We start from the raw sequence: 72,089 nt of genomic DNA, 5'->3' as shown, positions 1-72,089 counted from the left end.
CTCATCCCTTCATTATTCTCAACAGGGGAGTTTTTCTTAGTGTGTCTGAACTCCGAAGACCAAGCAAGAAGTCTCTGTACAAACCCAACCAAGACACCAGAACAGTGCCTGCTGTGCCACCCATGGACAGCTGCTCAGACTCCTGTGTGGCTGTGCCTCCAGCCCAAGGGACAGGACAGGCTGGAGGGAGGCAAGTGCAAGGAGGACAGCTAGCAGAGCTGAGAGTGGCCAGTCTGAGCATGACCCCCACACATGGCACATGTCGTGCTGACTGAGCAATCCCATCTGAGCAGCAACACCTGAAGGCAAAGAGCAGCACAGCATTGTCATCAAGCTGGTGTTATGGTGCCAGTCCTGTAGTTATCCACAGAGGAGGTAGAGTCATCTTACAAACACAGCTTGCCTACCCCCAGCCCTATACTCTGATCTGTTTGCCACCACTCCCCTGACCCCCAAACAGCAGACGAAAGAATTAATGTTGGCAAAGCTCAGGATTCAGGAGGTGGAGCTAGAGCAGGACTGAAGCTGTGTTGCTATGTCCTTCCTTCTCAGAAGTGGCCATAGAGACAGAAGCCTGGGGAGAGGGAAGGGACACTGTGGCAAAGAAACAGCCAGAAGGCAAAGAAGAAGGCATATTAAGAGGCCACATTCCTCCTGCCCCTCCACTCCTCCTGAGCAGTAGCTACACAAATAACTAGCCAGTTACTTCCCCAAAACAATTCCATTCCCCAAGTACTGCTCAGGGCCAGGTATTAGGACACTGAGGGGACAGCTATTTCTGAGCAAAGGGGGAGAATGTTCAAAGCGGGTTTCAGAAAAGAAGCAAAATTCAAGCTGGCCAGTGATGATGATGATGAGGGTAACAGCTGAGTACAGAGTGTCTACACAGTATAATTAACTGTGTTAAGTGCTTATGTGGATTATATAGCTTAATATAATGAAGATGACTCAACAGGCAGGAAGATATGTAGAGAAAGCATTGCAGAAGGAACAGCATGAGTGAAGGTAGGGAAGAGAAAGGTTGTCGTGTTCAGGAAACAGTGGCATGGAAGAAATAATGAGGAATTCAGAGAAGAGTCAGGCTAGGGTAGCATCTTCTTCCAGGAAGACTTACTCATGACAATTACTCATTCTGATGACCACCCTACATACTGACCCCTCCACATTTAAAATGCATACTTTGTAGGATGTGCCAGTCAGGGTAATATTTGGCTAGAAGTATCAAATACACAAAATAACAGATAAATGTCTGTTTATTGCTCTTTCACATGGAAGCCTAAGGGTAAGTTTCTCACGGCAATATGGCTGTTCCTCAAATGCAAAGACCCAGGCTTCTTCCAAACTCTACTCCTCCATTCCTAGATGAGGCCCTCATCTGGATGGTCCTACATGGTCACAGTTACATCCACATCTTGTGATCAAGGAGAGGACAGGATAAAGAAGGGCCAAAGGGAGTCTAGCTGGTATATAAGGGAGGTTCTCAGAAGAACAGTCCCTCTTACACAGTCTTGGCACTGGCCACACCTAGCTGCAAGGGAGGCTGAGAGATGCATCTTTACTCTGAGCAGCCATGTGCCTCACTAAAACGTAAAAGTTATGTTACTGAAAGGAGAAAATATATGTTGGTAGACAACTACCAGCCTCTGGCCATAACAATTTAATTGATCCCTTGTTTTCAGAACATTTTCTTTAACTCAACTAGATCACAATGTCCTTAACAATAAGACCTGTCTTCTATTCTTTACTGCGCTTCATGACCAAGTGTTCAATAAATGCTGTAGAAAAAGAATTGATGCATAATAAACAAGGAAATTCTTAAAACCTTGGTAACATATATGTAATTTTTTTCATGGCTGTGCTACATACAAATAGTGTGACCATAAGGTAATTTCTCTTTCCAGTGTATATTATAAGAAAATAACGATTTTTTAAAAACCATGATTATAACAACATTAGAAACAGGTTGTTTTTTAGCAAACAAAACAGACCCTATGTACCCAAAGGAGAATCTTCACCTTCAACACAATCCTCACAGCCCACTGCACATACCTTACAGTAGCCAATGGTATTGAATCATTCTTCTTTTGAGGGCATGTTTGGAATTTGGAAGCAGGGAAAAGTGGTCCAGGATCAAATCTAATGAATAACACACTAGATGATCCAGCTATATTATGCCATTTCAGGTTCTTTTAACTGTAATGATATAGTAACTGGCCTAGATTTCTCATATGCTTTTAAAATGCCTGCAAGAAGTAATTTCAAGAGTGCAATTCCTAAAATGTTTTCTAGAATGGTGAATTAGTTAAATGTCATAATTAGTAGTTATATCATGTTTTATTATTTCGGTAGAATAATAATGTAGACATAGAGAAGTATATTAGAATGATATATATGTACTTATACATGTGTACAACTGTGTGTATATGCATACATATTCACACATTTATATATGTACATTTGCATACACACACTCATGCGTGTGTGTGTCCTGCTATTATTTGATGAACAGGATTATCCAAAATGGAGCAAAACTTTTACCAATCCAGACCTTCATAATATAAAGCTTTACTGGGCTCCACATTATCACAGACAGTTACTGAAAAGCAAACCAAAACAAACAAATAAAAAGAAAATACTCCGATAGGCAACTAAAAATACAATAACAATATAATCAGTTTCAATCATGTAATAATGTCTTTGCAGAGAAACTGAAGCATTTTATAGACATCAATTTTCCTAGGGGAAAACATAGGCCACATCTCTTCTGCCAGCAATTCTTGGCTGTTTATGCGATGCTGAGCCATTATCTGATATGTGAAGAATTTTTTATTAACCACAAGGAAAAAAAACAAATCAATAATGTTGCTTAGAATGGACACAGCACTTCTAATCTTCCTAGCACTTTACCAACATTGATGAAATAAGCCTCACGTGGTCCCAGAGAGACTAAAACAGAGAGTCGGACTCTTTCACTCAGGGAAGAAGACAGAGTTAGGAGGTCAAGTCAATGGCCTTCAGCTCTGTGGGGAGTTAGGGTCAGGGACAGCACTGAGGTGAGAACGCAGCGTGTGGAGAAATCAGCACTACACCCCACAAACTCAAGCGCCCCACTCACCTTCTCATGCTGTCTTCAGAGAACAGTGGCCTTGAAGCCTGGGCGCCCCATTGTCTGAGGCAGCATGGAGAATGTGTTTTCAAGTCAAATATCTATCAATCAACACACATTGATTTTCTTTAATTATCTCCACAGGGCAGACTTGATTCCAAAGAGCTTATGTAATTTGAAAACTGTATCACCTATTTGTCAGATATGTATAATTTATGAAGTCCTTTCCACTCAATGTCTGTAGTCCAAAGCCAGCAATTTTTGAGTTATTAACATGTTATTAGACATCCCCTATTAAGATTTGCAGACTTTCAGCTCTTACAGAAAAGCAAGAGAGACACTACGTAAATTTTCTCTTTGCACTATTGAGCTCGCAGGATTCTGATTCTATCACTGGCTTGTGAATCCTTTCCAAGGAAGTGCCTGGTAAATGAAACAATCCAAAAATTACCCTTACTTTACTAATTAAACAATTTGGTTTAAAAGAAGCCTGCTTTAGGTAGACTTCTTTTCCATGCATAGCACTTGCCAATATTGATATTAAACTCAACAGAAATTCTTGGGAATTTTTATTGGCAACATATGCTCCAGAATTGGAGGCCAGATTAGCTATTTTATAGGTAACGGACTTAAAAATAACTACTAATACTTCATCATTCCTTTTATGTTAGGTGTCATTTACTAATACTAAGTAATATTAAATTTAGATATGTCCCAAGAACATAGGAACTTCTATTAATCGAGTAAGATAATTAACTGTGTAGCTATTATTATCTTACTAGAGGCCCAGTGCATGATTGAATCATGCACGTGTAGGGTCCCCTACACGCTTTCGCTTTTCACGGTGGAGCTGGGTGCCTGTCCACTCGTGCACCAGGCCTTTCAGAAGCCTCCGGCTCGGCAGAGGCTTCTGAAAGGCCTGGTGCCGGAGCAGACAGGCACCCAGGTCCCCCACTTTTGTTTTTTTTGTTTTTGTTTTTGTTTTTGCTGTGAAAGAGCTCATTTATTGGGGTGGTGGACTCAGTGGATCCAAAGTGGAGAGCTGGTGAAGGGATCGGTGGCTTCCAGTTTCAAGCGCTGGTTCTCAGTCCTGCGGCACCTGTTTATGGATCGCTTCGGCGAGGCTGGGCCAGGTCAGGGCCGCACGCACTTTGGCATCCGGGCCAGGGATGCTCTCCAGGCCCCACAGGGTGAAGCGGCTGAAACTGGCGGAGGCACGAATAAAGCGGTCGAAGTCCCACTCCAGCGCCTCCGGGGGTTCCACCAGCTCCTGCTCGTCCTTGTCGGATCCCGCTGAAAAGTCCTGCTTCCCCACCGACTTCTCTTCCATCACCATCACGTATCCCAGCAGGCCAGGCGGCACCTCCACCTCCTCGCCCCTCAGACTGCGGCCCCGAAACGACACTTCGAGTCCATCGGGACCCTGATGGATGGCCAGGGTGAAAAAGCGCCCCACAGGGGCGGGCCGGTTAACCCGCACTTCACAGGGCAGGAGGTGCAGCGTGTGCGCAGAGTGACGGGGCATAGGTGGATGCAGTGCTTCTCCATGTCTTCCTCGTCGCTGCTCTCCATCCTCTGCCGGGTTTCCGTGGCTCGCTGACTGAGGCCAGAGCTCGCTCCCCCACTTTTGATGGTCCGTGGCCGCTGAGGGGGTCTCCCCTGCTGTTGAGAGGCGCAGAGGGTGGGACCCCCTCAGGGGCCCGGATCTGGCCGTTGAGAGGCACACGGGGCGGGAGTCCCGCCCCCTGCGCCTCTCAACAGCAGGATAGCCCCGCTCAGTGGCAGCGGATCCGTGCCTCTCAATGGCCGGATAGGCCACCCTGAGTCCCGCCCCCCAGCCTCCGCCGCCCAATCGTGGGCGTAGCGGAGTGATGGTAATTTACATGGTATGCTATTATTAGATAGGATGTATAGCAAAAATGAAGCAAGATTAAATAGGCATATCGCCATTCATAAAAAGGGATAATTGGGTGTTAGAATGTGACCTGATTCATTTAACCTCTACAATTCTAATTTCAAGTTAGTGAGAGTTAATAAATATCTATTGATCATACATCCTAGGAACTATGCCCAGTACTGGGGATCCAGCAGAGGTGAGACCAGCACAGACCCCAGGAAAGGGGATCAGGGAAGATGTTCTCTTTTGCTTTTTTTTTTTTTAATATATTTTATTGATTTCAGAGAGGAAAGGAGAGGGAGAGAGATAGAAACACCAATGATGAGAGAGAATCATTGATTGGCTGCCTCCTGCATGCCCCCTACTGGGGATCAAGCCTTCAACCTGAGCATGTGTCCTGACCTGGAATCGAACTGTGACCTCCTGGTTCATAGGTTGACACTCAACCACTAAGCCACACTGGCCAGGCAAGGAAGATGTTCTTGAAGAAGCACCCAGAGTTTAGAGCTGAAGAAACACGAGGGATAACAGTAAGCCAGGCAGAACTACCAGCCTTTCGGAAGACCCCAGTTGGAGAGAACAGGGAATGTGGCAGGAGAAGAGAAAAGTCCCACAGGCAGGAGAGAGGCCTGGGCCAATGCCGCAGGGCTGCAGGCCACCTGAGGCTCATCCATTCTGAGGACAACAGGAGGCCATGAAGGGTTTTGAGCATGGGGGTGGCAGAAGTAGGGGGAAGGACCTCAGGGACATGTGAGACAAATTATTATGAATGAAAAAGCCCTGAGAGTCTAGCTCTTTTTCAAAACCTATCTCAACTCTGAGTTTGAGGTGATGTTTTTAAATTAAAAAGAAAGAAGAGGTCACCTTCTCCAAACCACCTGAAGTAATAAAGCCCATTTACTAGAGGTTGGTTTTCACAGTCGATGCTACTCCATCTCTCTGAGGTTTATGTGAGGAAAAGGGGGAGGATGGGGGAGGGGAATGACTGTTTTATTATTAAATATTTCCCATATATCAAAAAGCATAAAGAAAAAATAACAAATACCCTCAGGCCATCAGCAAGATTTAGCCAAGGTTAACGTCTACGATATTTAGTGTTTTTTGGGTTTTTTTTGTTTAGAAATAAAACATTATAGACATAAACTAATCCCCTTGGTATATTTCTTCCCTTCTTTCCCCAGAGATAATCATTATTCTGAAATTCTTGTATATCCTTCTTCTACATGTTATTTTTAGTATAAATGTGTGTAGCTTCATATAATACTAGAGGCCTGGTGCATGAAATTTGTGCACTGGGGAGGTGTCCCTCAGCCCAGCCTGCACTCTCTCCAATCTGGGACCCCTCAGGGGATGTCTGTCAGTTTAGGCCCAAACCCTGTAGGGTCAGGCCTAAACCAGCAGTTGGACATCCCTCTCACAATCCGGGACTGCTGGCTCCTAACCGCTTCTGCCTGCCAGCCTGGTCGCCCCCTAACTGGTCCCCTGCCGGCCTGATTGATGCCTAACTGCTCCCCTGCTGGCCCAATCACCCTCAACTACCCTCCCCTGCCAGCCCGGTCAACCCCAACTGTCCACAACTGCCCTCCCCTGCCGGCCATCTTGTGGCGGCCATCTTGTGACGATGTGGGGGCAGCCGTCTTGTGACAATGTGGGGGTGGCCATCTTGTGATGACGTGGGGGTGGCCATCTTGTGACAACATGGGGGTGGCCATGTTGTGATGATGTGAGGGCATGGCGCAAGGACCACCTAGGCTTTTATTAGTATAGACTGAGTCTTGTATTATATGTTTTTAAACTTCAAGTAAGTAGTTTCATACTGTATGTATAATTCTGCACCTTGCTTTTTTTCATCCAACATGTTTTTGAGATATATTTACATTGATACATATAGTTCTAGTTCACTTATATTACTGCTGCATAAATATTGTATGATGCCAGCACAATGTATCAGTTCTCCTACTGGTAAATATGTAGACATTCTTTTCCTTGTGATCATAAACAATACTGCAGCGAATATCCTTGCATTAGTCTTGATGCACATGTGGGGGAGCTTCCCTAAGGGACAACATGTATGGAAAACGTTTTAACAGATTAGAAGAGAGTAGTCTACTAAATTGAAGTAATATTCTAATTGCTAGTAGTGATAACGATGACAGTGATGTGTTTGGATAGTTCAGAGCCACCACTTGACCTATATTCAAAAATATATGAAATCACTTAGACTGTGATGAAGAAGGGGCATGTGGGAGTCAACCAGAACTTGGACAAGTGGCTGAAGCTCTGCAGGGTCCGATTGAAGCTGAAAATGTGGTTGAAAGAGCTGAGCATTTCTAATTTAAGACATATGCCAAGTAGACCCAAATAGCAAGGGGGAAAACGGGAATAGATGTACTGAGAGAGAAAAAAAATCTTGACAGGTTCATGTTAGCATCTCACTTTCCCAACCCCTGAGGCTTATTTAACATGAAGAATTCTACAGAATTAGCTATAGACCAATGGGTTTTTCAAAGTCTGATTTTTTTCCCTTCATTTTTTTCCTTCCAAAAACTAACAATTTAGGGCCAGGCTGGTGTCAGGGTTTCCATTCACATCCTACTGCTGCTTTTTTCATCATCACTCATTGATAATACTCAAACAGCCACCTTGTCAGCCTTGCCCTTTGGCTAACTGAACCGAGAATGAAAAATCCTTCTAAGCTGAGCAGCAGTCCCATGTGGGTGAGTGGCAAGGTTTCAGTGGAAGAAAATAAGTGCAGATCCATCCTCTCTAATGTTGTCTCAGGGTGAAAATCTTAGATCTCGCCTCCTGCCTGCAAAGTGCAGAGCACCACTTTCTAACAGCCCAAGGAGGCCCTGCACATCGAGCCCTCAATACTGCCTGTCACTCAGACACACCACCAGTGTGCACTTGGAATCAAAGGAACATGGACTTTTTTATTTATAATGAACTCAGAGACCATTTCATTTACTAGGTGTACCAGTTAATAATGCGGATTTTTTTTCAATAGATGGAGTTGCACATATGTTGATATATATGCGATTTGATATGTATGCTATTTTGTTGTATTGACAGCAAGCTTCAAAACTTGATATGTCAAATTTGCTGACAGTGTTAACATCATATATATTTTTACACTTTAAAATGTCGAATTTCGTGCCCAAGAAAGAGCATTTGCGGGAAGTTTTAATTCATTACTTTATTTTGAAGAAAAGTGCTGCTGAATACTTCGGGAAGCTTATGGTGAACATGCTCCATCTCAAGATACTTGTGAACACTTGTTTAAACACTTTAAAAGTGATGATTTCGATGTGAAAGACAAAGACGTCTCCAGGTCAACCGAAAAAGTTTGAAGACCAACAACTACAAACATTATTGGATGAAGATGCATGTCAAACTCAAAAACAACTTGCAGAAAGATTAAACGTTGCTCAGCAAACAATTTCTGATCGTTTACAAGCAATGGGAAAGGTTTTAAAGGGAGGAAAATGGGTGCCACATCAACTGAGCGAAAGACAAATGGAAAACCGAAAAGTCATCAGTAAAATGTTGCTTCAACAGCACAAAAGAAAGTCTTTTTTGCATCAAATTGTGACTGGCAATGAAAAGTGGATTTATTTCAAGAACCCCAAATGCACAAACTCATGGGTTGATCCAGGTCAACCATCAACATCGACTGCAAGGCCAAATCGCTTCGGAAAGAAGGCAATGCTCTGCGTTTGGAGGGATCAGGAAGGTCTGGTGTATTATGAGCTTCTAAAACCAGGTGAAACCATTAATACTGATCGCTACCAACAACAAATAATCAATTCGAACCACGCTTTGATCATGAAATGACCAGAATGTGCCAGAAGACATGGCAAAGTAATTTTTCTTCATGATGACATATCATCACACACTTCAAAACCAGTTAAAGACACGTTAAAAGATCTTGCCTGGGAAGTATTAACCCACCCACTGTATTCACCAGAACTTACTCCTTCTGATTAGCACTTATTCTGATCGATGGCACACGCACTTTCTAAGCAGCACTTCAAAACATACAAAGAAGTGGAAAATTGGGTCTCTGAATGGTTTGCCTCAAAACAAGTAAAGTTCTATTGGGACAGTATCCACAAATTACCTGAAAGATGGGGAAATGTGTAGCTAGTGATGAACATTACTTTGAATAAAGCACTTTTGATGTTTCTCTTGAAATTATCGTGTTTTCTTTGATTACAAAATCTGCCATTATTAACCAGTACACCTAGTAAACCCTTTGTTTTGTAGCTATGGGAGCACAGTGATACTAAATGTTTTGTCCAAGCTCATATAGGAAACTACTGGCGTACAAAAACACTACATTCTCGGTTTCATGCTCTTTGTCCTGCATCATGCAGCTTGTATATAATGATAATGCTTTATGACAATTACAAATATCCATTCATTTCAAAATCTTCATTCATTAGAAGTTGCCAAAATTTTTCAACAGCAGTACTTTTAGGTCACCATTAGATAGTTCCCTTGGAAGATTATAGTAACATTCTCAATCATTTGCTCTGCCTCCCTGGATTAAACTGTCCCATTCATGACAGGCTTGACCATGTGACTCGCTTTGGCAAGTCATGTGAATAGAAGTGTATCATGCCATTTCTAAGCATGTTTTCTCTCTCTTCCCTCGCCCATGCTGTAAGAAAAGCACATCCTAAATAGGGACCACTACTTCAGCCTGAACCCCAGGATGAAGAAGAGGCATAGAGAAGAGCTGACCCTCACTCACATTGATACACTGTGAATAGAAACAACCCTTTACTGTTTTAAACCATTAAGATTTTAGGGTTTTTTGTTATTGCAGCATAACCTAGTAAAAACTGACTGGTACAGTTACTAACAAACAGCAAAGACAACAAAAATGCTTGGTCAGTCATCACAAAACAACTCATAAATTATGAGCAGAGTCCAACCTAATATGTTATTTTTATAGATGAAGGCAAGTCATTGTTCACTTTTTCCCTTTATTTATTCCCTTCCACAATGCACAGAACTTCCTTTCCAAGAGCAGTGTGAAACATTGGCTGTGGGATCACTAATAGGTGCTTTTCACTAATCCTCCTCAAGAACACACATAGCATATCAAAGGAATTGACACTGTGAATGTGAAAATGCAATGTTCCACCTCATTACCAATGGTTCCTATAAAGGAGGCTAAAGAGAAGGGGCCATAGAGAAGCTCAAAACAACAAGAGCCAAGACTCTCAAGGCTGAAGGCTCAAGCTACTTATCTCTATGCCTACCCATGACCTAGTTACCCAACAACCACTCTGTCAAGAGGCCAGCCACTATCGTCTGTATGATTCCGGCAATAAAGTCCATCCCGAGCAAGACACTTGTCTCCAATCCTTCATTCAGCTGAGATCTGTTGAGTGCCTACTGTATCCAAGTCAGTTAGACCTGTTAAGATATAAAATAAGAAGAAGAAGACAAGGTCCTGATCTCAATTAATTTATATTGCATTTTCACATTCACAGTCTCAATTCCTTTGATATGAGATGTGTGTTCTTGAGGAAGATTAGTGAGAAGCACCAGGTAGTGATCCCACAGCTGTGTGTGTGTGTGCGTGTATGTTCTCCAGTTGCCAGCCCATAACCTACCTGACACCATTTCCCCATCTTTCAGGTAATTTGTGGATACCGTCCCAATAGAACTTTATTTATTTATTTATTTATTTATTTATTTATGTTATTCCTCACCCGAAGATATTTTCTCCATTGATTTTAGAGAGTGGAAAAGAGGGAGGTAGGGGTAGAAGCATCAATGTAAGAGAGACACATCGATTGGTTGCCTCCTGCATGTGCCCTGACCAGGCTGGGGATTGAACCTGCAACCCAGGTACATGCCCTTGACAGATAATCGAACCCAAGACCCTTCAGTGTGTGGGGCCGATGCTCTAACCACAGAGCCACACTGACCTGGGCTAAGTTATATCTTAATAAGAGGCAGACAAAAACCAAACAAAATAGTAAACACAGATTTTGTGAAAAATATGGGAAACAAATAAGGTGCTACAGTAAGGAATTTCAGCACAGATTGTTTTAGATCGTAAAAACCCCTCTCAGAACATGACATTTCAGCTAAGATCTGAGGATACAATGAATTCAACGATGCAGAGAAAGAGCTGGGGGAAATGCTTCAAGTAATGGAGGTAGGAATCTCCAAGACTCTGGGGCATGAATGGGCATGACATGTTTGGGGGAAAACAGGCTTTTAGAAAAATGGACTTTTTATTTGGGTCTTAGGACCAAAGTCAGCATCAGCAAAACACATACTAAATGAGAGTCAACTGTGGGGAAGAGTGGACTCTGGGGAAACACTTTTTAGAATACTTAACAGATAAAGGCAGACATACTTTTGAGGCTTAACTGAAATACAATAGTTCTCCCCTTGCCCACAGTTTCACTTTCTACAGTTTCAATTATCCACAGTCAACTGAAGTCCAAAATAATTACATGGAAAATTCCAGAAATAAAAGACTTACAAGTTTTAAATTGCACACCATTCTGAGTAGTGTGATGAAATGTGCACTGTCCCGCTCGATCCCACCCAGGTCGTGAATCAACCTTCTGTCCAGCTTGTCCACACTGTAAACACCACCCACCCTAGCCACTTAGTAGCCATCTTTGTTATCAGATGCACTGCCACGATATTGCAGTGCTTGTGCTCAAATAACCTTACTGCCAGAAGGGCAATAATAGCCTAATGCTTTGTCATAATGCCTACATCATTCAGCTCATTTCATCTCGGCCTGTGGGCATTGTATCATCTCCCATCATCACAAGAAGAAGAAGGATGTGAGTTTAATACAATAAGATATTTTGAAAGACAGAGCGAGAGACCACATTCACACTGCTTTTGTTACAGTACTAGAGGCCTGATGCACGAAATTCTTGCAAGCGGCTCGGCCCCCCGCAGCCGCGGCAGCTTGCCTCCACCCTCACAGCCCTGGCTTCATCTGGAAGGTCGTCCAGAAGGATCTCTGCAAGGTCATTCAGCTGTCCGGTCTAATTAGCATATTATGCTTTTATTATTATAGTTATTTTAATAATTGTTCTAGTTATTATCAGTCATTATTATTTTACCATGCCAAATTTATAAATTAAACTTTATCTATCATAGGCATGTATATATAGGAAAAAAATAGTATATATAGGGTTCATTACTAACTGTGATTTCAGGCATTCACTAAGTCTTCAAATGTGTTCCACACAGGTGAGGGGGTACTGTTGTATTGACTCTCCTCCAATGAGGATGTGGCTTTGCTGATGCTGAATTTGGTTCAAAACTGGGAAATCTAAGTGCACAGTACACAGAATATTAGGCTAAGTCTTGATGTGAGTCCTATGTGTAAGAGTGTTGTTGTATAGCAAAAATCTGGCTGTTTTCTTAGGACCAGAAAGACCCTATCCTATTCCAGTGGACATTACACTGAGGAACTAGCAATGAGGCAAAGCCCGACCAGAATACACTGCATCTGCTCTCATCTTCTGTGGACACACTTTTTCTGAAAAGTTTCTGGGCCCTGACTATACCAATCAGAACATGCGCACACATGTGCGTGTGTGTCTCCGTGTGTGTGTGTGTGTGTGTGTGTGTGTGTGTGTGTGTGTTCTCCAGTTGCCAGCCCATAACCTACCTGACACCAAATTAACAATTTCAGTTAAGCCTCAAGCTGGGTTGGCTGCAGCCCCATGATTGAGAGTTAGAATGGAAGATGTGAGATTGAATTGCGAGGTAGGGACAAGACTATGCAGGACCTTGTTTGTAGTCCTGGGAAGACATTTGAGCTTTATTCTGAAGGACAGTAGGAAGAGAGATGGAAGACTTTAGAGGGCACCTGGTCTGTTCTATGCTTCATATATATCTGTGCTGTGCTTAGAGTAGAAGAAAGTATGAAGACTAGTGAGGGGTACAGTTGAAGTGGGCAGGGCAAGAGATTACAAGACCGGGGTGGTGGCAGTGATTAGGCAGAAGTGGATAGTTTGACAGGTATTTGATGGGACTTGGTGGTGGACAACATAAAGAATGATTTCCCAGGTGTTTGCTTGAGAGACTGGATACATAACAGTGCCATTTATTGAAATGATGAAGACTGTTGACCAGAGACAGATTTAGTGGGAGAAAAAGCAAGGAAATTAGAAGCTCACTCTGGGCCGCATTAGACTGGTGAAATCTGTAAACTATCCAGGTGGTGCTAAGTGAGACATGAAAGTCTGGAGCTCAGGGCATAGAACAGGGCTGTGGGTGTAGATTAGGGAGTTATCAAGACATGAATGGTGTGAATAAAACAAGCTTATATACTGTTAGAATTTATTCTTCTAGAATTACAAATTTATTTTTATCAGCTAAATCAATAACCAGAAAACCAAGATAAAGGACCTTATGGTTTCTGACTAGAAATTGGGTTTATGAATTTATGTAGAAATAGAGTTATGAAATAAAGTTAGCGAGGTCATTAACAGTGTTGGTGGGCACATGACAGCTTAGGAATATGAATTCAATCTCCTACCCATACATATTCTAATATAAACAGTTTCTTATATAAGACATATAGTGAGTAAATTCAATTCCAATTCCCCACAACAAATATGTAAAACAAGTTTTGCAGTAACTATAGCCTCAAGGTTAAAGATTGTATTCCATACATGATCACAATAAGCCTCTGTAATAAAGGGGGAAATATCTCAAGAGACTTCTTTATGTTCCCAGAAAACAAACCAGCCATAAATTCAATTTCACAAGGAGAAAAGCAAGTACATATAGCTCTAACCTTAATAGGACTTTTAATCCACCTGGCTAATACACCTTATTCTTTGTGGTAACTACTAGCATATGATAACTTCTTCAACCTGTCCCTTATCTTTGGAGCTAGGATAAGAAGTAGCTCAGTGCTTTGCATTCTCATGTATTACACTTGTATCAACTATCTTTTTTCCTCTCAAGATTTCCCATTAAATACTATTTCTCATTAAATTCCACAGCCTACAATGTCAACTACATGTTAGCTGAGGTTGACTCAAAGTTCCTTCCTTGGGCTATGTTAATCTAAGCTTTCCCTACAGGCTGGATGAAATCACCTTGAGAGGAAGTATAGACCTCGAAGGGGAAAAGGTCTGGAGCTGGGCCTAGAGGGACTCGGACGTTATCTCAAGTTGAGAAGGATAAGACAGTGAGGGAGAATGAAAAACGTGAAGTAGGATGCACATTAGAAAAATGTGGTGTCAGGGAAGTTGTAATGGGCATTTGTCTTTGCTGCCCAGTATTCAGTCCCTTTCTTGTGGTAACAGGACCTCAGATATGCTCACTCAAGGAGCAAGGAATGTGGGTGAAGTTAACTCTCCCTTAAGTCCTAGGGGTAGAGAATTTAACAAAGGTCAGGCTAATCCATATATTCCATTCCCTTGGCCACCGTGGTTGATTCAGGGATGAACACAGAATTTAGGACAAGACACTATGACCAATCAGTGCTAATCCCGGACTTCCTGACTGAGGCATAACTTTTCCTACAGGATTTGCACACACTTAAGTGAAAGAGTGGCGTTCGTGGCAGCCTCTCCTCTACGAGGGGAGAATGTCTGTGAGAATGGAGCCCATTTGGAGGAGGTGGAGCCAAGAAATAAATAGAGAGAAAGCAGTCTTAGTAGCACTACCTGAGCTCCTGCCTCAGACCACACCGAGAGCCAGCCTCACCAAGACAATGATTATATGAGCCAATGATTGAGCATGTTGCTTGGCCATCTTTGGCATGGGTTTCTCTCACGACAATGAAGTCCTCACTAACAGAGAAAGCAAGAGAAGTGACTGCTGCAAGGAGTGCCCAACATCAGCATATCATGATTAGAGGTTTAAATTGAGTCAAAGCTTCCACAGAATTTAGCAAAAATGGAGGCCATCAGGAATCGGGGCAAGATCAGCTTCAGTGCACAGGTGGGCTGGAAACCAGACTCAGGGGGTCATGTGGGAGATCCGCCATGCACATGTATTATCAATCATGGCTCCTAATTGATAAAACAGAGCAGAAAGAGTCAGAGAACCAGGAAGTGTGGACTCCAGGTACAGCTCAGCCACTAACCAGCTGGGGGAGCTTGGGCAAACTGCTCACTTAACCTCCTGAGGTTTAACAGTTTCCTTACCTAGCAAGTAGTTAGCCCTGCCTTACACCCAGGGGCCCTGTAGCACTAAAATTCTCAGTATTTTGTTATTTTCAGCAAAGTTATTCTGTTCTGAAACTTCACGGGAGAAGAAGGCATCCATTAGCATTCTCACTAGCTTTCTCTCCTGTGCTGCTAAATTAAATTCTCCTTGGCCCGATTTTCATTTCATAGAAGCATTTCACTGAAGGCCATGTCACGGCTGAGGTCGGCTTGTGCAGAGTGCTGGGGTGTGGCCCCTGGCTCTGGCTTCCAAATTGATCTCTTCTCTGTGATCACCCACACTGACATTGTCCCCACATGTCCTCTCTGTTTTAGGGTCTCTATTCCACTTCTACTCATTGTTGCTCTCATTGTTTACCAAAGATACAAGATAGGGCTCCAGTGTCTGTTCAGGAATTTCACAGGCCTCTTGATCCTCAAAAGACAGATGTTCGCTGATTAGCTTTCGTTCTTGGCAGAGTCTTTTCTGGAATGTTGACTATGCACTGCTTTTTACGTCACACCATGGACCAGTCCAATGGCAAACTCGACGTTGGCCATGAAGCAAAACACGCACAAAAGGTCAGTGGCTGTTAACATGCATCCCTTATTCATCTCAATCAGGAGCAGGACAGGAGAGGTTAACTTTTCAACGGGGTAACATACTGTATATATCAGCACTAACAATGAGCTTTTATTTCCCTGAGTCAGCTTTAAAAATAATGTTGACTTTTATGGCCAATACATTATGGATCACCATATTTATGTCAGAATGTATTGGCATGAAAATAAATCAATGAAAAAATTAATACAGGAGCCTTGTGTTTAAATGAAACTCCTCGCAACTCCACACCTTCCTCTCGTATTTCACCAGAGTGCTTTCCCAGACCTCATCTCTGACATGTTTTACTGAACATGACATCAAGGCCTGTTTTATTCTCTATAACTACTGGTTTTAATCGGTCTTACATATAATGAGGTTCAAAAAATATCCACTTGGTTCTTTTGTGATAAACATACATAACTGCATTCCATCATTAACAGCACTGTCAATTCAAATGTATGGTTTATGCATGAACAAAATATCTCCATGTCAAAGCTCTGACTGGTACACTATTGATAAATGAAACTCTTTTGTGTTGGAGACCAACTCCAAATAGTATATTTGCTACCCACAATTGTTTTAGAGCCATGAGAAGTTTCTATTGTAAGTATGTGTTTTAGAAAGCAAGCTCACAATCTAGACGTTAAAGAAAAATGGAGTTTGGTGGGGGAAAAAATTCACTCTCTGAAGTGTGTCTTCTCTTACTAATGCTCTTCTGTACTCACAGGATGCACCAAGCGCCAGCTGCTCACAGCGCTCTCTGAGGGGGATGCGTTTCTCAAATCCCCTGCAGAAAGAGCAACTCTCAATGTTCATCGTGTTGTGTGGTCCTACTTCCAACTCTGCGATCCATCATAGCGGCCCAGGCCAGGAGGGAGGGGCCACGCCACCAGCCAATATGTGAGAGAGCCACAGCGTGTGTGTGTGTGTGTATGTTTAAGAGGCCTGGCTGTTGCAGTCCTGCCCAAACAGGAATTACGGTGAATACCTTGGTCAGGCAGAGTCTCTTGGGAAAATCTCTATAGCTGTGTGCAGAGTTACCCATCTGCAACAGTGAATGCTAAAGGATGCCCAGAGGAAAAGCTGAGTAAGGAGATGCAAGGAAGAAGCAGAAACTGAATAGAGAAGCAATGAAATAGAGAAGTAACAGACAGAAGAAGGGTGAAGGCACTGGTTGGTGGCAGCAAAAAAGGAGTCACTAGCCTGGCTGGCGTAGCTCCATGTTTAAGCATCGACCTAAGAACCAGGAAGTCAATTGGTTCAATTCCAGGTCAGGGCACCATGGTTCAATTCCAGGTCAGGGCACATGCCCAGGTTTCAGACTTGGTCCCCAGTAGGGGGTGTGCAGGAGGCAGCCGATTAATCTCTCATCATTGATGTTTCTCTCTCTCTCTCTCTCTCTCTCTCTCTCTCTCTCTCTCTCTCTCTCTCTCTCTCTCTCTCTCTCTCTCTCTCTCTCTCTCTCTCTCTCTCTCTCTCTCTCTCTCTCTCTCTCTCTTCCTTCCTCTCAGAAATCAAGAAAAATATTTTTAAATGAGTCACTAATTCTTCCCCCACCCCTATTATTTAATTCATCACCAAGTCACATTCATTTACTCCTTAAATATCCACCTGCTTCACCCATTTCTCTCTGTTCCCAGCCTCACCACACACATCAAAGCCACCAGCATGTCCCTCCTAGACGGGAGCAAATGCCTCCTGATCTGCCAAGTGCTCCCCGATCTCCACTCACCAAACAGCAGCTAATCTAGTCATCATGTTTACCTGCTTCTTACACACACACACACACACACACACACACACACACACACACACACACACACACTAACCCCTTTAGTAGGATAACATCAATTAGATGTAAATGGGGAAGGCTTTCATATATTAATACAGAACAATATCTTTATGACCTCAAGGTACAGAAAGTTTCTTAATCCAGATTTGAAAGCACAAACCATAAAGAAAAATTGACCATTTCGACTATGTTAAAATTAAGAAGTTTCATTCCTTAAATAAAAAATATATATGTCATTAAGCCAGGGAAAGCCACAGAGTAGGAAAGAATATTTGTAGCCATGAGTAACTGAAAAGACTTTTATCCAAAATATGTAAAGAACTCCTAGAAATCAGTTACAAAAACCCAATAGGAAAAAAAATAAGCACGAACTAGAAGAATCACTTCACACAAAAGGGTACAGCAGGAGCCCCTCATCCCCCACACAGAACAGCACAGAAGAGTCTGAGGAGGGAGGGGCACCTTACAAGGTAAAAAGAAAAATGGGGTTGGACGAGAGACTGCATCTCTTCAGTGTGGCTCTTCTTTCTGATGCTCTCCTGTCTGCACAGACCATGCCATGCGCCCACCCGTGGCCTGGCCAGTGGGAGACGCAGCTGCTGAAGAAATGCTCCTCCTTTCTGGCTCTGAGGAGATTCCTGAGGTTCCCTGATTCAGGTTCTCAGAGGACAATCCCTTGGGCCTGAGCACTCAGTTGCCTTTGGTGGACTAACTCAACACCACTCCGCCCAGTCTCCCGTCCCTCCTTCCTCAGTGGACAGGTCACTCCCCTGGCCCCTCACTCCTGCTCCCTGCGATTGCACTCCCAAATACAACGGTTGCACAGTGAACCTGGACTCTGCTTTCTGGGTTACTGAGGCGAGGACAGCATCACTCTCCTCCTCCCCCACTCCTGAGTGTCCAGAGCCATTGTCAAATCTTCCCACACCGCCCCCACCCTAGCAACACCCTAGCAACAGGAAAGGCTACGATGGTGGACAGAACATACAGTGTGTTACCACGTAAACGGCATTTGAGAGGCAGGCTGTGCAGGGAATTGGCTGCCTGAGGGGAAGAGTGGATCGAAGGAGGGGTCCCGGGATACAAGCCCTCTACTCTCAAAATGCCTTGGGCAACTTACCACTCGGCCTAGAGCCCCAGGCTCTGCTACTGATCTCCTTTCTTGCTCCAAACCCAACCAGCTTTCTACATTTCTCCACACAGCACACAGGGAAAGAGTTGTGATGATGCTAAATGAAAGGCAAAGGAAAAAGTTTAATAAAGATTCCCTTTTAGGGTCGTGAGCCCAGAGGCAAAGATGGACTTCTACAACCACAAGACTGTATAGCCACTGTTCTTTCACTGCACCATTGATTAAAGTTAAAAATTCTGGGCGCTCTCCCTCCCTGGAGCAGGCCTGTGCCTTTCTCTTTTCCTTCCCCTTCCCCTTCCCCCTTCCCACCCCAGGCAGCCCCTCCACACCCCAGGCACCTCCTCCCACCCCTGGCACCCCCTCCACACCCCAGGCACCCCCTCCACACCCCAGGCACCCCCCTCCACAACCCCAGGCAGCCCCTCCACACCCCAGGCAGCCCCTCCACACCCCAGGCAGCCCCTCCACACCCCCTGGCACCCCCTCCACACCCAGGCACCCCCTCCACACCCCTGGCACCCCCCTCCACACCCAGGCACCCCCTCCACACCCAGGCACCCCCTCCATACCCAGGTACCCCCTCCACACCCAGGCACCCCCTCCACACCCCAGGCACCCCCTCCACACCCCAGGCACCCCCTCCACACCCCAGGCAGCCCCTCCACACCCCAGGCACCCCCTCCACACCCCAGGCATCCCCCTCTACACCCAGGCACCCCCTCCACAACCCAGGCACCCCCTCCACACCCCAGGCACCCCCTCCACACCCCAGGCACCCCCTCCACACCCCAGGCACCCCCTCCACACCCCAGGCATCCCCCTCTACACCCAGGCACCCCCTCCACAACCCAGGCACCCCCTCCACACCCCCTGGCACCCCCTCCACACCCAAGTACCCCCTCCACGCCCCAGGCACCTCCTCCACACCCCAGGCACCCCCTTCACACCCCCTAGCACCCCCTCCACATCCCCTGGCACCCCATCCACACCCCAGGCACCCCCTCCACACCCCAGGCGTGTTACCTTTATCTTCCTCACTCCCAAACTCGTCGGGCCCTTCCTTTGCTTCTATAACGTGTTCCTAAGCTCATTTCTTTCTTCTATGAATTGCTACTTCTACCTCTGTGATTTTTTAAGTAAATATTCTCTTTTTTTAAAAATCTGATTGCGAAGTCATTTGGGGGATCACCATTCGTACAGAGGGAGGGAGGGATTATTTTTTTAGCAGCGAACTTTCCAGGCAGGCACATCAGCTGCAGAGCAGCACCTTCTCTGTGGTGACACCACGATGTCAGGCAGTGTTTCCCATCATGCCCTGTGTTTACACCCGTTTGAAGCTGCCAATTACGTCAGATCCTTGTCAACAGAAAACAAAAATGTGCAAGCTGCTATTTAATTATTGACATTAAGTAGTCCCTGTCTCTGGTTAGTCTTCTAAATTATTTAAAGACTCCAATTTGCTTTCCTTGTGGAAAAAAAAAATCACAGCCCCCGGACTCCTACATTTGGGGACAATTCAGACATGAAAGAGGGGTCCAGACACAAAGCAGGCATGAGCCCACATGGTAAATTTATAACAAATTCATTAAAAAGTGATGTCAGTGCCGAAACCGGTTTGGCTCAGTGGATAGAGCGTCGGCCTGCGAACTCAAGGGTCCCAGGTTCTATTCCGGTCAAAGGCATGTACCTTGGTTGCGGGCACATCCCCAGTAGCGGGTATGCAGGAGGCAGCTGATCGATGTTTCTCTCTCATTGATGTTTCTAACTCTCTATCCTTCTCTCTTCCTCTCTGTAAAAACTCAATAAAATATATTTTTTTAAAAAAAAAAGTGATGTCAGTGCCTTTTCTCTTAAGACTCAAGGTATAGTTTAAACTTTAACTATATACGTTTGCTATGTAGGTTTCACTCTTGACAGGATTTTTAATTCTATTTATTCTGCTACTTCTCTCCTTACCATATCTCCATATCATGCTTTTCAAGCTAGGGTTCTGTCACCTATAACAAAGGCACTGTATCTAGTGACTGTAGGGGTCACCTGCAGTTTTATTTCCACATCATCTTAGTTGTATGATTGGATAGAGGGGTTAAGTAGATATGTATAGATATAGATATAGATATAGATATAGATATAGATATAGATATAGATATAGATATAGATATAGATATAGATATAGATATAGATATACTAGAGGCCTGGTGCACGAAATTGGTGCACAGGTGCAGTCCCTAGGCCTGGCTGGCAATCGAAGCACAAGCGTCTGGCTTTCCCAGACTTCATTGCTGACATGTTTTACTGAACATGACATAAAGGCCTGTCCTCTAGGCCCTGGACAGCACCTGAGCCCCCAGGCCCCTGCGCACCCCCCTCTGCCTGAGTCATCGGGCCCCTGCCTGCTCCCTCAGCACCTGGGAGTCGGGTGGCGGCCCTGCCCCCTCTCACCCCGCCACCACTGCTGGTCGCCATCTGTGGGGCGATTAGTGGGGCGATTGGGCCCTGCTCACACCTGCCTTGGCCTGGCGCCACCTGCTCAACTGCTCCACCATCCTGCTGCAGGTCCTGCTCTCATTGGGGCCCATCGGGGCTGACAGCACCTCCACTGTCACCTGTTGCCAGCGCAGTGCCACCAACGCCCGCCATGTTCCGCATCACCCCCTGACGGTCAGCACACATCATAGCGAGCGGTCAAACTCCTGGTCAAACTCCCGGTCAAGGGGGCAATTTGCATATTAGGCTTTTATTATATAGGAGATACACACACACACACACACACACACACACATCTGGGAATTTGCTGAGTCTCTCTCTACTTTGTAAAAGTAGTCCAGGCTTGGCTGAGCCCTGCCAGTGTGGCTCAGTGGTTGAGCATTACCTATGAACCAGGGCACATGCCAGGGTTGCAGGCTCAATCCCCAATAAGAGGTGTGTAGGAGGCAGCCGATCAATGATTCTCTCTCATCATTGATGTTTCTCTCTCCCTCTCCCTTCCTCTCTGAAATCAATAGATAGATAGATAGATAGATAGATAGATAGATAGATAGATGATAGATTTTAAAAGTAGTCCAGGTTTTCCCCAGATCATTGCACACAGGACTTCCACAGAACCTCTCTGAACCTCGGTTTGCTTAGCTGTAAAATGGGAGAATGCCTGCCATGCTTATCTCACAGGATCCTTTGGAAAATCAATCACAGTAACAGATTGCTTTCACTGACTGTAATACCAATTCATTGTGAGAAGTGAACTGTAACTGTAGACAAAAGACCCAGAGGAGGTGGTTTGTTGGTGGGATTTCTCTATGTTCTCAATGAATCATATCTCATCCACAGCTGCTATTCCTGGGCTTGAGCCCTACCCCAATTCCTGCTTCCATTTGCTGGAGAAAACTCCAACCTGTCTGTTGGTCTTCCACGCCATCCAGTGGTCTGTCTGCCAAATAACACCAAGTTATCCAGTGGATTTGAAAGACTTGGGAAAAGTAATTCAAAATAATGCAGACTACTTAAATCTACCACTTGATTAAACATATTTGGGGCCCCCGTTTTTAAAAGCTTGTTGAAAAATCAAATAATTAAGTTGTGATATGAATAATAAATCCCCAATTTATCTTTGTAAATTAAGAAATGCATACATGAATCAAGTTTTTCAGAATAACTTCTAAAAACAAATTCTTACTGTCCATTAAATAGCTTAATTGTTTAAAGGTCTCCAGATGCAAGTAAAATATTTAATATTAAAAGGAAATTCCTATATTTAAGCATATTTATGATACAATAATGGCATTTTAAAATGAAAATGAGCAATGCCTACTTTTTTGTCTCAAAATTTTTGACCGAATTACTCTACAGTTGAAAAGCAGTAGCATTTTGCTGTCACTCAAATTTATTCATAACTTTTCCTTTATCTGAACTCTGGAAACATGTATCATAAACACTTGTTAAAGAGAGAACAGTTCTTTCATCTTATCTGTGTCATTTCTCTGAACAGTGATAACTATTTCAGACCATTAAAGTGACAAAGACCTCTTGTCCCCTTTGGAAGAGGTCCACTGTGGTCCTCAGAGACCGAGGCTGCTCCCAGGAGGATTTGCTGTTCAGCAGGGGCCAGAGATGGGACCAGGCTCTTGGAGCCGCACAGTGGGGAGAACACTGGGTTCAAGGTCAGAAGCCATAGTGCCCATTTAAACCAGAGTCGGTCTGGATTCTCGCTTCATTCTTTCCTCAAGGCCCCCTCCCCAGTGAGCTCATTTAAAAGAAACAAATTCCAACTCTAATTTGTGTCTGTCTTTTTTAAAGCTCTTGAAGAAATGGTGATAAAGAGGGGAAATTGCATTCTGCAATACACACTCACTTTCTAGAAGTGTATGCATCTCTTCTCCTCAGAATCCCATCCATCATGGCCACTGTCCCCCAAATTCTCTTCTCTCTAACCCCCAGCTGGCCTCTCTTTCACCCTGGGTCTTTTCCTTGGTTCTATGAATAGCTACATAGACTTCAATTCTTCATCCCAATGAATGCCTCTAGGGAGCAGGAGAGAAGTCTGGGATGACAGAGGCTAGAGAAGGGCCCTTCGAGGAGGTCAACAATGTCACAGCTTTTTGCGGGTAAATTAACACTTCATGGCCTGAGTTTCTCTCCCTCTTCCTCTCTCCATAATAACTTCAATGAGGCACTAGTCTGAACATTGTGTAGTTCTTTTCACTTATGCCCTAAGAATGGTCATCCTCTCACATAAAAAGCTGTCCTTCCACACTGGGTTGTGGAACATATCTTAGTCTGCAAGCTGCTGTAACAAAATATGACTGGCTGGGTGGCTTAACCAGCAGAAAATGACCTTCTCACAGTCCTAGAGACTAGGAAGTCTAAGATCAGGAACTATAGGGCTTAGTTCCTGGCCTACAGGGCACCTTCTCATTGCGGCAGGGGGCGGGGGGAGAGAGAAACTCTCTACTGTCCGTTATTATAAAGAAGCTAATTCTATCGGATTGGGACTCACTCTTATGACCTCTTTTAACCTTAATTATTTCTTTACTTCAAATGCACACTGGGGGCTAGGCGTTCCACCTCTGATGCTGTAGTGGACACAATTCAGATCACAGCAGAAGGTAATAACCAGGAAGAAAAGTGACCTTACCCAGCTTTCGGGTAGCAAAGCCAGACCTGACCTCCCATCCTCTGGCATAAGCCAAAGAGCGCTGGTTCCCTGGCACCACAGTCTCTAGGACAAGAAGGAGAAGGCGGGGAGGGGATAAGATGTGTTGGGTTTCCCCTTGGGGTGCCTGAGCCTCTCCTCACTGCTTCTCGGAGCAACCTCACCAGAGAGATGTCCCATGCTACAGCTGAGGAGCCCCTGGCTGAGAGACAAGGTGATTTGTTTCAGATGGTCCTTGTGGTCCTGGCAGAGTCGGGATTGAGTGCTTTGGGCCACTCACAGCACGCCGTGAGGGGTGGGCACAGGATGCCCGGCAGGAGAGAGCCCACTAGAGTAGAGGGCACCGTGAGCCTACGGGCGTGTCTTCTCTGACCCTCCTCAGTGAAGCGGGACATTAATGCTTTGTCGCAAGGCTGTCCTGAGATTAAGTAAGATCACGGGTGTGAGTTGCTGGCCGAGCCAGGGCTCCACCAGGCTGCTTCCCTCCCGGCTTCCCTCTGAGAGCCCACCCAGACCTGGGAAGGCAGCTTCGCTGGAAATAACTAAGCACCTGCCAGCCTCCCACATGAAAGATTACAGGGAACAGAATGAATGAAAACTACATTCCTTTTACTCACCAGACAAAAAGCCCTGCTCCCCCGTGGGGTGGATTCTAAAGCCAGTGGGCGAGGTGTCCACTCCTTGGCAGGCTGCAGCAGAGAGCCACTGCCCACAACCTCGGAACACCGGTCCCAGCCTTCAAGCTTCAGGCATGCGCCTCACTCCCCACCCAGCCTCAGGGACACCCCCGACCCCTCCTCAGACTCATGGCCCATGTCCAATCAGACCTGTCACTCCTGCCTCAGCAGCGTCTCTGGGGTCAGGTCCTCCTCTCTGTCCACCCTGCACGGCTTCACCTGGGGTACGGAGTATCTCTCATGCACATGCACCGCTACAGCCCCCCCTTATAGTCTGACTGCTCCAGGCCCATCCCGTGCCGCTGCTGCCGGTCATCTCCCTCAAGCAGAGCCTATCCCATCACCGTCCTGCTTAAGGACATGCCCCTCCTTATGGTGGCATCCTTGAGGTTCATGCCCCACACTGGCTCTCCTGCCATCCCAGGACACTGAGCCCTCCCCGCCAGCTCCTCACATGCGCTGCCCACCCAGGGACACCCCTGACCCTCTCTGCCTCCCAAGCTCCTCTTTGTTCTCCCAAGCAGCTCACAGGGTGCCTGGTCTAGGAAGCCTCCACTCCCCCCTCTCAAGGGAGAACTACCACATCCTGCTGGTTTTCCCAGCATTTGGACCACTTTTCACATTGTATTACCATCAGCTTCTGGGCTCTGTCTTCCCGCCAGACTGTGAGATCCTGGAGCTGTTTTCTTCATCTTTGCGGTCCCAGTGCCTGACTCAATGGATGCTCAATAAATGGGTGTTGACTGACTAAGTGAATGAGGTCTCTCTTCCTTTTATTGTGAATGAAGTTCTATATATTTTAAGTGCATAATCAACCTTCAATGTATCTGAAATTACCTATCTTGATTTTTTCTCTCTTGCCCTGTATTCATTCATCTTTCTGAATTAAGTCCTAGAAATAAACGTCTTTCCATCCCTGTAGGCTCCATGCTGATTGGCTGATGGACCCACTGACTTCCCAATGGGACCAAATCTGCGGGCCCCACACACAGCTTCCTCGGCTGGTGGCTCTGCCCATTGGATCTGCTCTGTCCGCAGGGATGGGAGTTAAGGAAGAAGCCGCACCTGGCTTCATGGCTCAGGTTTGTTTTCTTGGCTGTTCAGGGTGCTGAGATGGTTAACAGGCAAATCAGTCTCCGTATTCAAACATGCAGTTAATAAATCCTGAAAGAGATACAAATCCAAATCTTCCAGCAGCGCCTGTAGGCAAAACCTGTGCTTTCCCTAATCCCCCGTAACCCCTAAGGATCACTGTCTTTTCCACCATGGCAAGTGGGATTAGGACCAGATGGTGGGCAGCATCGCCCCCTGAGAATGCAAGCCTGGGAGATCTCCCCTTGGAGATTTCCCGACTCTATGCAAAGGATTCTAGCCAGAGGAGGAGCCACAGTGCTGGAGGCTGTGTGCCCAGTTTAAATGCAGCAGCACCTACAGGCCACCATGTGCACCTGAGCTTCCTAGCACAACCCAGCCTGCAGCGGAGAGCATGCAAGTCAGTGCGGGGCCAGCCCTTGGACCTGGTAAGCCCAGAAGCCCGTGTGTTGAAGACACGAGTTTAATTCTTTTTTGTTTTTCCCCCTGGAGCTGGTCTCTCTCAAACTAGGACTCTGACCACACTTTGGAGTTGAACCACAGATACAGTACAGAGCTGCCAGATCCAGGTAGAGGCGGATCCAGCCAAGGTCATGATGCTCTGCAGTTCCCCCCTGCCTTTTTTTTTTTAACCCATCTTTTTTTTTTAATATATTTTTATTGATTTCAGAGAGGAAGGAAGAGGTAGAGAGAGAGAGAAACATCCATGATGAGAGAGAATCATTGATCGGCTCCTCCTGCAAGTCCCACTGGGGGTTGAGCCCACAACCCGGACATGTGCCCTTGAATGGAATTGAACCTGGGACCTTTCAGTTCGCAGGCCGACACTCTATCCACTGAGCCTAGCCGCTAGGCCCTTTTTGTTGTTGTTAATCCTCTCCCGGAGATAGTTTCCCATTGATTTTTAGGAAGAATAGAAGAGAGGAGAGACAGAGAGAAACATTTATGTGAGAGAAACACATTGGTTGGTTGCCTCCTGTGCGAGCCCTAACCAGGGCCCGCGTCAGGGAGGAGCCTGCAACCAAGGCACATGACTGGAATCGAACCCGGGGACACTGGTCCACAGGCCAATGCTCTATCCACTAAGCTAAACTGGCTAAGGCTGTGGTCCCTTTTGCTTCCTCCCAGGGGCAGCAGGAGCAGCAGGAGCAGCTGGGCTCGCAGAAGGAGCCTCCCAGGAGATGGAGAAGCTGGATACGAATGCCTCCGAGGAACAGGGACTCTGCCCGCTCTCAGAGGACTACAAGCAAATCTACCTCCCCCTGACCTACAGCATCGTCTTCGTGCTAGGGCTGCCCCTGAACGGCACCGTCCTGTGGCTGTCCTGGCGCCAAACCAAGCGCTGGAGCTGTGCCACCATCTACCTGGTGAACCTGATGGTGGCCGACCTGCTGTACGTGCTGACGCTGCCCTTCCTCATCGTCGCCTACTCCCTGGGCGACTGGTGGCCCTTTGGGGAACTGCTCTGCAGGCTGGTGCGCTTCCTGTTCTACACCAACCTCTACGGCAGCATCCTGCTGCTGACCTGCATCTCTGTGCACCGCTTCCTGGGCGTGTGCCACCCCCTGCGGTCGCTGCCCTACCGGACCCGCCGGCACGCCCTGCTGGGCGCAGCCGCCACCTGGGCCCTGGTGGTCCTCCAGCTGCTGCCCACGCTGGGCTTCGCCCACACGGACTACATCAACGGCCAGATGGTCTGCTACGACATGACCGACCGGGAGAACTTCGATCGGTTCTTTGCCTACAGTATGGTTCTGACGTTGTCCGGCTTTGTCTTGCCCTCCTTGGTCATCTTGGTGTGCTACTCGCTGATGGTCCGGAGCCTGGCCAAGCCAGCGGAGACCCTCGAGGGGACGGGGAACACCACCCGGGCCAAGTCCATCCGGACCATCCTGCTGGTGTGCAGCCTCTTCGCCCTCTGCTTTGTGCCCTTCCACGTCTCACGCTCCCTCTACATCACACTCCGCTTCCTGACTTCCCAGGACTGCCAGCTCCTGACGGTGGCCAGCGTGGCCTACAAGGTGTGGAGGCCGCTGGTGAGCATGAGCAGCTGCCTTAACCCGGTCCTGTACTTCCTGTCGGTTGGGAACAACGGAGTCAGGCTCTTCCAAAAACTGAGGCATGACAGGGTGGGTGAGCACCCAGCTGGAGGCAAGGGAGAGAGACCCCGGGGTGGGCAGGTCTGGGTAGTGTCGAGATGAAGGTGGGGGAAACGAGCTCCAAGATGTTACGACTTGTTGGAAGACAGTCCTGTGCTGGTGGGAGAGGGACTCATGATTGCCTAGTGGTGTCCTGCTGGGAAGGACTGTACACTGATGTTGAGATTTTAAAATAATATGGAGAGAGCTATGTGGAATCTGATGAACAAAATAAACTAATGAACAAAACAGATCCAGAGACATAGAAGCATGGAACAGACTGTTGAATCTCAGAGGGAAGGTGGGGGAGGGTGGGTGAGTGGGAAGAGGTCAGCCAAAGAACTTGTATGCATATATGCATAACCCATGGACACAGACAATAGGATGATGAATGCCTAGGGGGTGAGGGGACGGGGGGGGGGGCGCTAGAAGGGATCAATGGGGGACATATGTAATACTTTTAACAATAAAGATTTAATAAATTTTAAAAAATACATGAAATTGACAAAAGAAAAGAATATGGAGAGAGCCACCAACACAAAGGAAATCTTTAATGACAGCTGACATTTATCTCATCATTCAGGTCTTTCAGCTCAAATGTCACCTCCTCAGAAGCCATGCCAGCCCATCAAGCTAATGTTGATATCTCTTCCCATAATGCAATCACTATATTTCCCTACCCATTGTCTTGTTAACACTTACTAGTATCTGGACTTGTTAACTAGTTTACTTATTTATGATCTGTCTCTGCCCCCTAGACTATGGGCTCCTATAGGACAGGGACCTGGTCTGACTGCTGTGCCTCTAATGCCAGTCTCCACAGCAGGGCCCAAAACATGGTGAGGGCACAGACGGGGGCTGAATGAATAAGTGAAGGAATAAATGGATGGGTGAGTGCATTACTATGGAATCACTATGAACTACTATGTAAGAGCACTTCACATGGAGTAACTCACTGAATACTCACAACAGCCCTTGGAGGTGGGAGGTACTGTTAGCCCCAGTTACAAATAAGGGGACCGCAGCTCAGAGCTCGGGGTAACTTGTCCAAGATCACATGGAGAAGGCCCACGTCACAGTGCTGCCGGGAAGCTCTGGACCCAGGAACTGAAGGGAACACTCCTAAGACGGGAGCACGTGGCCCCGTCCACAGACTGGTCCGAGCCAGCCCGTGCTCCTCCGAGCCAGCCCGTGCTCCTCAACAGAGTCAGCTCGTTTTACGTCAGCTCACTTTTACATAATTGCTGATCTCTGCAGACCATGCATATGCAGGAGGACTCTCACTACCTTACTAGCCAGTGTTCTGACTGAGGTTAGAGAGAACTCTGCAGGTAAAGCGGGGGGTGCAGGTTAAAGTGACTCCACGAATGAAGGTCTCTGTCGGAACATGATGTCTCAGTTTATGACAGAAAAGTTTTACCACTGTGTTAAATCACAATATGATGTTCGTTCTCTAAAATAAAAATTATTTAAAAGCCAAGGTAATCCAAAAAGATGACCTTTTAAAAAACCCTCATATTTAAACAATAATGATCTCCAAAGACTTCTCAGATCTAATCATATACTATTTAAGAATTCATTATAATCTCTTTATGAAGAGGTGGGTAAAACCTTTCACTTTTTCATAAAAACCAAAGTGAAACCCCTCATTACCACCCCACTCTAATTACAGAAAATGTCTGAGTAAACCATATATATGTCTAGAGTATAAAATTTTATTCTAAAAGTGCAGTTTATTGCTTTCAAGGGCACACAATAATTAGAGCTAGACGAAGTGTTGCCAGCAGATTTCCTTAGGATAATTAGCTTAATGAATAGGGAAGGATGTTTTCTGATTAGCAGGTCAGCTGTTTCCTCATAAGAAAGTGCTTCTACAGTAGCTGAGAGAGCTTAAAGCTGTTTGCTCTTTTGAACATTCGCTTAGCTTAATAATTTTTTCTCTTTTTTGCATAACACACAGGGAAGATTCAGCCAACTTAAGAGTCCCAATGATCTATCACCCCTTATAAATGAATAAAGTTTAACATTACTAGAGAACAGGTGCACTAGGCTCCCCAGAGGCAGCTTAAACCCACCCCACACCTCACTTAGCCATGACCTCCAATGCCCACCAGCCCTGGAGGTGGGAAGAAAATGAACCTAGAATCCTCGGGATGCATCGCCTTTATCTAAAAACCAAGTGCTCTATACCCCTGCCAACATGTTCCAGCTAACCTATGCTTGCAATTACTTCTCTGATCCATATAATGCTCATTGTTTCTGCGGTCTTTTGACCTCCTTAACAGCAAAGTATAAGCATCCATTTCTAACTTTTTTCTGGATAGTTGGGCTCAAAAAGTTTTAACTTAGTTGACATCGTATCCTGGTTTTCAGGGACCGTTAAGACAGAAGAAACAAACTAGACTAGTGGGTCCCCTTTGTAAGAGGAGCTGGGGACCCATTGTCCAACATAAGTCTCTCCTGTGGTTATCGGAAACCCATCCCAGAGAAGGGGACAAGGAGACGAAAATAAAGAAAAGTTCTTCCTGTGCCCTAGCTGCTTTGGCTCAGAGGATAAGAGCGTCGACCTGTGCACTGAAGGGGCCAGGGTTTGATTCCGGTCAAGGGCACGTACCTCGGTTGCAGGCTCGATCCCCGGCATGTTAGAAGGGTCTCTCTCACAAGACACGTTTCTCTCATTCTGTCTCCCCCCGTCCCTTCCACTCTCTCTAAAATAAATCAATGGGAAAATATTCTCAGGTGAGGATTAACAAAACAAAAAACAAAAAGTTCTTCCTGAATCTACCCACCACCCTGGTGAAAGCTGGGATCTCCAAATGTGGTATCCCCCTGGGTCCCGAGCATATGGCATAATCCGCCTGGTTGTTGGGCAGTTTAAAATAAAATCAAAAGTCAGCGAATATTATCATGTTCAAAATCCCATGAATGCAGAGCAGTACTAGATGCAAATATAACGGCCGTAGCCACCTACAAAAGTATCAAGCACAGTGCCAGTCTGTAAGAAGGCTACAGGAGAGACAAAACAAAACCAAACAACAACATGCACACTAATCAACAACTTCAGCAGCTACGGAAGAAATCATGTCAATTACTGACTAATCCAAATGAACAATACAGACAGGAAATGTTCGGGAAGTCTGGGGGAGGGTGGGGAGAGCACTTTCAGCTGAGAGAGCCAAGAAAGGTATTATGAGCCTGCTGAAGGCTCAATTATTGGAATTCTCCAAGCGATGGAGAAAATGAAAGCAATGTTTGTTCCTAAAGGGGAAGAGGGAGATAATGCTGGGAGGGAAGAACCACTGCTCAAGGCCCAGGGAGCACCAAGGGCATTTGAGCAGGAGCGTGTGATATGACCAAAGCTGTGACTTAGAAATGTAATCTGGCAGCCCCCATGTTGGAATGAATTTGAAAAAGGAAACAAAATGTGACAGCAGACTTCAAGGTCTCCTCATTGGTCTTCCTTCCCTTCAAAGACATCCTGCATAACACCTCCAGATTTTCCTTAAAACAGCGTTTTTCATACATCACAGCCTCCCCAATTTTGCCAGTTTCCTCCCTATACCATCATTTCCATACAACAAAGTTCAGATTTCTCCTGTTGGCAAACTAAGCCCATCACTGTCTACAAGTGAACTGTTCAACTCACAGGTCTCCTACCACACCAGGTGGACGTCTACCCCTCACATTTACCATAGGGCCACAATCTGCCAAAAACAATAATCTCACCCTAGCCGGTTTGGCTTGGTGGATAGAGCGTCAGCCTGCAGATTGAAGGGTTCCAGGTTCGATTCCAGTCAAGGGCATGTACCTTGGTTGCGGGCACATCCCCAGTAGGGGGTGTGCAGGAGGCAGGTGATTGATGTTTCTCTCTCATCGATGTTTCTCTCTCTCTCCCTTCCTCTCTGTAAAAAATCAATAAAATATATTAAAAATAATAATAATAATCCCTTTTCCAAATGCCTAAATACCCATCTTCCCAGACCATGAGTTCTATATCCTCCAGCTACCCCCAATCTCACTCACTCTGCCTGCTGACTTACCACCTCGACCCACTGGGCTTACTGCCTTGGAGTTGATGATGGGATCCTTTATCATTTCAGTCTGTTTTATCTCCCCCACTATTTGACTTTTCAATCTATAGAACATGGCATCCTAGCAACATTCTGAACATAGTAGACACTTAATAAGCAATGGTGATGCTGATGGTGGAGGAAGAAGAAGGTGGTCAACATTTAGAAGACCACTCCAGTGATCCAAACATACAGATAATGTGCACGAGTAGAACTAACAAGATTTTAAGACATACTGGAAAGAATGAGGAGAAATAAAATGATTATTTGGACATAAGTGGTAACAGAGACATAAAAATGACTCTGAGATTCTCAGCCTGAGGAACCAGAAGAAAACTAGCACATAGTGGGTGCTCAATAGTCTTGGGGGAAGAAAAGGAAAGAAAGGGAGGGAGAGGAGGGTGGAAGGAATGGAATGAGGCTGTGCATTGTGGTGGACAGTTCAGACTCAGACAAGTGCAACGTGAACTGCCTGTGAGACGAGTTGGAAATGTAGAATGCCTCGAGGATCTGAGACAGCTTGGGCTCAAGCTCTGGATTTAGAGTTATCTGTCAGGCAAATATTTACAACTGCAGACATAAATAATATCTCTGAGGGAGAAGAAAAAAAGAATGAACAGAGGACCTAGACAGTGGTCAGCAAACTTCGGCTTGCGAGCCACATGCGGCTTGTGAGCCGCGGTTTGCTGCTCTGTTGACTAATGAGTTTGCCGACCACTGACCTAGACTCTCAATTCCAATAATTACAGGCTGTTGTTGTTCCTTGTGATTAAGCCCCTATCCCAGTGGTCGGCAAACTCATTAGTCAACAGAGCGGCAAACTGCGGCTCGCGAGCCGCATGTGGCTTGCAAGCCGCAGTTTGCCGAACACTGACCTAGGAGATACAGGAATCATAAAACCTTCTGACAGGGGATACAGGGATAGGAGGTGGGGGTAGATAATAGAGCACTGGAAAATCAAATGAGGTTTTAAGAGAGTTGTCAAGGGTGTTACATAAAACAGACCTGTCAAAAAAAGCACAAACAGGTGTCTCTCAGCAAACTCAAATGCCACCTCTTCTAAGGAGCCTCCCCTGATCGCCCATCAGAAGGCCCTCTTCCTTCTCTGACCCATCAGCCGTCCCTCTGAAGGGACATCTTCCCTCCTACCAGGTCTGAGCAGCATCATTTAAATCCTCTTCTCTCCCTTCCTGCAGGATCTAGCAGAGGCTTGAACATATGGGTACTCACTAAATCTCTGTGGAATAAATGAATATACAGCAAACAGTTCTCCTGTGTATGCTTTCCTGGAATTACTGCCTAAACCCAATTTATAAATGTGTGCCTATAAAACTAAATCACAAGTTGTTTGGGATTTATTTGTTCTAACACCAACTCCAATTCACTGCAATTCCAGGACACACAATACCTACAAGCATTCTCACTTTTTAGCCCACATTTCAAAGACAATAAAGAGGGGAAATTTTTCACAAAATCATTTGCAATCCAGCATAACCTAAGCTTATAAAATCATGTATTCTCATTATCTTTTACTTTCTTCTAAACAAGCCAAATCTCTGTAGTATTTCCATTTCTCAACTTTTTGTTGAGGGTTGGTTTTTCTTTAATGTATCAAACTTCCAAGGTAATGGCTTTAAGAATTATTCCATGATAAGAGCAGAACTTATGTTCTTGCAGCAGCTATAACTGGGCGTTTTTATAGTGGTTAAATCATGAACAAAAAGCAAGAAGTGCCACTCCAAGAAAATTAATGAATCAGCGAGTCTGAGAACGTTCCACTCCACAAGTGGAAAAATACATTAACGAGATCTTTAGAGTCTTATCCCAACAACCAAAGAAAGAGCCATTCAAGACTCCTTATGTTCTCTCTTCTTTTATAGCCTAGTTTCTTGCAAAGGGAGACTACATGTTTTTCCTTTTTTTCTATCTTGAAGTTATACTCCAGATCTTTACAAGTCAGCTGCTGCCGGTCCCACTGAGATTGCTCTCAACAATGCATCAATGACTTACCAGTTACAACTGAATGGACACCGAGACCCTATCCTGCTTGAGCTTCAGGGCATTTGCCACTGTCACCCACTCTCTTCTTAAACTCCCCCTTTCGTCCACAGAATGAACCCTCCCCTACTTCCCTTCTCATCTTGTCCTGCTCCCACCCTGTATGGGTGGGTGTGCCCTAGGGTTCTGTTCTCTGATTTATTTTAAACTAGTGGCCCAGTGCCTGAAATTTGTGCATGGGGGGGGGGGGGGAAACGGGTGTCCCTCAGCCCAGCCTGCACCCTCTCCAATCTGGGACCCCTCGGGGGATGTCCAACTGCCCTGTGGGATCGGGCCTAAACCGGCAGTCAGACATACCTCTCGCAATCCAGGACTCTGGCTCCTAACCGCTCACCTGCCTGCCTTTATAATTGCCCCTAACCACTCTGCCTGCCAGCCTGCTCGCCCCCAACTGCCCCCCCCGACAGCCTGCTCACCCCCACCTGCCCTCCCCGCCAGCCTGCTCACCCCCACCTGCCACCCCCACTGGCCTGATTGCCCCCAACTGACCCCCACTGACAGCCTGCTTGCCCCCAACTGGCCCCCCCTGCCGGCTTGCTCACCCCTAACTGTCCCCCCCACCGCTGGCCTGATCACCCCCAACAGCCTCCCCGCACCAGCCTGATCACCCACAACTGCCCTCCCCTCTTGGCCCCTAACCACCTCTACCTCAACCCCGCCACCATGGCTTTGTCCAGAAGAACATCAGGAAGGTCTCCTGGAAAGTCTCCCAGTCTAATTAGCATATTACCCTTTTATTAGTATAGAGGCCTGGTGCACGGGTGGGGGCCGGCTGGTTTGCCCTGAAGGGTGTCCTGGACCAGGGTGGGGGTTCCCTTGGGGGGTGGGACAGCCTGGGCAAGGGGCTGGGGCAATTTTCAGGCCAGCCACGCCCCCATGGGATGAGGGTCCCTGCTGGGATGCCTGGCTACCATGGGTGAGGGGCTAATGGCTGTTTGCAGGCTGGCCATGCCCCCCAGCAGGGACCCTCACCCCATGGGGGCGTGGCCAGCCTGGATAAGGGGCTGAGGGCCGTTTTCAGGCTGGCCATGCCCCCCCAGCAGGGACCCTCACCCCGATGGTGGCATGGCCAACCTGAGTGAGGGGCTGAGGGCTGTTTGCAGGCCCATTCCTCAGCAGCTGGCCTGGGCGACCCAAGCCTCCTGCGCTCAGGCTGGCTCCGTGGCCGCCGCCATCTTTGTCATGCTAATTTGCATATTCCCTCCTGATTGGCTGTGGAGGTTGCTGAGGGACGGTCAATTACCATATTTCTCTCTTATTAGTATATATATATGTTTTTATTGATTTTAGAGAAAGAGCAAGAGGAAGAAACATTGAAGTGAGAGCACAACATTGATCAGCTGCCTTCTGCACACTCTATACTGGGGATTGAGCCCACAACCAAGACATGTGTCCTGACGGGGAATGAAACTGGTGACCTCTTGGTTCATGGGCTGGGCTTGGCACTCTTCTCTCATTCCCACACTCCCCTGCACAATCTCACTGACATACTGATAGGCTGGAAATCCATTTCAAACCTATGCTTCAACCCATACAGCAGACCCTTGGGCACTGCAAGCTTCAAAAAGCCAAAACTGAAATCATTTCCCTCCCAAACCTGCTCTTTCTGGTAAAGTGGCAACACCATCCATCCACACCGGAAATCTGGGAGTCATCCTCAATTCCGGCCTCTTCCCTTCCTCACAGTCATACTCCCCTTCCTCACAGTCATAGTCAGTTCGATCTCCCAAGCATCACTAGAACCTGTCCTCTCCTTTCCTCTCAACTGCCAGTGCCTTCTTTCAAATTCCCATCATCTCTCGTGGGCTTCACTGCTCCAACCTACTGACCACATTTGTTCCCCTCAACCTCCAATTCATTCCCTTCCTTCTGCTAGAGTCATCTTCCGAAATGTAAATCCTTTTTTAATCCCCAATATAAAAATCTTCTAAAATCTCCCATTTGCCTTCAGGATTAAGATAAAAAATTAGTCAGGCTGGAGTGCATAGAAAGGCTGCCAGTTCAATTCCCCAGTCAGGGCACAGGCCTGAGATGTGGGTTCAACCCTCAGTTGGGGTGCATATGGAAGGCAACCAATCAATGTTTCTCTCTTTCTCTTCCTCTCTCTAAGCATTTCCTTGAGTGAGGATTTTTTTAAAAACATCAAAATGAACATGGAATGAAAAGCCCTCAGCAACGTGCCTCATATGAAAGCTTTCAACCTAAACTCTCCATGCGCCCCCTTCATTCTACTTCCATTAACCAGCAGATTCTCTCAGAATTAACTCTGGAACCTCTGACCCTCCCCCAATCTTACCCACACCTCCTCTGCTTAGGTGCATCATCCTACTTATCCTTTACAATGCAGCTCAAAGACCATCTCTGAATACCATTGCTCTATGGTAGTGCTCATCAGGCTTCACCACAATCACAGCCACTGGTCCTTTGTCCATTTCCCCCCTTCATCAATGAGACCCTTAAGGAAGGTGTTTCACATTTTCCACATCTCTGAATCACCTCCTCTACTAAAGAGTCTAGGTTCAATGATGCCAGAAACGAATGATAACACAGAAATCTGCATATCTTACATTATCAAGCATTATTATAGGCTCACTAGAGGCCTGGTGCACAAAATTCATGCACGAGTAGGGTCCCTAGGCCTGGCCGGCAATCAGGGCTGATCGAGGCTTTCCTTCCCCTGGCTACCTGGCTGCCGACCGAGGCCTTCCTTCCCTGGCTGCTGGCCAGGGCCTTCCTTCATTCCGCACCGCCCCCTGGTGATAAGTACACGTCATAGCGAGCAGTCAAACTCCTGGTTGGTTGAACTCCCAGTCAGTCGAACTCCCAAGGGGACAATTTGCATATTAGCCTTTTATTATATAGGATGCTTGGTTTTCCTCATTACTACATTTCTTTGAGTCATAAGGTGATATCAAAGATAAGATACAGCCAATTTCAGAGATGTTAAAAGGTGAAATGTTGTAGTCTATGAAAGACAGCATATTGATTTAAGTAAAAGAATCATAAAAAAAGTAGGTCCACTGATTTTCATTTCACAATTGATTTGTAGTCAAACCTAGGGGGAAGTCAGTTTAGGGAGTATTGTAAGTTAGAACAACTGCCCTGATGTGAGACTAACAAAGGGCTACCAAAGGAGATGACTCATCACTTGAGTACATGACCATAGGTACACAGGGGAATAAGTGGTAATAAGTGTGTCTTAAGTTGACTGTCTGGCCTACCTGCACGATGTCAAGGACTTTTCAGTATTTCTTACAAAACATCAAAGTTTTCCCCACCAACTTCTTAACAGCAAATCCCTGCTCAGAGTTCACCACCCTCCCCACCCTTGCCCCCAGGGGAGCGCTCCAAGAACAAGCAAAGGGAAGAAGCCAAGGGGTAAGAGGCTGAGGTGGAGGCATTCCAGAAATCTCCGGCAGCTTGTAGACAACTTACAGCTGTTCTTTGCTACCACTGGGATCAAAATGTAAGTGCATTATTTCATTTAGCCCGTACCTCATTCTCTATTGCTTTGTCTCCTACAGTTCTCATCACATGCAATTTTCTTCCTATAAATGCAAATTCTATTTCTAACTCAGGGCTCTGTTTAACTCCCTCCTGTATCCTCAAAGTTCTTTGAAAAACACTACCTGTTACCTTCCTCCCTTCTGAACACTAATACCACTTTCTTCAGACTCCAAGACAGTCATGTGTATACCCTTCAGACACGTTTGTGTTTGCTTTTACAAAACAGCAGCACTGAGTCTTCCACATAATAAAGCCATCATTGCCTAGGTCAATATGCACTCCAATGAAACCATTTAACGGTGCTTCATATTTCACTTTAGGCACATGATACGATGTCCTTGACTAATCTATTCTTATAAACGTGGGAGGTTTCCTATTTTAGGCTATTATAAGCCATCATGCAAAGAAGATAGTTTCTTAAGATATATAAAAATGTGTATCCGTCTGATGGTTTCCTTAAGATAAACTATTAGAAATGGAATTGCTAAGCCAAAGTCATGAAGCCTATCACTCTACCCCTTTTAGGTCTTCCTATTCACATTTCCAATTTATCCTTCAAAAAAGTTACTCCAATTTACTCATTTTATTTATGCATAATTCAAAAAATATTTATTTGGTGCTGGACACTATCGACGCAATCATTAACATTAACAGACACAGTTCTTGCCCTCAAGGAGCTTACAATCTAAAGGAAGAGACAGAAACCCACACCATCACAAATTCCTCATTATAGGCTCAGGTAAATTAAGAAGCAAAAGTACAGGGTTTTTCCAAGACCACAGGAATTAGTTCCCATAGGAATAATTAGTTCCCACAGGTTCTGAGCTGAGGCTAAGATGGTTGGAAATAAGGTGAAACCAGGTCATAGAGAATCCTGGACAAAATATTCTAAGCAAAGGGAGTGTGGGCAAAGCCCCTGAGAAGGGACGGAACCTGATTCAATTGAAAACAATGTAAGCAGGTCACTGTGCTGGGCACAGAGGCAGTGGAAAGATGAGGGCAGGGCCAGACCACAGCCCTCTGGCAGCAGAAGCAGCTGACCTCCTGCACCCTCCCCAGCTGTGAGGCCAGCATTCACTCGCCAGGGGCTAGATCAAGCACAGGGGCAGTCAAGCCCACAGAACCAACAACTGAATAATGACACAATGCACTGTAAATCAGAAACATGGATGAAAGTAAACTTACCCTGAAAAGGAATGTGCTTTCAATCTGTCCCAGAAACTTTAGGCATACAATATTATGCCATGTACTTTAAACAATATAATCAGCTAAATTCATTAGTTTAATAGTTGTTGTCTAAAATATCTGCGTGCCCATAGATAGCAAAATACATGAAAAAGTCCTTGACTTTAATATGCTAAGACTAATAAGTCAATTAAAAAGTATTTAAATCTGTCAGAAAATGTTCATATCCACATTTTATTTAATGTGAAAAACATATAAATGTCACTTTAAGGTCCTATACTGGAGAAAAAGCTAATCCCCATAATCTTTCAATGAATAATTAGGTAAATTTTCTTTATTCCAACACAGATTTTCTTATAATCTTCCACATAAATAAGAGTTAAAATCAGTGGTTTAAGATTTTTAAAAAAAAACTCAAAAGTTAGAAGGCATCATGTAGATTCCTTCTACAATGTTTTTATTTATCCATGTAGAAATGGAATTATCATCATTTAAAGGACATTTTCAGTAATTAATTAGACTATACTAAAAAACTGTACAGAAAGTTCATACCACAAACTTATGTCCCTAAGTAATAAAGGTGCTCAGTAACAGAGAGAGAGAGAAGCTCAAAAGGGTCACCACTCGGCAACCTGTCTCATAAGTAAAAAGAGCAGAACACAATCTATTTGTGAAAATGAAGAGACTTCATCGAGTACCTTTCAAATAGTCCCTATTACAAAAGGGAATGTCTATTAAAGTGCCGTAGTTTACTCTATAATAAAACATCCCTTGTACCCCCTCAAAAGCTTTAAAAAAATATTTTTTGCTTTAAGATAAAGAAAAGGCCATATCTCTAAGATATACTTTGTGAAAATGATCTCAATATAAATCCAATGATCTCCATTATTTACTGTCCTTACTGAAATTCACCGGCAAGTCCCAGAGCAATTTCCAAAACTTCACTGTTGATTAGGCTATTCTGAAGTGAAATTCTTCAGCAACACACAAAAGACAGAGAGTAAAACAGTCCTCACAAATATACTTAGAAATAGGTGTACTTGAAATATAAATATAACTTTCCAGACCATTATTTTTTCTATTGACTAAACCCTATATAATTTTTTAATGGAGGTTTTCAGATCAATGATGTGTACAGCCCACTCTCATGACACAGTCATTTAAACTTCTCATCTGCAAAACAAAATGCAATATATTATCAAAAAGGGGAGAAAAAAACACAAAGCCCCATCTGGCTTACAGAATAAAAACCATAAGCATTACAAAACACATAGCGCCAAATATTGAGAGTCCACATTTTGCTGAATAATCTTTTAACTCCTCATGATTGTAAAAGTAACACAGGACCAATTTAGAAAATATAGAAAAGCAAAGGAAAAATAAACTCTTATAACCCTACCATTCAAACAGAACTGTTAATATTTGGGGGCTTTTCTTTCATTTTTTCCTATTTTCATATTTTTTCTATTATATACAAATAATAGGTTTAAGAAATATTTGCTTGCATACTTTAAAAAATAATTAAATTAGATTCTATCTGCATCTTTATCTTTTGCTTACTTAAAATATAGCATGTTAAATATCTGACTTTAAAAGTCCTTCTAAAACAATTTTAAAAACATACAATATGGGTATATCATAATATATTTAACCATTTCCCTATTATAGGACATTTGGGATATTTCCAATTTTTTTACATAATAAACAAAGTATCGTAAATATATTTAAAACTCACAACACTTCTGATTATTTTCTTAAAATGTATTTCTAGAAATAGAATTACTATATTAAAAGGTAATTTGACATGACCAAGAATCACCCCCGGAACTAAATAGCCTTGTTCTACCAGATTTTAACTTATTCAAAATTCACAAAACTTACAATTAAATGGTATATATTTAAAAATAAATTTTTAAAGTGAAAAAGTATTCACTGTCTAAAAAATCAGAATAGGAAACAGAATCACTATTATGTTATAGCAACAGTGTATAATATACACTATTATGTTGTACAAATAATAGGAAATAGAATCACCATTATGTTGTAGCATGTAGAATCACTATTAGGTGGTAGCATATACTCATGAAAAAAATTAATTTAACTTAAAACACACTATATACTTTAATTTGTTCCAAATGAGTCAAAGAACACAAAATAGCATGTTAGCACCAAGAAAAAATGAAAAATGATCTCAACTAGTTAAGAAAAAAGAAAACATCAGAAAGAACTGAAGGGTGAGCTCAACAGAGAAACTTAGGACAAAGGCCTTTGCTCCAATAAATTACAAATACTACACATCTCTGTCTCTCAGAAGGCAATTTAAAGCCAAATTCTCCCACCCTGCCTTCATTTTAGACTTTGATATCCACCTTTTAAAATTTTCTGACACAAACAAGAACATTGTTATAGTTCCAGAGATGATCATTAGCTCTCGAAACACAAGAAAAAGACTAATTTCTTAAAAATCCAATCCTAATACCTTGAAATACAATGCTAATGTCCAAGATTTTCAAAATAAAGACAACTGTTCTCTTTTTCAATACTTACTCAGCATGAGAAAGTTTCATTTCTTCCCTTTGTCTTGCAGAATAATTTAGGTTCCCACCTAAAACACAAATAAGCATAGAATCTTTTCAATATAACTATTATAAAAATTCAAACAAGCACGCAAGCTCAAGCACACACACACACACACACACATATATACATTTGCACTGATATACTATGAAAGATGAGAAAGAAATAGTTTAGCTCCTGGAACCGTACCAAGGGAAAATAGTTTATTTTTAAATCCTTATAGACAAGTAATCACTCCTTAACTTTAGCATTTTTTTAAAGTTTGAACTTATGTATTACCTCAGGTTTTCTTAATTGGGACATTATATTAATATTCAGTAATAGTGAAAATTTAGAAAAATTAAAGAAAAGACCTGAAATTATGTAAACAGCACATGTATACATTCTTCTAAATACATAACAAACAACCATTAAGGATAAGCCAGTTAGAAAAAATTGATAGAGGAAACATCAAAATCTTATAAAGAACACACACACACACACACACACACACACAAAGCACAAATGCATGTAGTTCACATATATTCGCAAAAGAAAAAAATCTGCAATTTCTCATTCTATATCAAACACTTTCAACCATAAAATGAAAATTTCAGCTGAAAATCTGTTTACTTATTTTTTTTTTAATATAAGACAATAACACAGGAAGGGCTTTAGGTTCTAAAATACTTATGGCCCAGCCAGTGTGGCTCAGGGATTGAGCATTGAAACAATTCCCTCTTTCTCTAAAATAAATAAAGAACATATTTTTAAAAAATGCATCTTTATGCTAAAATACTTCTTTATGCTAATATAAAAACAACATCTAGCCCGGCCTGCATGGCTCAATGGTTGAGCGTTGACCTATGAACCAGGAGGTCATGGTTTGATTCCCGGTCAGAGCACATGCACAGGTTGCAGGCTCAATCCCCAGTGTGGGTGTGCAGGAGGCAGCCGATCAATGACTCTGTCTCATCATTGATGGTTCGATCTCTCTCTCCCTCTCCCTTCCTCTCTGAAATCAATAAAAATATATATTTTTTTAAATCTAAAATTTTCTAAAACTTACATTGAACAAGCCAGAAAGAACATGACAACAATTTTAATGAACATGAAGGTCCAGAATACATAATCCTATATAATAAAAGCATAATATGCTAAGTGTCCGACCGATCAGTCGACCGTTTGGTTGACTGTTCGACCAGTCGCTATGACGCACACTGACCATCATGGGCAGAAGCTCCAGTAGGTTAGCTTGCTGCTGGGGTCTGGCCGATCAGGACTGGGCGAGAGGCCAGAAACCTCCCGCGGTCCCTCCCTGGCCGGCCAGCCCCAATCCACCTCTATAGGACTGGACGAGACAGCCCCGAATGGCCCCAATAGCCAGCCAGGCCGAGGGACCCCACCCGTGGTGCACCGGGCCTCTAGTTATATAATGAAACGTTTCCATCACTATGGACAGAATGTCGTTATACTTGAGCTAAAGCACTCACTGGCTTCTAGAAAGGCATGCAGGCTACCCAGTGACCCCACAAGATTATCTATCGCGGTTTAAGAAGAAAATGCCTGAACTTCTACTTACCTTGGGCACGGTTCACCAAATAGAGTAAGACCACAGCTAAAAGTGACACTGGAAGTGAAAAGAAGTGAAAAAACAAAGGACCCAATGATTCCTATGTAATCATAATTACAAAGTAAAATTAGACAAATCAAATAAATCTTTATTAACTGGCATTTAAAAGTAAAATCACTATTTCCATTATTTTTCTGAAAGCACTAAAAATAAGTGACACACCATTCTCTCCAGGGGCTGCCTGAGCTCAGGGATGGCAAGGCCAGACACGGAGAAGCAGACACCCACAGGAGAGGGGACGGACCCACCCACGGGTCATCCCTGCCACTCTTTCCTCTCACTTACAAGTGCTGGTCCTTCCCAGCACTTCCCCAAAACTCCTGCCAGCCCCTAGACTATTTTTTTACAGAGAGCCAAACAGAAGTAATCTTTATTTTTATTTTTTTTTTTTGGGGGGGGGGGTGGAGGGGGGGAATAGGTCTGAAAATAACATGTCCATTTTATAAATTAATCAAATATTAGGATATGTCATGAGACTCCCAGAAGCCCAGAGTCAGTTCATACCTCAGAAAGTCAAATGCCTTATAAATAAATAAATAAATAAATAAATAAATAAATACTCAAAAACTAAAAAAAAAGAAAGTCAGGTGCCTGGCTTTTTACCTTAATAGGTGAGGCCCACTTAATTTACTTAAAATTAACATGGCAACAAAAACATTTTAAAATCATGTGCTTTTTGGTTTAGGAACCAAATAATATGAAACTGCAGCTTGAAATTAAACCATATGTTGCAGCATTAAAAGTAGACAAAAACAGCCCCAGCTGGTTTGACTCAGTGGATAGAGCATCTGTCTGTGGACTGAAGGGTCCTACATTCAATTCCGGTCAAGGGCACAGTCCCAGTTTGTGGGCTCGATCTCCAGTAGGGAACGAGGCAGCCAATCAATGATTCTCTCTCATCATTGATGTTTCTATCTCTCCATCCCTCTCCCTTCCTCTCTGAAATCAATAAAAATATATTTTAAAAAAATAGACAAAAACACTTTCATGACCGTTTTTTAAACTCTTAAATAACTCACTTTTTTAAAACAAATAAAGCTTTTTTTTTTTTAATTTGGTGTGCTTATTTCTAAAATATGAGATAAAATGTATTCAGGCTATTCATAAGCAGTTCTCTGCAAACACCATACTTCAAGTATAGTCATTATTCCCTGTAAATGAAAATGAAGCCTGATAATATCTTCACTGGGGTTTGCCATTTTAAATACATGTTATCAAAGTATAAAAGGCATCTTAATATATTATATGAGAATTTTTTTCAGATGAACACAATTTGTGTATGGTGAAGACAATCAAAGCAAAAATGCTGGTTTATGTTTATAGTTTTCAACTGTATTCTAACACATGCTATTTTTAACCAACAAATCATTACAGGTAAAAATTACATAAAAGGACTAAGAATAAAAATAATTTAAAACTGCCTGATCAATTAACCCTGAGCACAATAAATCACACATATATCCACACATTCACACCTAGGACCCTTCAAATGGTTCTACTTTAAAGGAGAAAATGTTTTTGTTTTTTAATGTAAATATTTAAAACAGAAGATAACACATATTCCACTGCTGCCTTTAAGAATAGGAATCTCCTGAAAAATGCCTGTGAATCTTCAGAGAACTACAAAGTCACCAGCTGGAAGCTCTCTGAAATCAATAAAAATACAAAATGCACAGGCTAAGAATCAGGCAAATCTGAGAGCTACATCTTAGATATTTGATTTAAAAGAAGGGAAAACAGAAAGTAACAATAACACCTAAAAGCATAAATAAGAACATTCTGCTACATGTTAAAAGAAACTATACAAATGTTGCCACATGGCACACTTACAAGACACACAAGCAATGAAGAAAACTTCTAAAAACAAATATCCCCGAGTATCCAGTATCATGCCAGCAAGGATGGAAATGATCGCCAGCCCAAGATTCTGAATGGACTGCATGCTGCAATCGAAGAAATATAAAAACACATTTTAATTTCAAAAGTCTTCATAGAGGAACAATTCACTACAAATATCAGTATCTATAAACAACATAGTATTAGTGTTGAGACATTTTCAACCGGAGATTTTTTAAAAATCCATGACTATTTCCTCTACTGGACTTCATGCTCAAAGGTAGGGGAGCTTGCCTTATTAAGTGCACTATGAACTCAAAACCAAGTGAATACCAACTTCCTGCTGCCTTTTGGGTCAGAAACCAGAACTCAACTTCTCACTGAGAAGCCCTCAGATAAACAGGCAGTGGGATGATAATGGCAGCAATTACCTCTATAGGTTAGCTTAACTCCAGCTCCCTTGCTGGAGCATTTCCGTTGCTCCAAGTTAAGCATAAACAGATTACCTGAATTTTCTAGTTATTTCCAGGTTTAGAGCTGTCCCAGAAGCCTACAGATGACTAGATTCAGGAGACCTGGAGTTTCATATAATAAGTTGGTACAGCAGAGAGAGACATTACGTAATTCCCGGTACAAATACTTACAAGCCATATGCAGTTCCCAGTTGATGTTCAGGAACTACAAACGCCACCATTGGCCACAATGCGCAGGCAAGCAATGAATAGGAGAGTCCCAGGAGACTCTATAGAAAGTAATACAGAAAAGGGTAAAAGTCTTACACTAACCAAAGTGACTTGACTTTGATGCAGATTAGGAAGAGTGACATATTAGCTAACATACGAATCTTCATGCAAATGTTATTGTAATCAGGTTAAAACTCATATTTAATCCAAAAATGTCCTGGCCCTCCCTTACAAGTATCCCTCTAATGAAAAACTACATGCACACTGTCTTAATCACATTATTTATATGTGTACATAACTGCCTGGGCCCAAGGTACAGTAAAAAACCAATGACCTAACTGGTTTGGCTCAGTGGATAGAGCATCAGCCTGTGGACTGAAAGGTTCCAGGTTCGATTCTGGTCAAGGGCATGTACCTTGGTTGCGGGCACATCCCCAGTGGGAGGTGTAAGAGGCAGCTGATCGATGTTTCTCTCTCATCGATGTTTCTAACTCTCTATCTCTCTCCCTTCCTCTCTGTAAAAAAATCAATAAAATATTTAAAAAAAAAACAACCACTGCTTTAAAAAAATAAAGAACCAAGAAAGAAAACAAAGCTAATTTGCAAAAAATTATTGTCAATATTTTAGGCAAGGTAATTTTCCAATATTTACTAGGAATCACAAGTTAAACAACCAAGGCAGCATCATTTTTCTTCAATTAAAAAGGGAACTTCATCATTTAAATTAAAATTAAGAGTTATACTTATCATGTGAGCAAAGATTAAAATAATGCCAATATCCAACAATGACAAGAATACTAAAAACAAATACATTCTTATATTACTGATGATGATAGAGCTCTACTGAATATCTACCAAGATGTTAACTGTGCAAAGCCTCTACTATAGCATTTCTACTTCTAGGAACCTGTCCTACAGAATTCTCACCTAGTGCACAAAGACAAAAGCAGGTTTACAGTTGTGAGCACACGAAACAGAGTTTACTCTTGTATTATTATTTATTAATTATTGTATTACTTTCCATAAGAACAACTGTAATCCTACTTTTGCCCCGCCCTATATATGTTCAAGATATTCTTTTATTAACAGAAAAGGAAAACAGCACTTCAGCCTGTGGTCTTAAAAATGACACTCTGAAGAACAATCACAAAAATTTGATGAATTCCTTATCACTTTTTGACCTACTAAACGTAAAAGACAAAAGGATGTAAATCATGGATATTGGGCCGGTAGTTTTGTGGGGGTTTTTTTTGCCACCTATGATGGACAACTTTTCATGAAGTACAGAAAAATAAATGGAACTAGTAAGCACTTTGGCTTTCAAAAGACTATTTTATTTCAGATACTATTTTGGCATTGAGGTTACTCTATTAAATAAGTCAAATGAGTCAAATGAAATTAAAAATACCCTATGCACTAATAATTAATATTTATGCACTTTAAAAATAGTTATTTTGTAGACACTGAAATCAACTCATTGTTTTCCCCACTGTCACAAAGCACTGCTATCGGAGGAGCTGAGTGGCTCCTGACATGTAATTATAGGGCCCTCCCTGAAGCCCCGAGCCCCCCAGGTGTGAACAGCCACGTTACCATAGCAATCCAAGGGTTCCACAGCGTGAAGGCCAGCAGCATGTGGGAAGCAAGGGTGGTCACCACTGCACACAGAACCCAGATGATGTTCTTCCCTGTTTTATCTACCATGAGCCCAAATATTGGGGACATGGGAGCTGATATGACATATACAATGCTGCCCAGAGAATATAAAAGATATTATTTAATGAAATGTATCCCATCTACCAAAAAAAAAAAAAAAAAATCCAAGTCCCTAAATCCATTAGGCAAAGCAAACCCTAGCACATTTAGTTTAACAATCTTCTAAAATGGTCACCGGTAAATAGGAATATAAAGATATAAAGAGTGGTCCAACGCTTCTCTGGCTTTCCATTAATGCAAGATGGCCGCTCAGGATCAAGTCCCAATTTAATTTTGATTTCACACTGTGGATGTTACATCACATATGTCTTATAACATTGGGTTATAATTAAAGACCCACACTAGGCACACAATAAGCACTTAGAGAATTAATGAAATACCTGTTAATAGCACTTGCTGCCTGGGAAGAAAATCCAAATTTCTCTATAAAGAACACTCTAAAATACAGAGAGAGAGAAATAAGCACTTTAGAGAGAACTACTCTGTTTTCTGTTTTGTTTTTTAATAAAGGCAGAACAAAAACTGAATACAAATAATTCTAAGCTTAGTCAACTTTTCCTTCTTGATACTATTTTCCCACCTTATTTGAAATTATTCACATTTAAGTAACTGGCTAAAACTTTAGTGTTTATATAAATATTTCACTAACTAAATAAAATATACTGATGCCTATTTTTTCCCCTATTTACATATACCACAAACAGTACACACACGTTCAGAAAACCAAATGCACTACCACAGGGAATTAAGAGAGTTCCTTTTCCATAAAAGCAGTACTGACCAGGTTTTTTGCTATATAATGCATAGAGTTCTTGTCTCAAATTATTTAGAATTATAGCCTGAATTTTAAGGTTTTTATTAGAAATACACACCCCCCATAAACACATTCTCCCTCACACACTGTTCTGTTTAAGCAGCTGCTAAAGAAAATAGACAGAGAGGTAAAAGATAAAGCAAGAAAAATTTGATTTGAATCCTGAATTTGAATGTGGAGAAATTCCAGTCCTAAGAAATAAAAATATGCCCAATCACTACAAGCCAATATGCTGGCTCCATTCTTAATAAGAGGCTTCCTAACCAAGGAATAAAGAGGAAATTTCAAAAAATACTAACCTAAAATCAAGCAGTAAAATAAACCAATATTTTGAATCAAAAACTGTTATTAGGTATTTCTTCAAAAAATATTAAAAATATATTAAATAATACTAAGCCTTAAGCTAAGAAAATCAGTTGTATCCCAGGATATGAAACAATTCCTGTGTATATATAAACTATAAGTAGAGAAGCAAGATTAACAGCTAAAACAATTACATTTATGTGATTGAAATCTCATTATAATTTAGTCAACAGAAGTGGAATGCTAGAGAATACTCACTTCCCCAGTCCAATGAAAGGGAACACTGCCACATAATAGCAGACACAGATGATAAATATGAGCCACAAAGGCAAGGAGAAGTCCTTCACATCAGTTAGCTTAATAACTTCACCTTAGACAAGAAAGGGAAGAGGCCATCAGTATAATTTTACATAACAAGTCAAGATTATTTTTCCATTTATCAAGTGATTAACCTTTGCAATTCAGTCGAAAGACACTTTCCTCAGTAAATAACTGGGACATAGTTTCTGGGATAACTTAAAAAGACATTAGAAAAAGCAAAATCTAAGATTAGTATCTACCTACCTAATGATGAGGAACATGCGTCATTTTGCAAATATACAAAGAACATATAAGGGGGAACATGTACCCCAAAATTTAGATAAACAGAAATAGTTTTCAAAATAAGAGATCAAAAGACATGTTTTAAGCCTCACTAGGTTTTACAACACTGCATTGGGAACTTGCATAATGGTACATTATTTCAAAAAGGCCATAATTCCCCAAAGTCCCACTCTTCTCGCACTGAGACTCACCTGTTTTTCCTTGTTCTTTATGAAGAATTCTTTCTGCTCTCTGATCCAAGTAACCAAGGGCCAAGGCACAAATTAGTGAAAGAATACAGGTTATACCCCCTATAATTTAAAAAAAAGAGAGATTTTTAAAAGAGAGCCAGGCTGAAGGTTCCTTAAAACACAGCACATCCCATTAACAGCCGGAAAACTTAGCAACCAAAGGGGATAGTATTTCGACACATGTAAGAAAAGCCCACAATTACAAGTGAGGACAGAAGGAAGGGAAGAGTACATGGTAAGCATTCAACAAACAGTAGTCACTATGACTATATTACTTCCCAGTAGAAGGTTGGAGAATAGATGGAAAAGATTAGAACAAACTAGTCCACTCTTCTAATACAGAATACAAATGGAAGAAAGCTGATAACCAGGCTAGCAAATTAGTCCTACTTTCTTAATTCAGTCTAAGCACCAACTGTTAGTGGATGTCGGGGGAGAGAGGGGATTATAAAAGCAAAGTCTGATTCTGTGATCACCTCATCTTCCTCCTGATTCCTTCCCAAAGTCCGTCACCCTTGCTCCTAACCTCTGGCAGCCTGAGAGCCCCACCTTCCCACGCACAGCTCACTCAGACTCTCTTTCCTATGCGTATTCAGCATTACTCACTAACGCTGACCTCATATAACTACTGTAAACCAGATAATTAATCAAGTTTGCACTCGTCAAGAATTTTACAAAGAAACTTAGTAGCTCCGGCCGGGTGGCTCAGTTAGTTGAGTGTTGTCCACACCAAAAAGATTGCAGGTTCAATTCCCGGTCAGGGCACATTTCTAAGGTTTCAGGTTCCACATATGGGAAGCAACTGATCAATGTTTCTCTCTCACATTGATGTTACTCTTCTCTCTCTCTCTCTCTCTCTCTCTCTCTCTCTCTCTCTCTCTCTCTCTCTCTCCCCTCTCCCCCCCGCCCATATCCTCAGGTGAGGATTTAAAAAAATTAAAAGTTTAGTAAAATAAATGCATCTTTAACTGGCTGACAAAATATGGTCCAGTTGAAAAACTGCTGAAGTGACAGACAGACATTAGCTCTGTTTCTGCCACTAACAAGCTGAATGATCTTTTTTATTTTAATATACTTTATTGATTTTTTTACAGAAAGGAAGGGAGAGAGACAGAGAGCTAGAAACATCGATGAGAGAGAAACATCAATCAGCTGCCTCCTGCACACCTCCTACTGGGGTTGTGCCCGCAACCCAGGTACATGCCCTTGACCGGAATCGAACCTGGGACCTTTCAGTCCACAGGCCGACGCTTCATCCACTGAGCCAAACCGGTTAGGGCCAAGCTGAATGATCTTAGGCACAGAACTTAACCTCTCTGGGCTTAAATTTCCCCATCTGTAAAATAAAGAGACTTTGATTCATAATGGCACAGGCCTTTTCTAGCTCTAAAATTCTTTAACATTCTCAAACTCTCCATCATAGAGGGAACTAGAAGAAATACTAAAGAGCATTTGAGAGTAAGAAAGAGGGTTTAAGTAAGGCAAAGGATTTGAGGAGACGTGGGAGGAGGAGGAGTCTCTAGGTACGAGTCTCCTGTTTAGGATTACCACTCCCCTGTCCTCTTTTTACCAGGCTGTATCAAGGAATTCTAAGGAATGAAAGATGGCACACGACATTCACCCCATCTCACAGGTCACTCTAGGGCTCTGTAAGCAGCCCTCTTCACACCATGGGGCTCAGGTAGACAAACTCACTGCTCAGAGAAGAAGCACCGGGGGCGAATCCAGAGGGCCTCATTCGCTTCTCAGTGACCCGCCCAGCCACCAGCACAGTGGAGCCTCAGCTAAGAGAACTTAGGGCCAGGAGGAACCTGTACAGTTTTGGCCCAATACCCGCAATCTTACAGAAAGGAAAACTGAGACACAGAGGTTAACTTCCTTGTCCAGGGTGACTGACCTGTCAGAGCCAGGACTAAAACTCAGGCTCCTGACCCCCAACTTAGTGGATTTCCCACCACATTGTATCATCTCTACAAAATCTAAGCTCTACATTTCTAAATTCCTGATGGTTTCAGAGTTTTCACATACAGGCTCTCAGTTAATCATCAGTCCAATGCTTAAGTAGACAAGAATAGGACAAGATCCTCCTTTTTTTAAGAAAGTAGAAATGAAAACAAAAGCATGAATGCCTCGCTATATCTAATTAGGTCAAAGAACTCATGAATTGTGCAGGCAAAATTATAACCAACGTGGTCTAACCCTCATTCAGTGTTCCTTCCTCTCTGCCGCGATACTTCCTATGACGTGTTCAGAAGAGACAGAACATGGGACATCAGGATTCACTAACCGATCATAAGTGTGACTCCAAGGGTAGTGTGACCAGCAGAACCCAACGAAGCTTCAACCTTGGAATACAGCCATCCCATGAGGTTCATGTTTACTGTACTTCCCTGAAAGAGAGGGGGGGTGGGGGGGGGAATCAACCCATCTCTTATATATATATCGCCCTGCCTTGTTCAAAAACTAGGATGTGAGGCGGCTTAGAGAATAGATATATAGGACTAAGATTAAACAGAGGTAAATTTTTTAAAAAACATTAGAAAAGGAAAAACTAACAAACTAAAATAAAACCACTGATGAGATTATTACACACAAAAAATGCCAATTGATAGAAAATGCTAGTATTCAAAATAGCACAGTACATTTGTAACTTCCTAGTAGCCAAAACAAAAAATGAAACTCGACTTAGAAAATTCACAGGGAACTGATGGCAAAATAAACCTTAGCTCAGAAAAAGCACAGCTCTTCCGGGAACTGACATGTGAAAAAGAATTCGTCTTCTGACTGTCCATAAGAAGATGGTAAAAGTTATAGATAACATCCTCATTCGTTTATTCATTCATGTAGCAATTACTGAGCCCTAATTATATGTCAGTCACTGTTCTAGGTGTCAGAAAAACAATAACAGAACAAAAAAAAAAAATGTTTAGCTCTCATACGGCTTTCGTTTTAGTAGGGTGGGTAGAAGAGGTGAACTAGGTAGTATATTAAATAGTGCTTAAAAATGCTTGAAAAAAAGGGGGAACATATAAAACAGAGAAGGGGAATATAAAGAGGCAGAGGCCTCACTGAGAATGTGACTTTGGAGTAAAAGCCTGGAGGAAGTTAGCTGTGAGGACATCTGGGGAACAGCATTCCGGGCGTAAGGAACAGCCGACCACAGGAAATGAGCCTGTCTGACCAAGAACTCAAGAGCTGTCTTCATAAGCAAAATGCTGGTGCACAGCGAGGAGGTAGACATTAACTACAGAGGGCAGGTTTGGAGCAATCAGTAAGAGCTACATGTGCATGTAGATGCATCTCTATGTGAACTTGAACTTCATAAAGTTAACTGAAGTCGATGGGCTGCCCCATCACACAGTGAGCTTCGACCACTGAAAATAGGCAAGCAGAGCCAGGAGATGACGGTATGTGAGGACTTTCACAGCAGGGATGCCCAAATGGGTAAGACATTAGACAATGAAACCTGTGAAGATCCATTACAATGCTCAGATTCTCTGAATTAACGAATGTTCTTTTAGCCATGTTAGACTGTTTCTAAGGGAAGTAAGGTTAGAAATGCCTAAATTAAAGTAAGGTACATGCTATACTGTGGTCTAGAGAAATATATTAACAAATCAATACCTAGTCTGTCATACACAACACTTCATCCTGTAATCTAGACAATGAAACCTGTTAAGATCCATTACAATGCTCAGATTCTCTGAATTAATGTTCATTTAGCTATGTTAGACTGTTTCTAAGGGAAGTAAGGTTAGAAATGCCTTAATTAAAGTAAGGTATATGCTATACTGTGGTCTAGAGAAATATATTAACAAATCAATACCTAGTCTGTCATACACAACACTTCACCCTGTAATTTTTAAGAGATCCCTGTGATATTCAATCCTGTGCTTCCTATTTGGCTTCATTAGGTTTGTCATACTTACAATTCTAGCCATGCTAAGTTGGAGTCCAAACACCAGGTTCAGTTCTTTGCCTTTAAACCAACTCACAGCATATGTATTCTGGGCAACTGCTAAAGACTCCCCACCAATCCTAAAAGTGGGAAAAGGAAAAAAAAAGTAAGCTTTTGAAGAAATACTACAGGCAGCAGCAGGTTTAAAGCTCTGACACCCCTTTGTCCATAAGAAGATGGTAACAGTTATAGATGGTGGTGTCGCTGCCTCCTCCCCTGAATCCACCTTAGACTCTGGTAAATGTAACGCTGTGTGACCCCCAAGACCGGGTCATAAAAGATGAATCTGCTTTTTCATCAAACACTTGCACTTGGAGCCCTGAGCCGCCTCGTAACAAGTCCAACTACCCTGAGTTCACCATGCAGTGAGAGAGCCAAGCCATGCTCCACGGAGAGGCCACACGCAGGCACTGCAGCCAGCAGTGCAAGTCTTCAAGCCGTCCCAGCCAGGTGCCAGCCAAGTGAATCAACTAGCTCTCAGATGACTCCAGCCCAGAGCTTCCATGCAGCTTTCCAGCTGAGGCTCCAGACAGCAGGTGCACAGACAAGCTGTCCATGCTGTACCCTGTCCAAATTCCTGACCCACAGAATCCACTGCGGAGCTTTGGGGAATTTGATATGCTGCGATAATAACCACGACAGGCAAGAAAAGGACTCTGGGTTACCACGTCACCATCTATGCGACATATAAATGTTCATGTGAAGCCCGGGCTGGTTTGGCTTGTTGGAGACCGGGTGTAAGCTGACAGAGTCCTTGCACCCGAAGGGACTGATAAGATTCAGTCCCCTGCCCATGCAGTGTCCCCTGACTTGTTTTGATGGCACTTTCCTATTGTCAGCAGAATGAGAGAGGCCTTTCATAGCTTATCAGAAGTCTGTAAATATTTACCGAGAATTTGGCTTTCTGCTTTATCTCCAAGATTGGGAGGAACGGAGAGTACATTCCTCTTAACTGACCTCCCATTCAGTGTTTGTGTATAAAAGGCATTCCGCAATTAATAAAGTTGCTGCAGTCTGTCGATGGCCTGCAGTCCTCCCATCCCGCTTTCCTATCTTTCTTTTTTTCTCAATTCCCACCTCCCTACCTCAGTCCGGTTCACCTATCAGGCTGGCCCTGACATTGGCTCAGTGGATAGAGCGTCAGCCTGAGAACTGAAGGGTCCCGGGTTTGATTCCGGTCAAGGGCACATGCCTGGGTTGTGGGCTCCATTCCCAGAGGGGAGTGTGCAAAGGCAGCTGATCAATAATTCTCTCTCATCATTGATGTTTCTATCTCTGAAGTAAATTAAAAAATGTATTTTTTTAAATGTTCACGTGAAGAGTGAGCCATGCTTTGTGAAAACACAAAAATTCACTTTTCAGGCGCGTACCTTCCATATTCACCGTTCTCCTACTTTCCTTCTGTAAGTTCTACACATTGACCAGCCCCACACCTGGGCCTTCAGCTTCTCTTCCATATCCTAACTCTGAGCCTTCTTCACCTCTCCGTCCTAGTTCAAAAACAGTTCCCCTCTCTTCTGCTTATCCAAACCCTACACTGATATCAAGGCCCACTTTGTCCGTGAAGCCACTTCTGACCACAGTTCCATATGAATCCCTTTCTATTTTTATATACATTTTGTTTCCTTTTCTCTCCCTTAGAACAGTTTTTGGAGTATGTCACGTGTCTACATGTCCTTGGTACAAATGAAAATATTAAATGAATTGTGCTTTTAAGTTAAAAACTAAATAAGTTATTTCATCTGGGTTAGGAAGCCCAAGGCTGGACCCAGAATGGGCTTACTGAACAACACTGAAATTCATTAAGGTTACTGGTATTTTGCTCATTCAAGCCTTTTCAACAGGTTCAAAAGGACCTGTGCTTAGCCACTAAGAAACAGCAAACTGTCCGTGAATCACCAACCTAGAAACTGATGGTCTACACTATCATATTACAAATGAGGTTTAAATCATAGTCTTCAATATATCAGAACAGCAAAACACCTAGGAAAAACATCATTTCTGGAGAACTATTTAATACTTAAACCCACACAGTTAAATTAACTATGGTCACTCAAAATTGTTACTTACTTTGAAGGAAAATTAAGACAACTAATAAACAGTCTTGTGTATATGTGGCTACATTTCAAGGACTTGAAGTAATTCTCCATAAGAGACAATATTTTTTATAACCTTAATAAACTGATTGCTGACCACTAAAACAATATATTAGGACAAATGAAATTATGCATAACTTACCCAAACACAAACCTTCCAAATTCCATCAGCCAAAAAGCATTAAATATTCCACCCAAAGCAAAAATAACCTATAATATAGAATATAACATAGAATCAATGAATTCAAGTTAATTCAAGGTATTCAAGAGAAATAAGTAACTTATGATGAATCACAACTTCTACCATAATTTTAGTATTCCTTGTTAGTAAATCTGTGAAATGAAACCATTAATGTTCATCTGTCTCAAGCCTTAAAATGAATTATGCCTTCTACTATACAGGCATTTGTGAGCCTTGCTTAATTCAGTTAGGCCAGTGGTCGGCAAACTGCGGCTCGCGAGCCACATGCAGCTCTCGAGCCGCGGTTTGCCGCTCTGTTGACTAATGAGTTTGCCGACCACTGACCTAGACTCCGATTCCAATAATTACAGGCTGTTGTTGTTCCTTGTGATTAAGCCCCTATCCCAGTGGTCGGCAAACTCATTAGTCAACAGAGCGGCAAACCGCGGCTCGTGAGCCGCATGTGGCTCGCGAGCCGCAGTTTGCTGACCACTGAGTTAGGCATTCAATAAAGACATCTTTGCCAGAATTAGAAAAGAATTCACATCACTATCACTTACTCAATGAATGTTTTCGCCTTCCTTACCTGTCCAATGCAAACAAAGCAGCTAAAAATAATGGTGCCCCATCTGTTGGAAGAGAATATGAGTTAATATGTCAGTCACCACATCTTTCAGTCATGTTTTCTTTGACCCCTCTCTTTTAAAAGGACAAATATCAACCATATTAATACAGTTACAAACCTGTTTACTCAGAGATTCTACACTTGGAACATCTGATTAATGTTTCCCCAGAGTAATAAAATGCCTGTGTTAGAAGAGTCCTTAACGAGCACAGAAGTAAATGTCCTTCCAAAACTCAAGCCCTCTCTCCACCCTGGGGAAATGGCCACACTGCATTCAGCACTGGAAAACCCACTATGGCCCCAAGGCAACTCATGGTCCACCCTATCCTGTCAACCTAAGTGAGCAAGGTCTGTAACATACGAAGTGGAATCTATCCTCCTACAGTTTCCAGCTAATTCTATCCCTTTAGATCAAGCAAAATAAATGTAATTCTTCCTTTATACCCTAACTCTTCAAAATGTTTTAAAGTTAGTCCCCAAGTCTAAACACTCAGTTTCTTCGATTCTTTTCCACCAGACATGGTTGGGAGACCCTTCATCATTTTGCCCTCTGTCTCCTGAAAATATTCCCAGTCTACACCTCTCTTAAAGCCTCCACTAATAACACACCTACAATCATAAAAATGAAAAGTAACAAAGCTTTTAGTGTGATTCCTTCTATCTAATAAAAGTGGTCACAAAGTTCAGCCCTAAGAAAAGCACAAAGCCTCACTAGGGAGAGGCAAATACTACATATGTGCTGGTTACTGCACATCCATCTCAATCCTCATAACCACCTTGCACGGCAGGAATTATTATCCATATCCTACCAGTAAGGAAACGGAGCTCAGGAAGCCAGGAACAGCTCAGAAGAGTTGGAAGTTGAGCAAGTGGCAGTAATGGGATTCGGACCGTGGCCTGCCTGATCCCAAATGGGGGCATATCTGAGCTACCTTATTTCACGAGTCCCAGCCTTAACTGAAATACCAACCTAGTTTCAAACACCAATTCCAGAGACATAAAAATATCTTTAAATAAATACTAATGCAGACTATCACGGCAATACAGAATCTTATTCAGTTCTTTCTAGAAATTTAATTTAGTTCTGTGTTTTCCTAATAATCAGATTTTAGCCACAGGTGAAATATTTTTTTCAAGCTTACCGTATTCCAAATACTCGGTCTATCAAAAAGCCACCCAGGAAACACAAAACTACATTGGGCCAAGAATACCAGGCATACAGCAGCATGAATTTCGTGGTATTCACCTGCATATCCTATATGAAAAAAAAAACACACAAAAAACTATTTTTTCCAAACAGTTAAAATTAGTAACTAACAAATTAAAACTTTTTTTTTTTTTTCTGTGTAGGGCAGGAATTTCTTAACCATTTGTAGTCACTTAACTGCTTTGGTTTCTCATGGTAGCTATGGCCTCTGCCTCAGAAAAAGGTCACATCTGGGAGCTTCTTGGGTCCGCATGCCATTTCACATCCCCCACTATGGAGACCACCTCTGTCTGCATCTGCCCATACGTCTATCTTCTCATTATCCTATACTACCTGCACTGGGGCTCCCCACTACAAGGAAAAAATAATCTTAGCCTCCCCCTACTAACTCGTACCGTCTTTCCCTTTCATTCTAGAATGTGAAGGGCCAATCTATGCATTTCTCCCTGTCCAAAGACAAAAGAGACTATCAAAATGCACAAGAAATTGGAACTATCAAATTCATTTTTACAAAACCAACATGGACAATCCTCTACAATCAGTATCCAGGTTTTAAAAACAAAATAACAACAAAACATACTACCAAATCATTTGTCAGTCAGGGGATTACTCAAAGGGAGAGCGAAAGGCAAACAAAAGTCTCCTAATACTTTCGGTAATACTGAGGAAATAGCACATAATTATTTATCTGAGTGTGAAACAATATCAAGTTACAAATGAGTGCTATAAACGAATCTTGTGGCCACTCATTCCAACTCACAAACACTCCTTGTTGACTACAGATATTAAAATGGACTCACTGGAGACTGTTGCAGACTAGGCAACCTGAGAGCTAATGAAGCCTCAACAAATACACCTTCTCTAAAGCAAACAAAGGTGAAAAATCAACTTACCCGTTTAACCTGAGTCTGAAGGGCAGCAGGATTATCATAGCAAAAATAGCTGCCTAGAAAAAAGAAAGAACAAATATTTTCTAAGTAAAAATACTATCCACAGAAGAGTTTCAACTTGCAATTACTACTCAAATGGTGATTTTTAAATGTTTATACTTGGGGTTCGAGGACTGACACTATGGAAATTTTTTGAACCTTTTCCCCGTCCATCATTATTTTCTAAGCTGTAGCCAAATAATCCAGAGAACACATGTCAAGTCACTTACAATATTAGCCAGCATATACAGCAGTGGTTCCCAACCTTTTTGTGGCCATGCCCCACCTAAGCACCTCTAAAATCCTGATGTTCCCCTCCCCCCTGGTAACATAGAATTTTTATCATTAAAGAAGTGAACTCCTATTCACATAGAGGAGGCCTAAAAGGCCATTAACTTGGTCTAAACAAGCTTCCAAAGAAAGCATCCATGAAAGAGAAAAATAAAAGAGCGAAAGGACAGTTGAAGTACTGAGGAAGAAATCACTAATAAATTGTTAAAAAGAAACCCCACAATAATATGAAGTGATATGAAAATATAGCAAATAAAGTTTCAAAACATATAACAGAGAACTGAAATGCATAAAAATGTCACAATATATATTTATATACTGTATGTGAGGCCCCTAGAACCATGAGAAATGCAAAAAATTCACTGTTAGTAACTCATTCTCGAATTGCCCCCCTTAAAAATCAAATTGCCCCCCTGTGGGGTGTGTGCTCCACGTTGGGAACCACTGATATACAGCAAATACTGGGAACCTGAACCATGAAGTTAATCAACAACTAACTGTCCTTCCACTTTATTTTCATGATGCTTCATATATCTATTCCTTTCTTGACATCTTCATGAAGCACTACATTTTCCTTATTTAAAGTTATGAAAACACACACTAAAAATTTCGCAAACTTTGTCAGCAGTTTCCTAGTAACGTTACCCGAGATCACCATTTATCTTGAGAGCTGAGGAATGGAGTTTAACTGCTCTAATATTTGAAACAAGAGCTCTAATTCTATAAACAGAATGCTCCAAATATAATAACTTAGCGAACACGGTGCCAGGAGTGAAGAGGAATAAAAGAGAGTTCTAACGGATTAAAGACATAAAAATGTCTGTTGACGGATAAGAGAGAAGTGGAGAGAGGTTTGACATTCATTCGCTGAGCTTTATTCCTAAAGTACTGTAATTGACAGATTTATAGTAGGCTTCAAGATAATACTGCCTCCATTGTCCCACTCTCTCTAAAAGTACATATTAGAAAGTACAGATTCAAGAGGGGAAAAAAAGTCATTAGAAGGGTATGAATCTGGCTTTTGAAACCCCAGGCAAGTAGCTATAATTTACCAAAAACGACCTGTCTACTTCAAAAGAGGTCATGTTAAGTGTTTTGTGTTGTTCTTTTTTTGTTCCTAAACCAGCTTCTTGTAGTTCCTGCTTTAATCGCTATCGTAAGGGGTACCAGTATCATGATTTAAAGTTAATGGATGAGCATCTCTTTCCAAAAAGGGACTGGCTAGGTTGCTCACAAGGTTGCTGGTTGGATCTCTGCTCAGGGCACAGGCAAGAAGCAACCAATGAATGTGTGGATAGGTGGAACGACAAATCAAATTTTTAAAATAATGGAGGGGGGGCTCAAAAAGACTGGCAAAAAAAAAAAGCCTAAAGTATCCTCCATGCCTGCTTAGTATCCCAGCAGTAGCATCAAGTTACCCACCATAATGCTCCAAAACTTGATTACACCGGCTCCTGTGAGCGCCCTGAGAACACAGTATTACTTCCATACCAAACTAACACAGACATTGAAAAGTTGCTGAATAAGTTAGCTGCTGGAACACAGGAAGGTGTTTCAAAATTTATCTCAAGAAACTGCCTTCAGATTTCCTAAGTGAAACCAACCACCGCCACGACCACAAGTCCCATCCAGCACGACTGCTCCGCAGTGGCCGGGCGGAGAGGAAGAACACAGCTACTCGCTGATGCTATCAGCAAGCCACACTCCATTTCCAAAAGCGGGAGAGCAATGTATGACACTACCTACGAAACTGCTGATTTTTTAAAAAGCCTTTTCCATGCGGAGCGGGAGAGCGGAGGGAAGAGAGGTGGTTCAAACTTTCTGAACCGAGCGCCAGGAGAGGAAACTTGGTCTGGAGATCCCTTCCGGTCGGCGGCTCGGGGAGCGAGAGGCTAGGAGCCCAGGAGCAGCGAGGGACAGAACTGGCCCAGCGCAGCCCCCTGACCCCACCTGTGGACGCCACAGGTGTGAATGGGGGACGCGAAGGGGAAAGGAGGGAGGCCCAGGAGCTGCACCAGAGGCTGCGCGAAGGCCCGGTGGCCCCGGTGTGAGCGGATCTCAGGGCTCCGAGAGGGACAGTCGCGGTTTTCCTGACGGTCCGCCCCGCCCGACCCGGCCGGGCCGCTCACCGAACCCGAGGAAGCACATCAGCAGCAGCACCAAAAGCCGGTGCGCCAGGCGCCTGGGGTCGCAGAGCGCGGGCAGCGCCCCGGGGACGGCGGCGGCATCTCTACCGGCCTCGTCGGGGCCGTCGGCCAGGAGCCCCCGCGCTTCCTCCTCCTCCTCCTCCATGGCGCCCGCGGGAGACCGAGAAGCAAGAGCGGCGGCAAGCCCGGTACTTCACAGGGTCGCCCAGACCAGAGCCCAGACAAGACTGAGGGCACGTGACCGCGGGCGCTCACGTGACGCCGCGGAAGTCACGCCGGGCTGCGCTCACGTGATCACGCGGTGGGCGGGGCGGGCGGGGAAGCCCGAGAGGTGGGGTTTGAGTGTGTTCTCCCGCTGGACCACCTGTGTCTGTGGGGCTGCGGTCCCTTGGGCGTCCACCCTCCTTCCCCCTGCCAGCGCTTACCGCGTGTGCTGTCGTTTCCCGACCTGCTTACAAACGCACCCACTGCAGACCGGCCCTCTGCGCCGGAGAGACTGCCTCCCATCCCTCCGGCTCCTGCCGACCGGACCTGCGCTAAGGACAGACAGGCGCCACTCTCCTGCAGCATTGCTCCCCGCAGCCCCTTAATACCCACAGGCTCGATTTAGTACCTTTCTGCGCTCGTCTCAGACCTCAGAGCTCACGGTTTAGTTCACGGAGAGGTCAACAGAAACGGATACTTAGAAAGCAACATGATGAATGGATGCATGCAATGAGAATGGCGACAGAAATAAGCACTGCATCCTATTAAAATGCCTGAGGATACCATCTGGGAAAGGGAGAACAGGTGACTAGTTTAATCCGCTTGGAGGAACGTGACAGCAGAGAGGCTGGGGAGCGCTGAAGCCCTTGAAGTGGGTGTCTGAGCTAGGATTAGTAAGAATGAGCCAAGAAATGGTGCCTGTTTGAGGGGGCTATGGGGGGAGACGGTTAGGAGGGGTAATAAAGACGCTGACATAAAACAGAACTCTGTGTGTGTGTGTGTGTGTGTGTGTGTGTGTGTGTGTGTTCGTATTGATCTGGGAATGAGAGCGAAGGAACTCAAGAGTAGAAAACACTAAACCTGGTCCATGAGAAGCCATGCAAGGATTTTGAGCAGTGCAGCAAGAATGAGAGATTTTGGTGTTTAAAAATTCAATCTGGCAACACAACCTGACCCTCTCCCCTTTTTCTGGTTGTCCCCAGGCTTTGCCAACAGAATTTCGAGGGTGACAAGGCTAGAAGTTGAATAACCATGAGGATTATTAAGTATTGGGAAGATTGGAGGTAGCAAGGGCCAATACTGGGGAAACAGGCATGAAGCAAAGAAGGCGGAATAAGTACCTAGGAGGTGAAATGGAGATGACTTTATAAATAATAGTATATGAGTTCTGAAGGAAAGGAAAAATTTGAGAGTGTCTCCCAGATTCCTAGCTTGGGCCCCAATAGAGATCGGAATATAGGAAGGGGTGGGGGTGTCAAGAGATGGATCAGTTTGGGAGTGCTGCCTTTGAGATGTCTATACATGATATCTCCACTTTCCACCGCCCATTCTCTCTTCATCTCCAAAGGAGGCGCCCCCAGTCTAGTGAAACCTCTTGCCAAGATGACTAACAACTCCATCTTCCCACTTACAGTGCTCACTTCTCTGTCCTCATCTTACTCGGTTTCTCAGCATCAGTTGATGCCGTTGCCAGCTCCCTCTTTCTTGGCCCCTTGACATTACATTTGTCTTGTTTTCCTCCTCGTTTACTGGGATCTCTCATTTGCTGTCTCATTTGTCACCTCCTCCTCTTCTACTTCAAATCTAAATGTTCAAGAGCTCCAAGGCCCAGTGTTGAGACAAACTTACATCATGTGCCTCCTGACACAAACACAGCATTCTGTGGTATAACTAAATGTCATCATGAGGAAAACATCAGACAAACCCAAAATAAGGGGCGTTCTACAAAATAACTGGCCTCTGCTCGTCGAAAAAAGTCAATGTCATAAGGAACTGCTGCTGGTTAAGGGAGATGAAGAAACATGACAACTGAACCCAATGCATGGTCCAGAATTTCTTTAGCTATAAGAGACATTATTAGGATAGTTGACAAAATCTGAATAAGGTCTATGACTAGATCATTTTATTCTATCAATATTAATTTCCTGATTTTGATGATTATACTGTGATTATGAAAAAATACACATTAGGATATTGACAAGTCAAAGGACAACATACCTGCAACTTACTCTCAAATGGTTCATGAAAGTGTGTATGTATATGTGTGTGTAGGCACAAACATATATCTACACTAATAAAAGAGAAATATGCAAATTGGCCGTACCTTTGCAATGCCCACCAGCCAATCAGGAGTGAGTATGCAAATTAACCCAACAAAGATGGCAGGTTAATTTGCATACACAGGCATCCCACTCCGCCCCAGCCACTCGGGGCCTCTGGGCAATATGGGAAGGCAGAAAGGCGGCTCCGGGCCGGAGCAAAGGCGATACTTGGCAGCCAGGAGAAGGAAGGCCCATTCTTGCATGATTCTTCGTGCATCAGGCATCTAGTATGTATATATATATATGCAGAGAGAAAGAAAAAAAAGAAATATGGTAAAGGGTAAACATTGGTAATCTGGATACAAGATATATGGGAATTATTTGTACTAGTCTTACAACTTTTCTGTAAGTCTGAAATTATGTCCACAGATTTTGACATCCTGAGAGCCTTGTGAGTTTTTGTATCTCAAATACTTAGTATAGGGCCCAGATTGAAAAATGCTTAAGTGAATAGATGAGTCCCTTAAGTCAGGAGAGAGTTGCAGCAGTGAGTGGTGTAACAAGGAAAGCTTACTGTCATGGAAACATTCATTCCCGCCTACACAATGAACTTGCTCATTCTAACTACACTGACCTATTATTAGTAAAGCAAATTGCACTAGTTTTATAACTACTGAGTGATGAAAAGGTGAGAATGACTCAGGGTATAGGTATAGACTTGATTATCTGGGACACACGGCCACTGGATTGACCAGCCAGTTTCATTGGTGTGGGCATGACCTCAGCCTCTGGAGCAAAGTTAGCCCCACAGACAGAAAAGAGGATAGGGTTCTCTCAAAAATCTAAGTTCTAGACTCAGCCTTCTTGTGCCTTTACTTCCTACCACTCCTCCTGAGGGCTGTGTGGGCCAAAAAATTCTCCTATCACCGTGCTATGTGGAAGCCAAGCTGGAAATCTCACAGCCTTCTTCAATGCCTTCTTCCCTCCCTGGTCTGCTCCCACCTCAACCTCTCCCCACAGCAGTGTGAGTTTCTAAGTGGGACAAGAGGGAGGCGTGTCTGACTCTGCCTGGGAGCCCAGAAGCAATGATAGGTGAGCTTGATCTCAAAGAATGGAGAAGACTGAAGGGAAGGAAGAGGGATGGGAGAGGAATGAGAATATTTCAGGCGAAGGCACCATCACATGCAAAGGTTTAGAAAAGGCTACAAAACCACATCAACGGCCATATCAGCTTCATCCAACTCTCTGTGGAAGCTGTGCAAAGGGAAGCGTTGAATGTCTGGTAAAAATAACTAGAATGATCTGAGTGATGGGACTCAAATTTAAGTCTGGTTTTCCCATATATCGACTCGTGAAAATTATTTTATAGTCTCTGGTCAAGTTTATATAATCACAGGAATGAAATTTTGTATGTTCTTATTTGAATGAGGGACAAATTTCAAAAGAAAAAGATGTGCTTTTATCAATAGTCCCAGTAGTATAAGATTGCCCTTATATTTTTAGAATTGAATAAGCAAAATCAGTGGCCCAGATAATGGGAAGACATACACTCAGAGGTTTGGGAAGTCTTGGCTAATATTTACTAATCATTCTTCAATTGCCTCTTTTTCCTTTTTTTATTTTTGCATTAGCACCCATGACCTGAGAATCTGTGTCATGGGTGTTAATCTGTGTCATTAAGCCTGGTACCTTGCCTTTGACTGTTCCCAGTATGGAGAAAGCATTTTCTTCACCTCTCAGCTCTGGGACTCAAATAAATGGACTGTTCTTTTACCTCTCAGCTCTGGGACTCAGATAAATGGCCTGTTCATTTATTAACATTTCTCTCAGCAATATGTTTGCAAGGAAGTCCACTCCAAACACCTACTTCCTTTGCCTAGAATATAAAATTCACTCATTTGTAAAGAACTATAGCATGCTATAAAGCTGAAATGATGTCTCATAAAGCTTAATTTTAAAAGTTGCCTGAAATAGACGTATTTTTTTTTTCAATAAGAAAAGCTATTATATGATTTGAGCTCTTTGCTGCACATTTATACACCTTAAATTTCCCATCAGTAAAAATCATATTTGTGACCTGCATACTCTATTTGGATGCCAAGCTTATTGTGGGATTTTTAACCATGTTCATGTCCTCATATGAAAAAAAATGAATGTATGCATTCATCTTTTAATCTATTTCTATTTTTCTCTTTCTGTATGTGTCCAGCTATACGATCATCCATATGCCTTCCTCTACTTATACAGTTATCTATTTATCTATCATGATTATAGAAGTCTGTTTTATAAACAAATTATAAAAATAAACTAACCATGTTTTTCCTTCCTCATAACAGATGAAGAGGGTCAGGAGAGAACAGGCAATATTATATTTTTCTGGTTGTAAAAATTTAAAGGAACTCTCCAGCTTGGTAGAAGAAAAAATATATGCATATATACACATACGTGTATATGTGTACATATACAAATATTGAGCAATGAAAATTGTGCACCTATTTATGAATTACATATTGAAGAAGAGAAAGACAGAGGGTGAGAAAATATTTTTTAATATTCAGTTGTTGGAGGAACAGCGTGGGAAGTATATGGGCACTCCTTACGTGGGTTATGGACTTGCTGTCTGAGCTGCAAGGTCACCCTTTCCACCTGGTCTATGAACATTTTAAAACGTTCCCTTTGCCAGCTGGCACGATGTTCAGCTTGGTCAGTAGATGGCGTCGAAGAAACATCTCAGGCAGAAAGGGGGTTTTTTGTGTTTTCTTTTTATTAAAGATTTTAGCCCTGGCTGAGTAGTTCAGTTGGTTAGAGCACTGGCCCTCCACACCAAGGTTGTGGGTTCAATCCCAGGTCAGGGCACATCTAAGAGGCAACCAATGAATGCATAAATAAGTGGAACAACAAATGGATGTTTCTTTCTCTCTCTCTCTCCCTCTAAAGATCAATAAATAAATAAAATAAAAATTTTAATGTTGACATTATTGCAGCTATTCCCCTTAACCCCCACTTTGACACCTCCACCCACCCCTGCCACCCAGTCCCTTGGCCTTCACACACTATTGTCCGTGTCCATGGGTTATGCATATCTGTTCCTTAGCTAATCCTTCTCCTGCTTTTTGGCCTCCAGCCTGTGCTCACTCACGGCTTTGGCCAAGGTGTGCGCAGCATCTCGTGCCCAGTTCCTATAGCACAGGTGGTCTTCTTTTAAGGAAAATACTAAGAAACCCAGAGCTTAATAGAAGAAATAAATCTATAAAATAAGCACCATAATGGAATTATAGTACTTATATCAAAGGTACCTCTGGAATTTAAAGTGAGAAGAGAAAAGATTGAAGAAAAAAAAGTAAACTAAATTAATAAAAATAGCCAGTCTGATGGAAGAACAATCATAGAAAGGGACAGATGAGCAATCACCTACAGAAGTTGGGTAGGTTTTACAGCTTGGGAAGTAGCAAGGTCTTCCCTACTCTCATCCTGGGATTAAATCAACACACGTCCATCAAACAGACCCGTGTAAAACCTTGGAGTGAAAACTTACTGGACTCTGGACTCTGGTCCACCTGCTGCCATCTACTGAAGTGTGATTTGTCTGTGAATACTACAGCATGGTAAGTCAATGTGTGGTTCAAATCATACACCTAAACCCGGACACACATTTTATTATCTGCTTGAGTTATCTATCTATCATCTGTTATCTATCTCCTATCTATCTATCTATCTATCTATCTATCTATCTATCTATCTATCATCTAGCTATCTCTCTACCTTTCTATCTATCTGATCTGATCCAAATAGATTGCAATAGTGAGCATGTCAGGAGGGCTGGCCAGTGGAAGGCAGAGACATGTATCTTGCCTGATTCACCACAAATTTCTAGTACTGAAAATTTAAATTATCTCCTGAATCGGGTCAAAAACAACATTGCTAAAAGTTGTCCAAAGTTGTTTCTCTCTGCTAACAATATAGTCTGAAAATCACTTTATATCTGTTCATGTAGACCTTACCCATTCTTTTTGTATCCCTGCATAGTACTATATCATATGTATGTAATATAGTTTATTCAACCACTCTTCTATATAAATTAAATATTAAGTTTTTAGTATTTTTCAATTATAAATCATGTTGCAATAAATAATCCTGTGCATGTATATTTTCATGTTGCTAGGTCAAAGGATAAATGCATATATGGCTTTGTCAGATACTGCAAATTTCCCTTTAGAGAGGATGTAACATTTTTCATCAGGAAAATACCTGTTTTTCCACAACCTCACCAAGAGAATATATTGTCAAGCTTTTGAGTTTTTGCCAGTCAGGTTTAGAATAGGTGTCATAGATTTTCAAAAATAACGTGAAGAAATGTATCTAATCCTATCTAATAAAGAGGTAATATGCAAATTGACCATCACTCCAACACACAAGATGGCCACCACAAGATGGCTGGGAAGGGAGGGCAGTTGGGGGGGTCCCAGGCCTGCAGGGGAGGCCAGTTGCAGGGGATCAGGCCTGCAGGGGCAGGCAGTTGGGGGGGTGACCAGGACTGCAGGGGAGGGCAGTTGGGGGGAACCAGACCTGCAGGGAAGGGCAGTTGGGGGGGACCAGGCCTGCAGGGGAGGGCAGTTACGGGCAACCAGGCTGACAGAGGAGCAGTTAGGCGTCGATCAGGATGGCAGGGGAGTGGTTAGGAGGTGATCAGGCTGGCAGGCAGAAGCGGTTAGGGGAAATCAGGCAGGCAGGCAGGCAAGCAGTTGGGAGCCAGCAGTCCTGGATTGTGACAGGGATGTCCCAGATTGGAGAGGGTGCAGGCTGGGCTGAGGGACATACCACCCCACACCCCCCACCCCCATGCACGAATTTCATGCACTGGGCCTCTAGTAGTGGATATAAAATGCTAAAGGCAGACGTCATTTGCTCTTTAGGTAGATGTATTCCGTTATGTAAAGTATCTATCTCCAAATATTTTCTTTCTCTGTCACTTATCAGAGGTTAGCTGTCTCTCACAGAGCCACCAAGGCTGTTTGGCCAGTGGATGTCACTCCAGTGCTACTTTAAGAGACAGTTCCCAGCACAACCCTCTTGGTTCGTATAATTTAGGGCAATAACTCTCTTTTAAAATCCCCTCCATGGCCCAGCCAGTGTGGCTCAGTGATTGAGCATTGACCCATGAACCTGGAGGTCAGGGTTCAATTTCCGGTCAGGGCACATGTTCAGGTTGCACACTCAATCCCCAATTGGGGGGGCCAAGGAGGGGCTGTGCAGGGAACAGCTGTTCTATGATTCTCTCTCATCATTGATGTTTCTATCTCACTCTCCCTTCCTCTCTCTCTAAGAAAAGCAATAAAAACTTATTTTTTAAAAGAAAAAATCATTAAATTTCGTATAGATGAAATGTTAATAGATATTTTATCAATATAGTCCCAGCAGAAAAAAATGATAGTATACTCAAATTAGGATACTTCAAAACGGTTCTAAGAGACTTAATGAAGACCACAGAAGATTAGTTTTACTTGAGAAAAGCCAAACTCCCCATGTGGCCAGTGCAAATCATGGTTTTCCAAGGGATCTCAAGTAAAGCATTTCACGGACCCACACACAGGAGACTGTGGTGTGGCAAGCTTTATTCAGGTGGAAATAGAAGGCTGCCCTTCCTTGGTTCCCAATGTCCCATCTCCATCCAACCCATCATGGAAAAGGTCCAATCTGGTCTTCATCGAGGCCAAAACAAAGGTCAGTGTCCAGAGTTTCTGTTTCATAATAAACCTTAGTCCTTTGGAGCCTGCACAGTCTGCCTCGGACCCCAGACCGCTGCTAGTCCCTCATGGTAACACATGTTCCTGAGTAAGAAAGAGTGTGCTAAAGAATGGGGTGAACACACGTACCCATTTCTAGAATAAGTTTAATTTTCAGTGAGCATAACCATGATTAATAAAACTGAGTACAAATGAAAGGCACTGAGTTCTGACATCAACAGTTAAATCTCTCCTCATGACAACCCTTAGCCAGGTGTGGCTAAAAAATCGTCTCCATTCTGAATGTCACTCTCTGCCCCGTGGAAGTCCTGCCACACACTGTCACCTGCAGGCTCAGTTCTTGTTAGGTCTTACAGCCTTTGCTCCCGTGCCCGACAGTCCCGAGTTCTTGCTTATGATCTCGTTCCAAGGCCAGCCAGTAGTGTGTGGGTTCTGGACTTTGTGTAGGAAAGATTTCACAACGCAAGTCCAGGTGATTTTGAGAGTATCATTAAAGCTGGGACATTAAACAAGGAAGGCCTGAGGGTAGAAGAAGCAACCAGAGTTGAGCCCAGGAGAGGCTGTGTTGGCTCTCTAGAAACCTTATGGGAAAGAAGCGAGCCTGAGCAGGGCTGCTGTCGGCTCACCGGACGCCAGAGAAAAGGGGCCCTTGGAGACAGGTTCAGGGATTTAGCCCAGGAGAAGCTGCCGCTGCCCATTGCTCCCCTGGTTGCAACTCTTGTGAGGACCCTTAGAGTTTAGGAGAAAGAAAATTCACTGGAAAAGGAGATTTGAGTGGGTGTGCTCCAAAGAGGATGTGCTGGCTTCTTTGTCTTAAGGGGTTCTATCTGCTTTCCCAAGGTGAGGGCTTTAGGGGAGGTCTCGGGGAAGATCTCAATAGAATATTCATCAGCTTTTCTAAATGGGCCCTTTCAGAGTTGTGGTCTCCACTGATTGGTCAGTACCAGGGGTTTTTAGTCATTGCAGCTGGTCCTGGTGTCACCCACCTGGCTTTGCTGCTTTTCTGGGCCTGGAGCTGAAATACAGTTGAAGCCTAGATGTTATCTCTAGTGGGGGAAAGGTCAGGGGAGGGTCCAAACCACAGGACCAGTGATATGCCAGGGAGGAAAGGTCACATGCAGGAGTCAGCCAGTGAGTGCATGGATAGGTGGAACAACAAAGCGATGTGTCATGGTTTAGTTTCTTTTGTTTTACCTCTTTACTAGCTCAGTCTAATTAGTAGAGGCTTCCTTTCCTGTAGAAGGGGCTCCTAGCCTGAGCCTCCAGTTTTCCTCTCAAGGCATTTGACTCCTCCATCAGGCTTCACAGGGGCCTTCTGCCCTGGTGAGCTTCTGTGCCTGCCTGTTAATTGCTTAGCCAGTTGTGCAGCTCTCTGTCTCAATTTCTCCATTCTACTTGCCAGGGAATTTTTCTAGCTTGCTGCTATCCTGCCTCAATCTGAAGTGCACTCTTCACAAAAGAATTCCCAGGAGTGTCTTCTTTCTTCCACTACACTTGTTAAATCACATATTGTTAGTGTAGGCAGCTAGGAGTTAACAAAAGAGAGGGAGCTAGAATAGCTGGGCCTGATTGAGTATGGAAGTTATACTTCATCAGGCTTAAGTCTGGAAATTACAGCTTCAGACACCCCAGAGGAGAGCTGAGTCTCACAAAGGTGACTAACATCCTCCCATCCCCCATGTAGGGAGGAAGGACCAACTTTCCAATCTCCGAGAGAACAACTGGTCCACTTCTGGACTATGAGGGGGAGGAATAAATACTAAAAGGAATCTCCTTTGCTAGACACATTTGCAGTAGAAGCCAAGATGGCCCAGGGGGAGGTATGCACACGTGCAGTAGAAACCAGATGAGGAGGCAAAACTTTGAGTCACGTGCAGTAAGAGCCAAAATGGTGACATAAAGGGGCAGAGTCTAGCCTGGGAAAATCTGGGAAAAGGATCAGATTGGATAAGGGATGCGAAACACTGGAAGATCCAGAAAAGGATTCGATAGGGGGAGGACCCAACACAAGCCTGCAAAGAATTAGGAAAGAGATTGATTAGTTTGAAAGAAAGCCCAAGGTAATATAGTCAAAGCTTAACAAAGGCCCCTCTCAGTAGCACGCATTGGTTAGTTAACCCAGTTGTTCACGCACTCTCTCTCTGTAACAGCCACATGGGCCCAGACATGTGCCCGTGTGCAGTGCTGGCCACAGTCAGGGCAGAATCTACTAGGAAAAGGTAGAATGAGCACACTGTAGGTAAGCCAGAGGGTTCTGGGAGTGTAGGCACTCTACCAAGAGCAGGTGGGGTGGATCAGCCCAGTGGACCCACACAATACCCAGATACAGAGTGTGTCCCTCAGTGAGAAGCCTGATGGAGGAGTCAAATGCCTTGAGAGGAAAACCAGAGGCTCAGGCTAGGCGCCCCTTCTGTAGGAAAGGAAGCCTCTACTAATTAGACTGAGCTAGTAAAGAGGTAAAACAAAAGAATAAACCATGACACATCGCTTTGTTGTTCCACCTATCCATGCACTCACTGGCTGACTCCTGCATGTGCCCCAACCGGGGTTCAAACCTGCAACCCTGTTGCATAGGGATGACACTCCAACCAACTGAGCTATCCAGCCAGGGCTGTACCTGCCATATTATTTAGCTGAGAGTTAACAAATAAGACTTGTCTCTTATCCACCTGTGCTCTAAGACACAGTAGTAGTCAGAGAGATGGAGATAAAATTGATAGCTATTGCACTAAGTGGGCCTATGTGCAGAAAAAAGTTAACATAGCAGGCCTACGCTGCTGTCCTTGAAAACAGCAGCTTGCAAGGTTGGTCCTGGACTGGCATCGGGAAACTTAGATTCCAGGAGGGTTCCCACCCATTAACTGACAAGTGTGGCTCACTGTGCCAAATGATGTGGTTTATACTGAACATCTGCTTTCCTTCTAGAGCCTGGGGTTGGTGTATATTCTAGATAAAGAGGGCCATGTGGCCAGCCCCCCAGGAACGCTATGGGCACTGATTCCCTACGGGGCTTCCCTGGCCGGCACATTTCACATGCATTGCCACAATGTGATGCTGGGGAATGCAGTGTCCCGTGTGACTCTATTGGGAGAGGACTCTTAGAAGCTTGTACCTGGTTTTCTCCAGACTTCACCCAGTGCCCTGGATCCCTTTGCTGAGTTTGCTTTGTATCCTTTCTCTGTAATAAATTATAACCATGACTACGACTATATGCTGAGTTCTGTGAACCCTTCGAGAGCAGGGGTGGGGAATGTCTGGCCCTTGAGCCGTATAAAGACCTCGAAATCATTTGGTCTGGCCCAGCTAAGACATTAGGGGTGACTTAATTAAATGTTTGACCAAATATAGCAGTCTAATTTTTTTAAAAGATTTTTTTTTTTATTTCAGATAGAGGAAGGGAGAAACATCAACCATGAGAGAGAATTACACTGGGGATTGAGTTCACAACCCAGGCATGTACCCTGACAGGGAATCAAGCTGTGACTTCCTGGTTCATAGGTCAACACTCAACCACAGAGCCACAATGGCCAGGCACAGGCTAATTTTTAAGTTGATAATTTTGTATAGCTCATGAATGATGTTACAAATATCCAAATGGCCCTTGGCAGAGAAAAGATTCCCCACCCCCGTTCTAGAGAGTCATTGAACCTGGGGGTGGTCTCGGGATCCCCATGACATGGCCTACTAATACTTCCTGAAGTAAACTTACCCCAAACTGCAG

General features: G+C 43.4%; 2 protein-coding genes across 3 annotated transcripts; one reads left to right on the top strand and one right to left on the bottom strand.

Moving 5' to 3' along the window:
- Positions 1-26,793: 26,793 nt before the first annotated feature.
- On the top strand, positions 26,794-27,813 carry LOC307097273 (P2Y purinoceptor 2-like; the record flags this gene model as incomplete). Its single annotated transcript, XM_079767263.1, has 1 exon — positions 26,794-27,813. One exon carries the CDS (start codon positions 26,794-26,796, stop codon positions 27,811-27,813), a length of 1,020 nt encoding a protein of 339 aa, XP_079623389.1.
- Positions 27,814-38,979: 11,166 nt separating this feature from the next.
- MFSD1 (major facilitator superfamily domain containing 1) lies at positions 38,980-60,626 on the bottom strand (the record flags this gene model as incomplete). Of its 2 annotated transcripts, XM_079767091.1 has the most annotated exons (16): positions 60,361-60,626; positions 57,905-57,957; positions 56,947-57,059; positions 55,766-55,808; positions 55,141-55,208; positions 52,874-52,982; positions 51,232-51,334; positions 48,906-49,004; positions 48,370-48,481; positions 47,375-47,431; positions 46,872-47,028; positions 45,240-45,337; positions 44,590-44,702; positions 42,709-42,756; positions 41,118-41,175; positions 38,980-39,743 (listed from the first exon to the last, which is right to left on the bottom strand). In XM_079767091.1, the coding sequence occupies exons 1-16, from the start codon at positions 60,521-60,523 to the stop codon at positions 39,740-39,742; spliced, it is 1,398 nt and encodes a 465-aa protein (XP_079623217.1). In that variant the 5' UTR covers positions 60,524-60,626. The 2 variants fall into 2 exon arrangements, with proteins under 2 accessions (XP_079623217.1, XP_079623218.1); XM_079767092.1 differs by lacking the exon at positions 38,980-39,743 and having other exon boundaries at positions 41,114-41,175.
- Between the last annotated feature and the right edge of the window lie 11,463 nt (positions 60,627-72,089).

This window comes from Cnephaeus nilssonii, assembly GCF_951640355.1.
Source record: "Cnephaeus nilssonii genome assembly, chromosome: 3".
Lineage (NCBI taxonomy): Eukaryota > Metazoa > Chordata > Mammalia > Chiroptera > Vespertilionidae > Cnephaeus > Cnephaeus nilssonii.
This window is presented reverse-complemented; position numbering and strand designations above follow the sequence as displayed.